At 34.2% G+C, this 72089-nt stretch overlaps 4 protein-coding genes across 6 annotated transcripts in view; 2 read left to right on the top strand and 2 right to left on the bottom strand.

Moving 5' to 3' along the window:
- LOC141723287 (adenylate isopentenyltransferase-like) overlaps positions 1 to 327 on the bottom strand; it is a 1532-nt gene extending 1205 nt beyond the window's left edge. Inside the window, exon 1 of the mRNA XM_074525089.1 lies at positions 1 to 327. This exon is cut by the window's left edge and continues 1205 nt beyond it. The gene's annotated coding sequence lies outside the window, so the exon portion shown is untranslated.
- A 32552-nt stretch (positions 328 to 32879) lies between these two features.
- LOC141723271 (caffeoylshikimate esterase-like) lies at positions 32880 to 36045 on the top strand. Its single transcript, XM_074525085.1, has 8 exons — positions 32880 to 33189; positions 33277 to 33306; positions 33585 to 33714; positions 33851 to 33997; positions 34240 to 34370; positions 35190 to 35327; positions 35467 to 35565; positions 35692 to 36045. The coding sequence occupies exons 1-8, from the start codon at positions 32911 to 32913 to the stop codon at positions 35965 to 35967; spliced, it is 1230 nt and encodes a 409-aa protein (XP_074381186.1). The 5' UTR covers positions 32880 to 32910; the 3' UTR covers positions 35968 to 36045.
- Positions 36046 to 42223: 6178 nt separating this feature from the next.
- Positions 42224 to 45911, top strand: LOC141674075 (uncharacterized). Its single transcript, XM_074480802.1, has 6 exons — positions 42224 to 42418; positions 43090 to 43222; positions 43330 to 43433; positions 43969 to 44140; positions 44247 to 44387; positions 45167 to 45911. Exons 1-6 carry the CDS (start codon positions 42369 to 42371, stop codon positions 45545 to 45547), a joined length of 981 nt encoding a protein of 326 aa, XP_074336903.1. The 5' UTR covers positions 42224 to 42368; the 3' UTR covers positions 45548 to 45911.
- A 10057-nt stretch (positions 45912 to 55968) lies between these two features.
- Positions 55969 to 58272, bottom strand: LOC141723235 (zinc finger protein JAGGED-like). 3 transcript variants are annotated; one of them, XM_074525082.1, is made up of 5 exons: positions 58030 to 58272; positions 57762 to 57820; positions 57358 to 57501; positions 57006 to 57105; positions 55969 to 56801 (listed from the first exon to the last, which is right to left on the bottom strand). In XM_074525082.1, coding segments are annotated over exons 1-5 (801 nt in total). In that variant the 5' UTR covers positions 58032 to 58272; the 3' UTR covers positions 55969 to 56305. The 3 variants fall into 3 exon arrangements, with proteins under 3 accessions (XP_074381183.1, XP_074381185.1, XP_074381184.1); XM_074525084.1 differs by having other exon boundaries at positions 57358 to 57498; positions 58030 to 58270; XM_074525083.1 differs by having other exon boundaries at positions 55969 to 56798; positions 58030 to 58265.
- Positions 58273 to 72089: the final 13817 nt, after the last annotated feature.

Genomic DNA, 72089 nt, shown 5'->3' with positions numbered 1-72089 from the left:
TAGATTGTGTGAGAATGTTTTAGGTAAGTAGTTGAGGTTAACATTAAATCATGAATAAAGTATGTTTAATGATATTAATGTGTGTTTTATGTGGGTTTATATAGAGAGATTTAGGGAGTGAAGGTACGGGGTGTTTGCAGAGGTTGAAAAAAGGGAACAGAGCATGTTCATGCTTGTACTGTAAGTGGAGGCTGTGTGGCATTTTTAATGGCTTCATTTGGATTTGCATGAGGAGTGAATGATACGGAATTACGTATGTTGCGACTTGTGCGCGCGCATACACGTGCACTTATGCATTTTGTATTTTAAGAAGCGGAAGAATTAAAATCGGAGAAACAGTTGAGATTAAAAAATACAATTTTTAAGTATTATATTTTTATTTTTAATATATAATGTTTGATTTTTTGGTTTACATATTTAGGAGGATTGACTATATAGTTAGAATTATTATTTTTTAAATTTTGTTTTATTGAATAAAAATATGAGATCAAAACTTTATTCATAAAAAGATTTTTTTGAAAAAAAATAATTTAACTATATAGCCAAACTTCCTAAAAATATGTGTCAGAAAATCAAATATCATATATTAAAAGACAAAAGGAGTATTAAAATTTAAAGGTCAATAGAAATGGGGGTTTAGGCTAGCCCATCAAACTAGCTATGTCATGTAATCCTATTTAATAGATATCTTATTCGGAAGAGAAAGTCACAAGTTAGAAGTGTCTCCTCCCCTCTAGCAAATGTCAAAAGATAACTACGACCCCCTTGTGAGCAGCAAATATTCTTGTATATATACAACAGTTTCTGTTGCATACTCTTATCTCTAGGAACTCCTATACTACATTCTATAATTTGAGTTATTATTTTTTTAAGGAAATTATTACTTTATTATTCTTTATAATATAATTCAGCCTATAGTTATTTAACATTACACTGAAATATTCTTTAAAATTAATAGTTAAAGAACACATTTATCAAATGCTATATACTGTAAGTTTTTAAATATTAAAGAAGGTGTTAAATCAAAAGCTTGTTAGGCAAAATATTGAATTATATTTTTTCAAATGAATAAGAAAACTTATTGTAAGTGGTGTGAGTTTAAAGATGAGTTTCCAGCTTTTCGTCGTAGAACGGTCAAATCGAGTGGATTGATAAGCTTTTTCTTGAAAATTACAGCAATTTTTAGCATGCCACAGACAAAATGGAAGTTCAAGATGACAGTGACGTTAGGGATATCTATGAGAGTTAAAGTGACAGTAAAAATAAATGTACCAAAAAAATGCACGCTCCAAAGAAGTGAAATTAAATCGAATGCAGCACAGTATATATTTGTAACAGGAAACTACAGGACAACTGTAAAATATTGCATGACATAACTTAAGAAACACTGTAGTTAAGAAAAAAATACTTAAGAAATATTATAAAATAAATATAGATGGTCATTTACACTGTGCTCCATGGTTTGAAAATGGAGAGAATAGAAGAGAAAATATAATTTTTAAATTTTCTTTTCTGGGGGTGCTTCGAATTTTTTGGTAAGAGAAAGAGAAATGATCAGCATAAAAATTTTCTATAATTTTTCTTTAAAAAATTCTTCACAAAATTGGGAAGATTTAGAAAAATACTCTCACATTATCTTTTTTTTTACCAAAACTCGCGAGCACACACTGATTAATTTTCTTCTACTATTTCCCTTCTGTTCTCCTCCCATTCCTTTTTTTCTCTTCTCTCCTAAACAATCTCTGGAGCACAGTATTAGTGCATGTCCGGGAAGCTAGTCTTTGAGCTTAAATGGGCTTTTATATTGGTTCAAAGTGTATAAATAAGTTGTTTAAAAGGGAATACTAAGAGCTTTAAAAATTTGTTGAATTTATAAGAGTTTTTACTCCAGTGGTACTAGCTATAATGGTTAGCTATATTTAACAAAATTATTTATTATTATTTTTACATATATATATATTTATTATTATTTTTACATATACATATATATATATGGAAATTTTATATGTTAAAATAAATTTAGTATATATTTAGTTAAATACAAGTGAAAATATAAATAATATATTCAATGAAAATATATTAAATTTCTAATAGCATTTTAATATATATTACAATTGAAATATAATAACATATTTAAATATAACCAAACATAATTGATAAACATTACTTATATATCTATTATAAAATATATAAGTATATTATACAAATATGCAATGTATATTAAAATAAATATATTAAAGTTCAAAATATTAAATATAAAATAAAATTTTTAATATATATATATATTAAGTGTAATAAAAATATATGTATATATTAATATATAGAGTATGTTGTTTAAATAAGGCTGATGAGGATATTTTAGCTAATGGATACAGTATCAATAGATATAGAAGACGTGATAGTGGATATGTAAAATTATTGCTAACATGTTTAAGAGTTGGAGGGGTATATTTTTTACCTAATACCTATATATCATCCTACCAAATAGACTTTTTACGTAAAATGTGACCATAGTTGGAGATGCTCTAACTACTTTGTTGAAAAATATAAAATCATGTTCTAATATTATTCTGCCAACTTAAAATGTTAGAACTAGAATCTCGGATTTGAGTACTCCCTCTTTCGGAAGGGAGTATTAAAAAATATAAAATTATGTAGGACCTTATTTTATCAGCTTAAGATTTTTATGTAACTGATTACTTAGCATAGTTAAAAATAATATCGACAATATTAATATAGGATATTAAATATGGGTCAGTCCGAATAGTGTTTTACAATTCGCTAGGCGTGTCAGGGCGGTGAGGGTACCTCCGAGAGATTAATCTACAAGTTGGAGATTAATCAGACAGATTAATCGGAATATTAATCGCAAGAATATAAATATTTTTTTTTAATTTTTATAATTATATAATGATTAATATATCAAATTTTTGTTTGACAAAAGAAATTAGAATGATATTAAATAATATCTTCACATTTGACATTTGTAATTTACTAATTATTTAATTTACAATATTAACTATATTTTAATTCACATTTCTTAACTAGTTACAATATGTCTTTTATATTTTAAGTGAGAAAATAAATATATTAGAATACTTGTTACTTTTTACCAATACTTTATATTAGAAATTGACATGATATTGTGTGAAATTATGAAATTAATAAATTAAAATCATAAAAACTTAAAAAAATATATTTTTTAATTATTTTCCGCCTAGATCGTCTAGGACCGATTTTTGACCGCCTTGCCCATTTAATTCCGAGTTTGACCCAATTTTTAAAAACAACTCTTAAATCAGGGCTTAAATAGGAGTCGGGGCATTTTACTTAGGGGCCTAAACCGATTTTAGAAGCCAGGGCACACTGATGTCATATTATAGCATGAAAAATTTCTCAAAAAGCTATAAAAATGATTTTTAACATGAACGCACAGCATATTTTGATGTACTAACATAATTTTGTCCTGACCATCTCCGCTAAAATAAACCATCCAGCATAAAATTTCCTGCTCTCTTTTCCCATGATAACATATAGTAGTATATTTTGGACCAATATTCAGTTAATTAACTGTAGAATGCAAGTGGATTGGGTTTTCGGGTGCATCGACCATCTACAGCCCATTTTCACTTGGTTTTTCACTTGTACTGACGAAAGCGTTGAATTTTCTTAAATAACCTCACAAAACATGCTGCTCAAGTGTTCATCAGTGATTACATACTATGCTTCTATTTCAATATTACATATTCAGACCAGTGACCAACGTAAAAAGACTTATGTAGCATCTCATTGTTAGTTAATGTTCACACACTTACATTTTTTGTTTATTCAGGTCCTTATGACCTTATCTAAAGATACTATACGTCCTATTAAGAGAAAACAATAGTTCATTATCATTTATTCTAGGGAAAAAATTATAGATTCTTGTCTGAGCAGGAACCATCATTGATTTTAAGTATTTTCCGTAATTATGTGCTACAAATTTCACTAGTTCTTGTATTGTTTTGCTACTACCTAGCTACAGCTCTACAACTGTGCCCTCAATTGAAAGCACATATTTTATCTTTAAGCTGAATAGACATTTTGCACTAATTTTTCCTCTGAATATTAATAATTTCTTCTTAAGGACATCTTTTACAAGTATTTTCAATGGGAACTTGAAGACAAATTTAGTTGGGCATCTTTGTAGGCCTTTTTAAGTGTTAACTAGGTAGCTTTTTGCTTGTAATCTTTGTAGGTATATCTTCTGCATTATCATTGATGATGGAAGCTGATAAACTTGAATTTTTATTTTAACAGGAAAGCATATCGGTTTGGTTTTTTAACGATCAATCATGTGAGACTTGTGGATGTAAAGCTGAGTCGCCCGTGGATATACATGTTCAGCTAGCCGTGCTGATAATATTGGCAAAAAGTGATAGGTAAAGATGAAGCCCATCAAATCAATCTGTCTTTTTAAGTGGACGGGAGCCTGATTCTTAACAGCATTATGACAATGAATCTTAAAGCAAGCATAGAAGTTGGACTGTAATTCGAGTCAGGCGGCTCGCAAGGTAGGGTAGAGGTTTAGGCTCGATCAGTTAAACGAGCCGGCTCGGGACTCGACTCGATTAATTTCGGCTCGAAACTCGGCTCGATCAGCCTGAATTACAGCCCTACATACAAGCATTTTACCTCAGAGGGGCGTGAGAAGGATGAGATGTGTTGAGGAACTCTAAAATTTTAAAATACTAGGGAAAAACCTAGATGAGATCTTACACTTTTTAACAAGATGTATGTGAACCTTTTACAACCCAGAATTAAAAGGATCAGGTATTCTAAGATAAACTAGTCTGCAGATATCTTGCACAAAATTCTTACCAATCTGCGCGTCTTTCCAATTGCTCCATTTGTACTCAAATTGATCATAAATATACCAATGGATCCTTTAACTAACTATATTAGTATAGTTCTCTTTATTAATATAAAGAATACTTGTCTCAGACTGCTCAGCTGGAGTGAGCTTCTTCTACAAAGATCTTTTAGTTGGAAGAGTTGACAGCGTCTCCAGTACAGCACTGCTGATTTATCCCCCAAGTTACATTAACTAGCACCATCCTCCACCTTGTGCATGCTCTGCTCATATCATTCTGCCTCTGTAAATATATTTGATCAATTTACGCAACACTGTATTCTGATTATTTGTTGTCATAATAGTCATTGTACCTGTTTAGACAAAAGCTGGTTAATATCATTACTGGTTTTAGCTCAGCTGGTAAATTGTCAATATAATCATCTGTGCAGCACCACGTTTCAAAAAATGCGGTAACTTAACATTATTTGAATTATTCAATGTGCCAGAACTGAAGGAATTCCCAAAAGGAACCAACAAAATAACATTTTTCTGCTAATTGTCTTGATGTCGCGAAAAGTACTCAACATTACCCCAACACCGATTCCACTATTTTGCACCGATGAGTCAAAGATTATTGAATCACCCCCTCAAGTAATTGCACTTACCAAGGAAACAGTAGGCTACAGTGAAGACCTTATGCGCTTATAGAACTTGAAAAGGCCAATCGTTATATTTCTGTATTAGGAGTAATATGAATACCTTGACTCTAAGCTCTGGACTGTATATTGCATTTAAATTCATAGTAGAAGATTACAAGATGATCATATAGATAAACAAGAAACTATGCATGCACCACTAACATCATTTATAAAGCAGTGTTTTAAGCAGTTTCAAGTTTCTGACAGTGTTAATGTTCCTGTTTTAGAATTAGTCTCCTCGCTAGTAGTTGTCTTTTAGAACAAACAAGAAGACGATCTGTATTGTTTCTCAGAGCTTAGTGTACATTTGTCTTTGGATTCCTCTAATCGTAGGAGAAACCAACCACTTGTCAATCAACTTATCGAGCTACATCCTGGCAAAAATATGCACTTGGTATCCGTTAAGGAAAATTTCTGACCTGGAACAAATACATATAAATAAAAGCATGACATAGTTTGCTGGTCTTTCTGGTTAAATTTCAGTTAATTGCATAGAAGCCAACTCAGCCAGTTTTACGTTTCTTTGAACTCATAAAATTTTCCACTCTCTATATGATATCTGCTTGAGGTTGTATCTTCAAAAGAAAACTATAGCCTACTCTAAAAGATCAGGGTGGCCATAAGATCGATTATACAACCACATTACCAAAATGCAACCACACAGTACTTTAAGATAGAGTATTTGTTGATCATCACATGGTAATAATTAAGCGAGAACAAGCATTTTCCAACATCAAACTTGTGGTCTAGGAAAGTGATTTCATCCGGTCTTACTCCAACATTCTACATTGCACCAACTAATCTCAGGGTATCAGGCCATAACTGTGGGCCACTAAGCCAGGAATTCGTGAACTTTTTTTTTATCAAGTCCTGATATATCCGAGGATCCAACCCAAGACCTGGTGGCGTTGAACAACCCGTGAGATCTTATGAACTACTGATAGATAGCTTTATCAGCCCATATTTATATCTTATAATTTGTTTACATTTTTCTTTCTGAATTTCAATTCAATTGTTTACATTTCAAATTTTTTCAAAAATAATAAAGTTTTTATAATTTTTAAAATAACTGCATTCACTACTTATCTACATTATATCCACTTTATACCTATAATATTAATCAACATCACTACTTTATTCACCTTTTTAGAGAATATTATATTAGAGGCTTTTTTTTATAAATATATAAGATGTGATTGAATATTTCAATTTTTTGGAAATACTTTTTGAAATCCTGAATAAGTAGTATCAAATTTTATTAGAGTTATTTAAGATCAAAATTATATACCGTCTATTTTTATTTTCAAGAACCGGTTGAATTTGATTCGGGTTTGGAGTTTAGACCAAACAATGAAACAAACCAAAACTCGATTTAAATTCCCGAAATCCGATTTAAATTGCATGAGCCCGTAGGATTTATTAAATTCTACAATTATCTTATTCTTGTCAATTATCAATTATTAATTTTTATTATAACTAAGCATTATACAAAACTAATTTAAATTTCGTGTAATACACGGACTTTCTTTAATATTATTTATTTATTTTTAATTTAATTTAAATTGAAAATATTAAACAATTAATTTGAATTGATAGTGTATTCTAGTGGAAATAGTAATTTGTTATAATAATTTTATGACTATTATTTTATTTTATTAAATAGATATATCCATATTATTTTTGGAAAAAAGTGGGGCATGTTAGAAAAATAAGCTTTAAAAAGTAATGTGTTTTAGCTTTAACAAAATTGTAACTTTATAGTTATTAATAGTTTTAATATTACTATTCTATATTATCAAATAAACTTGCAGGTCATATTTGAAGTAGTTATTTTAGTTGCGAGAAATGGAAAATGTAACGTGTTCTAGTTCGATTTTTTCAAATTCTTTTCCTATTAATTCTATTATTAAAACACTAATATTTAGAGGAGTTGTTTTAGTAATGAGAAATATGAAAGCTAGCCTTTCTTATTTAAAAATGATTTTGATTGTTTTTCTATTATAATTTTATTATTAAGACTTTTAATTAATGTAAGGGGAATTCGGTAAAATTAGCCCATACCAAAAAATAGGTATTGACGAGCAAACTTTTAATATTTTATCTATTATAATATAGCGTGTTACAATATAATATAGATGTATACCTATTAATCTAAACATATAAAAATAAAATTTGAGTAAGGCTTGTTAAAAAGTATAAGATCTTGTTCGGGACTTCCTCTACAACCTTAATATTTTAGAGCGACTGGTTCTTAACATTGTATCAGAGCTCGATTTAGGGAGAGTTTCGGTTTCGAATCCTCTCACCCCCATTTATTTAATTTAAGTATTTTTATTGGTATGAGTATTGGAATTGATTGTATTTTTTGTTGTCAATCGTAGTGAAACGTATCGTACGATTAAGGGGGAATGTTAAAGAATATAAGATCTTGTTCGGGCCTTCCTCTACAACCTTAATATTTTAAAGCGACTGGTTTCTTAACAAGGCTAATCCGGTAAATTGAGCGTGTACCAAAAACAGGTAATGACGACAAAAATTTTAATATTTCGGTTATTATAATATATATAATAGAATAATAATAGTATAGCTAGATATCATAAAAAATACCATTAAATCGAAATTCATTTTCTATTCTCAAATTTTAAGAATAATTATTATTTTAATTTTACTCAAATATCTTTAGTAAGACCATTCGAAATAGTTGGATTGGTTCAAAAATTTGATGCGGCTATAGAGCAGTGCTGATAACAGCAAGTCCGTATGAATTATGATGTTTTGACTAGGAGAGGACAACGGTAAGGGGATGGAAATGGTCAGATTCGTATTGTGTATTGTTAAATTCAAATTCAAATTCAAATATTTTTGAGTTATTTAAATTCAAGTTCGTCGAATTTCGAATTTGATCGGATGTTTTTCGGGTATCTAAGATTACAAATAATATAATCAAATTTAATATTATTTATACATGCAAACATCATTAATTACATTTAAATATTAGCTAAATTTAAAATAAATAAATTAATAAGTAGTCAAACACATTAAAAGACATAATATTTAGTATTCCTATCCCACGTAATTTTTTGTTGTAAATATATGAAAAGTACATATTATATAATAAAATTTGAAATTAAACTAAAGAGTTATAATTCATTAAATAAGTGTGACAATCTTGACATTAATCTACTACTACTCGAATAATACAAGAAAAATATGTAAAATACTTGTTTAGATCTAAAATACAGCATATAATATACTATATATTTGTCAGATTATAATCGGGTTTCGGGTTTAGATTAGGTTTCGGATTTCGGATCAGGTATTGGTTCGATGTTGTTGAAATCCAAATCGAAATTCAAAATTTCGGATTTGGTATAACCAAAATTTCAGGTTTCGAATCGAATATCATCAGATTGGATTAATTTGCCATCCTAGAGGTATGTGTTAACAAAGGAACTTGGTTAACAAAGATTTCAGGTTCGCGACCGGAATCAAGATCTGCAGCGGTGGTCCTTCGTCGTGAAAGTCTTCGGAGTGTGGTGATTCTGATGAATAGGGGGCTGAGATCACAAGGGTGTTTGGTGGTGCCATATAGAGCTTTCACTTCTCATCTCTTACAATGTGCCTACGTACCTCCTTTTATAGAGGATCAAGCCCTACGTAGTTCTTGGAGAATAAGAAACCTAGATGGACTTGGCTTCTCATTCCGTGGCCTAATAGGAGTTGTCGAGCCAATTTCCTATTATAACTCGAATATTGATTTACTTTAGGAGCGCCCGGCGGTGTGACCCAATCACAAAGGCTCAAGGCTCTATTACGACTTCGGAAATTCGCAGATAAGAAAACTCCTCGGGCGGTGGATATCACATCCACTATGCTATTTTTGTCGATTGTAACTGCATGCATAAACATAACTTACCGCAAATGCTCAAGTGAATCCTTGCCCCACGATGAGGATAACCTACCAAACTACAGAACAAGTGATCTCCAACGTATAAGTGAAAAGTGCAAGGTAAACCCAAAGTCTCTTGACGAGGACAACCCGGCGAATATAGAGACAAGGCTCCCAAAGCACACACTAAGTATTTGGAGCCCGGGTTGTGACCTTGTGTCCTTGTTTGGGCGTGCATTAGCTCCTTCATAAATATATTTTAATTTTTTTGGTATTGTGGTGCGTCTTAACCACTTTTCTTTTATAAACTAGACGACGACTCGCCTACTCCCTTCCATTTGTTTGTGGAATTCAACCGTAAGTTAGGGCTTTTCACTACCACGCTTCGATCACCATCTTCTTTGTCATCTTCATTGCTTCATCTTCATCACAACTTGTCTATTTAACTTGGATGTTTGTACGTCTCTCTAACTTGTCTTTCATTTGGCGTCGTATCAATATTTCTTTCTTTGTCTGACATTATTTCCTTTGTTCTTAAGACTCTGATTACAGAAGATAATATTAGAATGATTGAAATTCTCTACCCGATGTGGGTTTGAAGTGTAAAAGAGGAATTTTCGTTAAGAAAATGAATGATGCAGATTTCGAGAAGGGTTTTCCTTCTTCCTCCGGTATGACCTGGGCACGCCTTAGTTAGTACGCACCCTTAGGGCGCGCCTTGAGAGGTGTAAACGTGAGGAGTAGTCTCCCTTTATTTTTTTGCCCTAACTTATTTTTCAAACCCTTATGTGCTACACTTTGCATATATTTCTTCATACGCACATATATCATTTTCATGTTCACTTTGCTCACTCCTTTACACATATATCTTTACTTCACATATTTCCTTCATATATCATGCCTTACTTGCGTATATCGTGCTGAGCCGTCTTATGGCACCTCAGATTACGAAATATTTCAGGCTTGATTTGGCTTCTAAGAAGGTGGTTCCCAAGATGAACGTTATTCAGCCTTCTTCTCGGTGCAAGGTGCGCCCTAGTCCTCCTCCCATGGAGATTGTTCATGCACTCCCAGTTCCTTTTCCTAAGCGTACGGGAGTTGGTGTAAGAGGTGGTGCTCCTCGAAATGATATTTCTCCTACAGACGATGATATCCCCGTGAGTTATGTTCTTCCCACTAGAGCATGCAATTTTGTACACGACACGAAAACGGAATGAAAATAACGGGTTTGGTTTGACATTTTTGGTACATGAACACGAAAGTACACAAACTCGAAAGTACACAGATGAATTTAGTGTCGGACACGAAACGAAAGTACACGAATAAATAAATATTTAAATAAATATATCAAAATTATATGAATACATATATCTTATAATAATATTTTACATATAATATTTATAGAGCATAAATATAAAATAGATTCAAATTTAAATTTCATAAGACTTGAGCCTTTATGACTTAAGACTCGACTAGTAAAAACTTAATATTTAAATGTATATTTTATTTATCTTTATTTTTATAATTAATTTTAAATTACACGTAACACGACAGGAAACATACACAAAATGAAGATACACGAACACAATACGAAACGAATTCTTAACGGTTCGGGTTTGGGTTAGGCATTCATGACACAAAACACGAAAGTACACGACATGAAAGTACACGAAACGAACGAATTGTCAGCTCTACTTTCAACTTTGTCTTCTCCCTACACGGACTATCTTTTGTCCACCCCCCCCCCCGAAAGTAGGGATGCGCTTTCTAGGCCCTCCGTCTTTATGAAGGTGTGCATTTCAGGCCTTTTATGTCTTGTGCTGCTTTCCATATATTTTACTACATTGTGACTATTGCTATTAATTCTATTCGAGGTGCGGGCCTCTGTAAAATCCCTGCAATTTGTACAAACTTGTTTACTTATCGCACTTTGCATTTAAACTCCATATTTTGTATCATGTCGCATGTTGTCACTTTACTTTTGCCTTAGAATATTTTCATCTTGCAAAAACAACCAAAGAACTTGTAACTAAAATGAAATAACTCCAAAAATTCTTCTCTTGGGGGGAAGCCCACTTCGGGCGCGCCCTGAAAAGTATACGGCTCCTCCAGAATGTCTTGCTCCTCCTTACAAGCCTGGAAGTTATTCTTGATAATCTTGAAATCCGAAATTAAAACGAGAAGATGAGTGAACTCATAGATCAAGCAACTTGAATTTAAAAACTACAATATTGGAGGAGGTGATGGAGCTTCCTCGTAAGCTTTGTGTCTTCTTGTTTACTTGAACGATGTTCTTATTCTTTGCGTGCTCGGAAATTGTCTTCGACTTTAATGCGACTTTTCATTTGCACTTTACGTCTTGAAATAAACATAACGACGAGAATTGATCTTCGTGTCTTGAAATAAAAAACTTCAAAATTTCATCAATAATGTGCAACAAACTTTAGCTTAATTGCTTAATGTGCTCTAACGTATGTACTACCCCCTAGGTTAGGAGAAATTTTATTGCTACTAGTCTACCATTCAGGCTAAGTCCTACTTGAATCAACTATAATATACGTAAGCGAGTAAGGGGGCGCAACCGCGCCTTTCATGAGGACTTTTATTTCTCATTTATAGCTTCAATATTGTGTAAATCAAACGGTATGCACAACCTGAGATCGATATTTTCTTCCATCTCTTCACCTTCATGCTCTTGCGTTGATTCCTCGTCTTCATTTGACGATACTTCCATTGTTTCGCGTTAATTCTTCGTCTTTTTTGACAAAATTTTCATCATTTTGTGTTGATTCCTCATCTTTTTTTACAATACTTCTATTGTGTTAGGTCACACTTTCACTGTAGAGGGGGTGAATACAGTGTTTATTACAATCAAATCAAACTTCAAGAACTTATGTAACAGAAAACAAACTTTATTTAAACAATAAACTCTGTTACAATCTGGAACTGTTATCTCTCAGTGATGAACAAAATATCACGAGAGCTTCTAGAGTTATAATAAATAATATTCTCGATAATGATAACACCTCTAGTGTAAACTCTATTTCTGTGTTTATATACTACACAGTTACAAGATATTCGCTAATTGATATGGAATATAATTCTGCTTCCTAAAATATATCAATCAGATATCTTCTATTCCAAGTATTCCATTCTTCACGGAATTCCTTCTTCATGCATATCTCTTCTTATGTTTATCTTGATCTTCTTAACTTTAATCAGCTACTGTCCTTATCTGATCGTCCTTCAGCACTTAAGTTCTGATATCTATCTCCTGATAACATAAGTACTGATATCCCTTAAGTTCTGACTTCCAGTACCTTAAGTTCTGACTTCCAGTATAAGTACTGATCAGTTAAGTACTGATTTGTTCTGTTCAAATAAGATCTGAAATCTAAACATAAAACATATTAGCCATGACATTATCAAATATATCTAACAATCTCCCCCAACTTGTAAATTAACAAAATATACAAGTTTAACAGATATTTGATGATGTCAAAAACATTAAGTACAAATGCATGAGAAATAGACAAGATAACTACAACTTACAGTCCTTAAAGTTTTTACCAATTCAACTTCTGATAACAACTTCAACCTGTATAAATATCAGAATTTAAGCAGTTGTAGATCTTCGACTTGGCTTCATCATTTTCCGATCTCTCTGATGTCAGAAGTTGTTCTGAGATAATTCTTCAACAAACATTTCTCAGCATATCTGAGTTCATCAATCATTCTCCGTTTGACATCTTTAAGCTCTGCAGTATCTTCACCAGTTTGAAATATTGCAGCTCTGAGATCATTAATCTTTGCTTTTCTCAACTCCCGATCTAGTCTTATGACATAAGCTTTGTTAGACTCTAGATTGAATTCAAGCCCCTTAATACCAAGATATGTTCTGATCTGTGCAGTATTAAGCTTCATATCAACAATATCACCATTGTGATTTCTGTACTTTGGAACATATCTGCTGTCAGACTTAACAGAATAAAGTCTTTTCTGTCTCTGAATCTGTTCCTTTAAGTAGTTTGCAGCAGTCTCTGTTATTCTGTCATCCACTTGAAGTAAGAATAATACATGCTCCAATTCTTCAAAATACTTCAATGGAATGGCATTTTGTCTTATATGATAAACCCTACCATCTGTCATGAAATACAACATGATGTATTCTTTCAAGTAGGTATGGTAAACCATCTGTACAGATTCTAGTTGATTCAATCTCTCAGGAGTTGCTCCAATACCTGGTTCACTCAAGGAAGTTGGATCATCAGTAGTGTTGTGTACTCTTCTTTCATCAGCACTTCCCAATCCAGTTTTATCTCTAGCTTCCTTTCCAGTAACTACTCTTGCTTCAAAACCACTTAAAGTAGTCTTCAAAGATTGAGTCTGTTTTGCTTTAGTGAATCCTGGTAGGAGTGTTTTAGATTTATCTTCTGATATCAAGTTAACTTGAGCACTGTCAGAGGTTACTTGCTTCTTCTGAATATCAGAACTTACAATTTCTTGACTCTGAACAACTTGAGCCATGTCAGAGGTTGTTTTAAGAATTTTTCTTGAAGTCAGAGCAAGATTATGTTTTCCATCAGTAATTTCTTCTTCCTCAGGAGATACATAAGGCTTGATAGGTTCACCAACCTTTTCTTTACCCTTGGATCTTGGATCTATCTGTGGTTGTGATCTAGCCAAAGTTTCTTCAGTATGTATCCTCTCTTTGATCACAATGCCTTTAGGTTTTGGAAGTAACTTTTTACCAGAAGCTTCAGATTTAGATGTGACTTTCTCTGATTTAAGTCTGGCTTCTTCTTCCTTTAAACTTTCCAAGTCCATCCCTGGATTTTCTTGAAGAAATAACTGTCTTGACATTTCCTCATCAAGATCTAGAAGTTCATCAGAACTTATCCTTTTACCAGCAGCAGAACTTATTCTTTTCCCAGTATCAGAACTTGTTCTGTGACTAGCTTGTCTTGATGTAAATCTTCTACCTTGACTATGACCACTACCCATTCCAGAGTTTCCTTGGTCATCTTTTCCATCATCCTGTCCTTGCAGTGACTTGTTGATTTTGCATTTGGACTTAATTACCTTCTCCCCCTTTTTGGCATCAGCAGGTAATAAAAGAGAGATAAGTAGTTCCACTGAGGTCTAGATTTCAGTAAGTTGCGATTGCTGAGAAGCTTGATTTGTCAGAATTTGATCAATCTGAGCTTGTTGCTTCTCTTGAGTTTTCTCAATATAAGCAACCCTGTCAATGGTAGGTTGGAAGAACTTTTTCTTATCAAGTTTCCAAACTTGTTCCTGTTTAATAAAGTTCTCCTGAATCTTGTGTAGCTCTGCATGAGTGTTGGAATGAAGACCTTGTAGATGTTTAGTACTCAATGCAGTGACTCTAAGCTGGGTTTTAAAATCATCAGAATTTAACATTTCATCAGCTTTAGTCAAGTGCTCAGCAAGATGTAAAGCATTTGGAACACATGAAACTGAGTTCCATTCCTTAGTCCACTCCTGTCCTGCAGGAGTTTCACTCCAAGGTACTGGTGCATCCCTGATAACAAACTCCTTTAGCAGTTCAGACTTAGGAAGAGTCAGTGGAGGAGTATGTCCTGAAGGACCTGCTGCATCAGCATCTACAGTTGTAGCAGCTTCACCAGTATCTCCAACATTTGCAGCATCAGAACTTAAAGAATCAGTATCTTCTGATAAGACAACTGTATGAGTAGCAATGGAGGCTTCAACATCCTCTAATTGCTGATCTGATACTAAGTTCTGATCAACAGCCATATCCTGATGCTCACCTAAAATCTGATCATCATCTTGATGCAGAGAAGGTGTTAGTGATAACTCAGGAGTTTGAACAGCATCAGTAACAGGTGTTGTGGAAGGATTATTTGCTGTTGGAGCTTCTAAGAAAAGTATTTCAGGCACAACCAAGTTCTGAATATCAATTTCAGCACTTGTGCCTGGATCAACAAGAGATAAAGAAGGTAAATTAGCCTTGTCAGATACAGGTTCCTGAAATGGAGTTGATGGAGAAGAAGTGACTGGAGCAAATTCCTTGTCTTGTGAGATCAGAGATTCCTGATCCCCTTCCTTAGCTGCTTCCTCCTCATCATCTGAAACTGGCCTCTGTGCCCTCTGTTTCTTGTACTTCCTTGTTGATTTGGATTCCTTGGGAGTTGCAGGAACAGTCATACGTCTAAGCCTCTTGAGAAGCCTAGAACCCCCAATTGCAGAATCCTTCTGAGAAGTTTGAGGAACAGTCTTTGTTCTCTTTGGCTTAGAGGATGTAGGCTTCACAGTAGGTGCTGTAGAAGAAGGTTGAGCAGTCTGTGAAGTGGAGAGATATGATTTGAGATAAGTTCTGAGGGTAGGTTGAGTAGAATGAGAGGCAGGGACTGAGGTTGATGGATTTTGGTTATGGTGAGTTGGTTGAACATTTGAGTAAACAGATTTATAAGTAGCTGGATCAGCATTTACCAGAATCTGTTTCACAGACTGAGGAATCTGTAATTGTCTCACCATTGATTTCTTTGTGTCAGCATTTATCAGGTCGTTAAAGTACCTTTTTGCAACCTTAAAAGGTGGGGTTTGAGTGCTGACTAACTGGGGTTCAGCAGTACAATACGTATAAATAAGTTGACAGAATCCGATGTGCTGACTCAGAATTGGGATAGCATCATAATTAGAACATTTGTTCCCAAAAGCCTTGGTGATGCAATCGAAGAAGAAACTCCATTCTCTTCTGATATGAGCCCGTTTCAACTGTCCAAGTTTCGTCAGACTCTGTTCATATCCCAAATCAGTCATTAACCCCCGAAGTTCTGATTCCTCTGGTATAGAGAAGGTACAATCTTCTGGAAGATGTAATTCTCTTCGTACTGTACCAGGAGTGACTACATAGGAAGAATCACCCACTTGGAAGATAATACTGGGAGTTCCTCGTTTACCACCATCATCAAAAATTCCAGTCCTCCAGAACCGCAGAACTTGTTGACTTGAAAATAATTCAGGCTGAGTTAAGGCGTACCCAACCTCACTATGTGCAAGAAGATCTTGCACAAAATGCAATTCAGATGGAGCGTCAGCATGATCAAGAATTGCAGCATAGTTGTTTGGAACAAACTTTGCTCCATCAATGATTAAATCCTTTGGTGCCATGTAAAAAATATTGAAATTCAAGTATGCCTGTTAGGTGTTTGAGATAATATCTGTATGAAAACAACGGAAATAGTAAAGTGAAGGAGAGTAAAAGTAAGAAGAGAGATAGAAGATGAAGAAATTAAAAAGATTAAAGAAATCTTCTCTCTGCTGTACTTATACAAAAGAAATATTACCGTTGGACACCTGTCAGACATGCAGTAATAACGGATAGTTACTGGGCTCGAGAAAACAGTAATCAATACTTACCCATTTGCCGAGTTTCAAGGAAAAACTGTTCCATTTATCAATGGAAACAATTCAAATTTTAACCCGTTATCACTGATTGGTTATTTTGCACTGCAACATTAATATTCTGAAAATGAATCATGTTAAAAATGACCGAGATAATTTCGATGAATAAGTGCTGACAAAGAATCAGAACTTAAATCAGAACTTAAGACAAAATTTAAATGGTCATCAGAATATCAAGCAGGATTTATCAACACAAGATAAAATAACTCAGAGACAAAATCTTGAAGTAAAAACAGTTTTCATTAATATATCAAGTCAATACATAAATGAAATAGAAATTACATCAATACAAGATTTTCCCTAAGCTTCTAATCCTAACGTCAACAGCTTTAGTCCTAGCTAAGAAGCCTGACAAAGCTGAGGATGAAGAAGAACAGGAAGAAGACGAGATTAAGTCATCTTCCTCTTCCTATCTTCGACAAACAAGATGGCGAGTCGTATGATTCGCTCTTGCTGACGGATAGCTTCCCGCCGTTCCGCCTTCAATCGATCAAGATGAAGCTGGTAGTCCATCTCGAAGAACAGAAGTTGGTTCAGCACCGCCTGTGGGACAGAGCCCCATATCTCTTCAGGAATGGCAGTTACATGCCACTCCTGCTGCCAGTCGGCGCAGCTTAGCTCCATATGAAAATTTTGGTAATTCAAAAACATGTTGTATCGAACCATGATGGTTTTGAAAAAGAATATGAAGTTAAGATTGTTGAGAAAAATTGATGAAAGGGCTAAAGTGAAGTGGCTGATGATATAGGCAAGAGAATGCCAGGAGACGCGAAGATATTGAATGCAGACAGGTAGAATTAAATCTACCTCGTCTCCCTAGACTTTGAAAAAGAATAACAGTCATTGGAAAAGGAATGTGCACATGGAACAAGAGTGAACTGTTCAAGGACGAGTGCCATTATGTTTTAACCATAGACTATTAATCTTCCACTTCAACATTTCGAAATTAATCTGAGACTGTTACCAAATTTTACTCACAGATAAGTTAAGTAAAGGGTTAGACTGAAAAATCAGAACTTAGACCTATACCAGAACTTAACAGTCATCAGAACATAATGTCTTAACTCGAACAAGGAATATCTATCTTAGTAAATACTCATACAAGTTCTTAGTTATGAACGTCAGAAATTAATCATCAGAACATGTAACTAGAACTTGTCCTCAGAATTTGTGCAGAAGTGACACAATGACTGTTTATCTAAAATAACATAGACCACCACAGAAATTTCATCATTCATATGGAGTGATGTGTGTGTGCATTAAGCTAAATAACAGACAAAGAGTAAAGTCTGATCTACTTCAGTACATCTTAGAAATAAGTCATAATTAAAATTTTGCTAAAGATCTGTCATTATCCTGAAACCTACTGATAAATGAGTTCATGCATGAGTTCACCTCTACTGTTTTTGTGCTAATTTTATGCATCTTTTAAAATTCTATTTTACAGAGGCTTCTCAGTGTAAGTGAGTCACGACTGTTTATTAGAATTTATGCTATTATCAGAGTATTTCTCCAGTAATCATAGAGTGTGAAAAGTCACCAAGAAAATATTTTGCTTTTCTAATGCATATTTACTTAATACCAGCAATGCACTTGGGTCGTCCCTTTCACATTTTTACTCTAGATCTCAAAGGAGTACCTGATATTATTCTTTGATTATTGTTCTTCTTCTTTTGATAAGTGAGGTTTATCAGCACTTAGTACATTCAGCAGTTTTACTAGAATCAGAACTTAAACAGATGAGTAGCATTATTCTAATTTGTGACTTAGTAATAAGATATACAAAGTAAACTTAACTAAGCTCAGTTATCAGAATTTGCTTGTGTCATAAGATTTCCACAGAAATAACTACTTCTTTCATGGGATCATTTGTTTATTGAAGACTAGTAGGTCAGTATCTAGCACAGTTATCCTCATAGGATAGAAGAGTTACTGAAACAGACATATCACTTATCAGAGTTTAGACACATATATCAGACAACAGTCAGTACTTGAAGACATTTATCAATTAATGCACAGAATATACAAAGAGATTAATTCTGTAAATACTGATCATAAAGTCTGATAACATAGAACAAGTTTAAGCAGATTTAGAGAAAGAACCTGAAATCATTCCAAGTTCATTTACCAATTTTGAAAAGGTAGCTTCACACAGTGGTTTTGTGAAGATATATGCTACTTGTTGATCTGTGGGAACAAAATGCAATTCCACTGTACCTTCATCCACATGTTCCCTGATTGAATGGTACCTGATGCTGATGTGCTTTGTCATAGAGTGTTGAACTGGATTACCTGTCATAGCAATAGCACTTTGATTATCACAGTAAATAGGGATTTTGAAATATGTTAACCCATAATCCAGTAACTGATTTTTCATCCAGAGAATCTGTGCACAGCAGCTTCCTGCAGCAATATACTCTGCTTCTGCAGTTGATGTGGAAATTGACTTTTGTTTCTTGCTATACCAAGAAACCAATCTGCCTCCAAGAAATTGGCAGCTTCCACTTGTGCTTTTCCTGTCAATTTTGCAACCTGCAAAATCTGCATCTGAGTAACCTATTAATTTAAAATCTGATTCTCTAGGATACCATAATCCTAGATCAGCTGTTCCTTTAAGATACTTAAAGATTCTTTTTACAGCTGTTAAGTGAGGTTCTCTTGGATCTGCTTGAAATCTTGCACAAAGACAGGTAGCAAACATGATATCTGGTCTACTAGCAGTTAGATAGAGAAGTGAGCCAATCATACCTCTGTAATCAGTAATATCTACTGAATTACCAGTATCCTTATCCAGTTTTGTTGCAGTGGCCATGGGAGTGGATGCACTTGAACAGTCTTGCATTCCAAATTTTTTCAGCAAGTTTCTGGTGTACTTAGATTGACAAATAAAAGTTCCTTCTTCACTCTGCTTGACTTGAAGGCCCAGAAAATAACTAAGTTCTCCCATCATACTCATCTGATATCTTGACTGCATTAGATTGGCAAACTTTTTGCAAAGTTTGTCATTTGGAGACCCAAAAATGATATCATCAACATAAATCTGGATCAAAAGTAAGTCATTGCCATGGTTGAGATAGAACAATGTTTTGTCAATAGTTCCTCTGTTGAATCCACTTTCCAGAAGAAACTGAGCTAAAGTCTCATACCATGCTCTAGGAGCTTGCTTAAGTCCATAAAGTGCTTTATCAAGCCTGTAGACATAATCTGGATGTTTGGAATCTACAAAGCCTGGAGGTTGTTCAACATATACTTCCTCTTCCAATTCTCCATTGAGAAAAGCACTTTTCACATCCATTTGAAAGACAGTAAACTTTTTGTGAGCAGCATAAGCCATGAATATCCTTATGGCTTCTAACCTAGCAACTGGAGCAAATGTTTCATCATAGTCAATTCTCTCCTGTTGAGAATATCCTTTTGCAACCAGCCTTGCCTTGTTCCTTACAATTATGCCATCACTGTCAGTTTTGTTTCTGAATACCCACTTTGTACCAACAACCGATCTATTCTTGGGTCTTGGCACTAAGGTCCAGACTTTGTTTCTTTCAAATTCATTCAACTCTTCCTGCATTGCTTGCACCCAATCAGCATCTTGAAGAGCTTCTTCCACTTTCTTTGGCTCAGACTGAGAGAGAAAAGAATTGTAAAGACATTCATTTGAAGTACCTGTTCTAGTTCTGACACCTGCCTCAGGATTTCCAATTATTAAATCAGGTGTATGTGATTTTGTCCACTTCCTTGCAGATGGAAGATTTTCTCTAGAACTGGATGCTCCCCCATAATTCATGCTGTCTTCGATTTCATTTTCTGATGCTCCCCCTGAAACTATGCTCTCTGAGTTGGATCCTTCAGTATTTAGATTTTCAGCACTGTCAGTACTTGGCTTATCAGAACTTGATGAATCAGAATTTGACGAGCCAGATGTATGTTCTGATGCTTCTTGAGATGTGATAAAATCTTGAGTATGCTCCCCCTGCAATGGTGCATCTTCCTTTGACGTAGTCACCACAGTTTCAATAACATCAGAGTTTAATCCATCAGAATTTACAGTATCAGGACTTAGACTGTCAGGACTTGAGGTATCAGAATATGAATCTTCATTTTCAAATCTCAGCTTATTATGATCAATGCAATCTTCAAGTCCAGTGATCTTCTTGTCATCAAAAGAGACATTGATAGATTCCATGACCACTTTTGTTCTCAAATTATAGACTCTGAAGGCTTTTGTAGAAAGTGGATATCCTACAAAGATTCCCTCATCAGCTTTTAGATCAAACTTGGATAGCTGTTCAGGATGAGTCTTGAGAACAAAACACTTACATCCAAATACATGAAAGTATTTGAGATTTGGCTTCTTGTTCTTCACCATCTCATATGGTGTTTTTTCATGCTTGTTAATGAGTGTTGCATTTTGAGTAAAACAAGCAGTCTGCACAGCTTCAGCCCAGAAATAGGTTGGAAGCTTTGCTTCTTCAAGCATTGTTCGTGCAGCTTCAATTAGAGTTCTATTCTTCCTTTCAACAACTCCATTTTGCTGTGGAGTTCCAGGAGCAGAAAATTCCTGCTTTATTCCATGATTTTTGCAGAACTCTTCCATTATCAAATTCTTGAATTCAGTGCCATTATCACTCCTCAAAATTTTCACAGAATCTTTGATCAATTTATCCAGATGTTTGACATGATCAATCAGGATAGATGCAGTTTCACTTTTTGTGTGCAAGAAATACACCCATGTGTATCTGGTGAACTCATCTACTATGACCAACACATATTTCTTCTTTGCAATAGACATGACATTCACTGGACCAAATAGATCAACATGAAGTAGATAGTAAGGCTCAAGAATTGATGATTCAGTCTTGCTCTTGAACGAAGATTTTCTTTGTTTAGCCTTCTGACATGAGTCACAAAGACCATCAGGAACAAACACTGATTTTGGCAGTCCTCTCACAAGATCTTTCTTGATCAGTTCATTTATCTTGTTGAAGTTTAAATGAGAGAGTTTCTTGTGCCAATTCCAGCTTTCTTCAGTTGAGGCTCTACTCACTAAACAGATTGCAGAACCATCAGAACTTGTTGAAAGCTTAGCTTCATAAATGTTACCACGCCTGAATCCCTTCAGAACAATTTTTCCTTTAGATTTACTAACTATTTCACAATGTTCTGCAAAGAAATCAACATGATAACCTCTGTCACAGATTTGACTTATACTCAGTAAGTTGTGTTTAAGTCCTGAGACCAGAGCTACATCTTTAATAATGACATTCCCAAGATTGATATTGCCATATCCCAAGGTTTTTCCAATGTTGCCATCTCCATAAGAAACACTTGGGCCAGCTTTCTCCACAAAGTCTGATAGCAGGGCCTTATTTCCAGTCATATGTCCTGAACATCCACTGTCCAGAACTAGAATATTTTTCCTGTTGCCCTGCAATCAAAAAGACCACTAATTATTAGTTTTAAGGACCCAGACTTGCTTGGATCCTTTGGCCTTTTTAGGTTTGTTAACATTTGCAGCAGATTTAACATCAGATTTTATGTTAACAGTTTTTTTATCAGACCTTATACTAGAAGGAACAACAGAAACTTTCTTTAAAGAAGGTTTTATTTGATAATAATCATAGTACAAACTATGATATTCCTTACAAGTATAAATGGAATGCCATAAACTACCACAATGAAAACAAGGATTTTGTGGTTTGTATCTAACAGACTGACTCTTAACTCCTGACTTTGTAGATAAGGAGTTAATATTCTTATTCTTCCTGCAAAAAGAAGCCAGATGGTTAGAACTTCCACAGTTATGACATGCTTTCCTAGGAGCATCAGGAACAGATTTATAGTTATTGCTTTTATTCACACCTTCCTTTCCATTCCTGTTTTTCCTAGGTGATTTTACCTTGTTTGCATCCTTAACATCTTTCAGCTTATGCTTAAGCTGCTTCTTCGTCATTAAGCCTATGTTAACTTCAGCTGTCTTTTCCTGTTTTAGTTTGTCAGAAGCTAATTCCTTTTTAACTTCTGATTTCTCATTTTCGGATTTTTCAGTTACAAACTTAACAGGTTTTAACTTCGGCTTTTGCTTATCAACAGGCTTAATTTCTACAGTTCCTTTTTCATTTTCTCCATAGCCTAAACCCTCTTTCCAGTTTCCACTGCTTAGCAAATTTTGAGTTGTTTTGCCAGAGTTAGTCCAAGTTCTGATAATCTCTCTCTCCTTTTCTAACTCAGTTTTTAGAGATTCATTCATTTTTAGCACTTCATCCCTAATATAAAAAGCATTATCTCTATCCTGCTGAGTTTGATGAAACATGACTAACTCTTTTTCTAAGAAATCATTTCTTTTCTTAAAAGCAAGATTTTCAGAAGTTAATCTTTCACATGTTAAAGTTTGATCTCTATAACTAACAAACATGGTTTTAAGATATCTTCTCAACTCATCAATATCATCAGTATGAAAAGCATAAGTAGTCTGAGGTACCTTTGTTTCAGCAGCTTCAGAACTGCTCTCAGAACTTGATTTATCAGCATTTGCCATCAATGCATAGTTCTCCTCACTTTCAGAGTCTGAGGTGTCTGTCCAGCTTTTCTGCTTTGTGACAAGAGCTTTGCCTTTGTCATTCTTGGTCTTCTTGCAATCAGGAGATATGTGGCCTTTCTCACCACAATTATAACATTTAACATTAGCGTAATCTCCTCTGTCAGACTTTCCTCCTTTTCCTTCAGATCTTCTGAAATTCTTCTTATCAGAACTTATGCCTTTCCTGGAAAACATCTTTCCCTTCCTGAACTTCCTGTATGCAATCTTTGTGATTCCTTTCACCATAAGAGCACACAGCTTCATCATCTCCTCATCAGCATCAGTTTCAGGCAAGCTTTCAGAATCTGAGTCATCATCACTCTCAGAACTTGATGACTCAGTATCAGATTTTATGATAAGAGCTTTACCCTTATCTTTCTTTGAGGAAGGTGGTTTGGGGGATTCCTCTTCAACCTTGAGAGCAACTGTCCTTGACTTTCCTCCTTTTCTCTTGCTTCTTTGTTCCATCTCAAGTTCATGGGTCTTGAGCATTCCATAGATTTCATCAAGAGTTGTTTCATCAAGATTGTAGTTGTCTCTTATTGTTGTTGCCTTCAAATCCCAACATTCAGGAAGAGCTAACAGGAATTTGAGGTTTGTATCTTCAAGATCATACTCCTTATTTACTAATGACAAGTCATTCAAGAGTTTGACAAATCTATCATATACATCAGTCAATGACTCATTAGTCCTAGAGTCAAAGTGTTCATACTCTTGAGTGAGTATTGTCTTCCTGTTCTTCTTAACTGTTTCAGTTCCTTGACACCTTGTCTCCAGTGCATCCCATATCTCCTTAGCAGTCTTGCAGTTGATTACCCTGTTTGACATTACATTATCAATGGCACTATGCAATAAGTGACGTACCTTGGCATCCTTAGCAATAGATGCTATATCTTCAGCAGTGTAATCAGTCTTTTCCTTTGGTACGGTCATTGCTGCTTCACCTGCAACTACAACAGCGAGCTTGGTAGGTTTGTGAGGCCCTTCCCTGATTCTATCAAGGTATTCTGGATCTGTTGCTTCCAGAAACATGGTCATCCTTACCTTCCATATGGGATATTCAGATGGTCTCAATATGGGAACTCTGATAGTCTCATATCGACTCTGAGTTGATATCTTTGATGATTCCTCAGTTTTGGTAGGCTTAGTTGGAGTTTCTGTGTCAGACATGATTGTGTTTGGATCTTTAGCTGTATGTGTGTTAACAGATAGCTCTGATACCACTTGTTAGGTCACACTTTCACTGTAGAGGGGGTGAATACAGTGTTTATTACAATCAAATCAAACTTCAAGAACTTATGTAACAGAAAACAAACTTTATTTAAACAATAAACTCTGTTACAATCTGGAACTGTTATCTCTCAGTGATGAACAAAATATCACGAGAGCTTCTAGAGTTATAATAAATAATATTCTCGATAATGATAACACCTCTAGTGTAAACTCTATTTCTGTGTTTATATACTACACAGTTACAAGATATTCGCTAATTGATATGGAATATAATTCTGCTTCCTAAAATATATCAATCAGATATCTTCTATTCCAAGTATTCCATTCTTCACGGAATTCCTTCTTCATGCATATCTCTTCTTATGTTTATCTTGATCTTCTTAACTTTAATCAGCTACTGTCCTTATCTGATCGTCCTTCAGCACTTAAGTTCTGATATCTATCTCCTGATAACATAAGTACTGATATCCCTTAAGTTCTGACTTCCAGTACCTTAAGTTCTGACTTCCAGTATAAGTACTGATCAGTTAAGTACTGATTTGTTCTGTTCAAATAAGATCTGAAATCTAAACATAAAACATATTAGCCATGACATTATCAAATATATCTAACATATTGCATTACGTTGATTCCTCATTTTTTTATACGGAAGTTTCATTTGGTGAGGTCATCTTCTAGCTTTAAAAACGTCTAACTATGAGGTTCAACCGCAAAGGCCCAAGGTTCATCCTTAATAGCAGGACTTCACGGATTATGCATCCTTTAAATAAAAATAATATTTCTCTACTAGCTGTTTCCTTTGATTACGAATGCATGTATAGCCACGGTTCACCTCAAGTATCAGATGTATCCTTAGTTTGTGAGTGCATGGTGTAGAATTACTCCAAAGTTTTTCAAAATTAGGCATACTTCTGGAATTAATGTTGGAGAGATATTCATCTATTAAAGGAGCGTCATACCTTGGCCAGGGCGTTTACCGTTGGAAAGAGCTTCCTCTATTAGAGGAGCGTCATACCTCGACAAGGGAGTTTACCATTGAAGAGAGTTTCCTCTATTAGAGGAGCGTCATACCTCGACAAGGGTAGTCATCCTTCAAAATGTTTGTCCAAGCGATTCTTCAAATAATAAATCCTTCTTATTTCTTCCGGAACTTCAAACAGTTGAATTGAATTTTTCGCTGAAAACGCGCTCGTGCCTTTAATAGATAGGAGCGTCTGATTGTCTTTGTAATCCTAGATATGATTCTCCACATGCGAAAGTTTAAGTAAAATAGAACCTTAAATGTTACCTGGAGGACACATCCTAGATGTACGGACATATTCCATCAACGAACTTTCTTGAAAATTATTGGAAGTGATCTGAGCCTCGGATATCCTTTTCAAGGCAGTTTTCGGGGATTTCCTTCATGTAGAATCTCCTTTACGATCTTCTTCCTGCATAAGTCCGGAATTAAATAACGAAATGTACGAAAAAACTAGTTGAGCGTTACCTTGAGGGATCGTATTGAAGATGATGACTAGCTCCCGGTAATAATGCCTTTTTTCTTGAAGCATTCTCCTCCTGATCATCCTCTGATTTACTCCTACTTAAGTCTTCTAAACTTGATAGAATTCTCAAATCTTCTAACCCAAATAGAATTCTTCAATCTCTTGTATTGCCCAATAAATCGGAATTTTCATGCAAATTAGTTACTTCATAGTTGCGACCAAAATCTTCAGATTTTGTTCGAACCCCTTGGACGGAAATCGGCATATGTGATCTTCGTTGTTGTCATGGTAGTGGCCGCGTTCGCGTACCTTCAGATCTTGTCGTAAAGTTTCTTCATCATGGAAAGACATCTATATCTCATGAAGTTGTTGATGATAAGTACTGGTTATTCTCGGCTAATAAGCGGAGTCTTGTGTTCTTGGTAACGTCCATCTTCATGCTCCTTGTAGTGTCCATCTCCGAGTTCCTTGCAGCGTCCATCTTCATGTTTCTTGAAGCGTCTATTTTCATGTTTCTTGAACCGTCTATCTTCATATCTTTTGAAGCATCCATCTTCAATAGCCTTCTTTCTTTGAAAATCACGAGAATCGCGGCCTTCGTTGTCACCAGATTCATGACAACCTTTGCGCCCTTTTACATCAGAGTTGTAGTTGTTGTCGTGCGAGTTTCCATCATTGTTGGATATCTATTCCTCCTAAGATTAGATTTGATTCTAGCCCCTCCTTCTAGCGCAAATTTGTTAATGGAGGAATTTGGTTAACAAAGATTTGAGGTCCGCGGTCGGAATCAAAATCTGCAGCGGTGGTCTTTCGCCGTGAAAGTTGTCGGAGGGTGGTGATTTTGATGAATCATGGGCTGTGTAACAACCCACACTTTCGGACTATTAATTCTAAATCAAAACTAATATAAAATACAATTATTAATCCAAAATCTATTACAAAGGGTGACTATTACAAAACACAGCTAAAAGAGGAAGTCCAAAAGTCAATCAACTCCAATTCTAAGTCCTCGAAACTCCAATGCTATCCAACTCAAATCTTAGACAAAAGCTGAAATTATAAGTAATGAACTAAACAACCTAGCAAGAAACCAATCGATCCAACTAGTTGGCCAAGTAACATGTCCACGTATAACAAAATACGACATTCTATACGATATACGAAACACACACTTTAAATACATATTATTATTATTATTCTTATTCGATACACACAATACACATAACACATAAACAACAATAATTCAAAATCCATAATTCATGTCACGACCACTACAACCCCGTGATAACGGTCCTAAATTTTCAGAAAACAGTCATTACAATCCGGTGACCACGGTCCTCAAATCTTATTCGATATTTTCACAAATCCTGACATAAATCAAAGATCCAAAATTATTGTCTAGACATCACAGAGATACAACAATACGTATACTATAACACATAATAGTTTCAAATATATCATCACTTAGCCCATATTTTGATAAGCAAATATATACACAGAACACACAATTTTGAAAACACTAGTAAGATCGATCGAAAACTTACCTTGAATTCTGACCAGATATGAATTTAGCCTTTATGACTCTCTAAATGATGTTTTCTTGGAAAACACAAACACGAAAGTTGTAGAGAACGAAAAGACCTCTTCGAAAAGTCCAGAACTAATTAATTCTGACTTACGATGAATTTTCTAAGATTTTACAAGACTGCTGATTTTTATGCCTGAAAGCCCTACGAATTTTAATACAAAAAAATGAGGAATATGAATATGATGTATTTATAACGATACAAAACCCTATATCTTAACCTATAAGTTATCTATATTCAAGTCCAATCCAAATTATAGGCCCATTATTCTAATTCAATTTTAAATCCTAATCTTTATCTAATTTTAATACTTATTATTATTATTATTAATCTAATTCTAAAAATTACGGGATATTACACACTATCTCCTTAAAAAAAATTGGTCCCCAAATTCACAACAATCCTATACGTCCACGCTCGGTAATCTCCTATAGGTCAAACTTAACAATGATCCACAAGATCGATACCTAGGGAATGTACTAGTCCAATACCTAATACACTCCGGAGGACAGCCTGCTACTAAAACAAAATACAATTTACTAATTCACGATTCTATTACAAAGGGTGCCTATTACAAAAGCGCAGCTAAAAGCGGATGTCCAAAAGTCAATATACTCCAATTCTAAGTCCTCGGAACTCCAATGTTATCCAACTCGAACCTTAGACGAAACCTGAAATTGTAAGTAATGATCTAAATAGCCCAACAAGAAACCAATCGATCCAACTAGGCGTCCAAATAACATATCCACGTATAACAAAATACGACATTCTATACGATATACGAAACACACACTTTCGATACATATTCTTATTCTTATTCTTATTCGATACACACAATACACATAACACATAAATAACAATAACTCGAAATCCATAATTCATATCACGACCACTACAACCCGGTGATAACGGTCCTAAATTTTCAGAAAACGGTCATTACAATCTGGTGACCACGGTCCTAAAATCTTATTCGATATTTTCACAAACCATGACATATATCAAAGATCCAAAATTACTGTCTAGACATCACAGAGATACAACAATACATATACTATAACACATAATAGTTTCAAATATATCATCACTTAGCCCATATTTTGATAATCAAATATATACATATAACACACTATTTTGAAAACACTAGCAAGATCGATCAAAAACTTACCTTAAATTCTGACCAGATCTGAATTTAGCCTTTATGACCCTCTAAACAATGTTTTCTTGGAAAACACGAAACACGAAAGTTGTAGAGAACGAAAAGAGCCACTCATTTCCTTACTTCTTCGGTGGATCCCCTCTCCGAAAAGTTCAGAACCAATGAATTCTCACTTACGATAAATTTTCTACGAATTTTACAAGACTTCTGATTTTTGTGCCTGAAAGCGCTACGAATTTTAATACAAAAAAAAATGAGGAATACGAATATGGTGTATTTATAACGATACAAAACCATATATCTTAACCTAATAGTTATCTATATTCAAGTCCAATCCAAATTATAGGCCCATTATTCTAATTCAATTTTAAATCCCAATCTTTATCTAATTTTAATACTTTTTATTATTATTCTATTATTATTCTAATTCAAAAAATTACGGGATATTACAGGCTGATATCGCAAGGGTGTTTGGTGGTGGCGTATAGAGCTCTCGCTTCTCATCCCTTATAATGTGCCTACGTACCTCCTTTTATAAAGGATCAAGCCTTACATAGTTCTTGGTGAACAATAAACCTAGATGGACTTGGCTTTTCATATCGTGGCCCAATAGGAATTGTCGAACCAATTTCATATTATAACTCGAAGATTGATATACTTTGAGAGTGCCCAGTAATGCGGCCTAGTCACAAAGTTCCAAGGCTCGGTTACGACTTCAGAACTTTATGGATTAGGAAACTTCTCGGCCGATGGATATCCCATCTGTTACCGCTATTTTCGCCGATCGTAACCGCATGTATAGCCGTGAGTTACCGCAAATGCTCAAGCGCATCCTTACCCCCGATGAGGATAACCCGCCACATTAAAGGACAATTGATCCCAAACATATAAGTGCAAAGTTCGAGATAAACCTAAAGACTTCCGATAAGGACAACCCGACGAATATAAAGACAAAGCTCCAAAGCACACACTAAGTGTTTACGATCGTTCCCCTACGAGGATAACCCGCAAGACTACAAAACGACGCCTTCAATATGTTTTCCGGGTTGTTGGGCTCACGGAGGCCTTGTTCCCTATTTCGGGCGCGCCCTAAGAGGGTTTGGTACCCTCTGGAGGCCCTTTTCATGCTTCGGGCGCGCCCTACGCATGATTGGGCTCCCCTGGGGGTTCCTCCTCCTTACTTGTATATTTTTCATGTTTTATTCACTTCCTAATTTAGTTGTGCGAGCAACCTCCATACTAGTTTACTAGAGTTATTCATTTCACATTGTGGAGCGTCCACCCCGTGCGGCAATATAGCATAGGACGCGCCCGAAGTGGGACTTTCCCTAAAGGGTCCGAGGACATTTCTCGAAGTCCGAATCATTCCTTTCTTCTTGACAACTTTATTCTTTCTCCCTTAACTTCAAAACACCTTTTGTACACTCCTTTACCAATACTTGTTCTTCGTCGCCGTCTTCTACTATAACGGTCGTCGTGGTATCCTTGTCGTGGCGATTGTCATAACATTCTCGTCGTATCGGTCGTCACACGCTTCCTTCATTTTGATTGTTACAATGTTCTAGTGTTATGACCTTCGTAATCCTTCATATGGAACTTCACTAATAATCGTTGTAACTCCTCGTTGATAGTCATTGCAAACGAATCCCATTTAGAGCTAGCTCTGTATCGTTGATCCGGCGCTCGTCCTTCTTCTTCCTTGACGGTGATTCGATCCATTTTTTCGAAGATCCGATAAAACATCCATGACAATTTTAGGGCATAACAGTATGCATTAGCCGCCAGGCCAGATTGTTTTAGCAAATTTGCAAAAATAAATGTAACAAAAAATCGAGATGATCATTCGTAGAAACGGGGAAATACTAACAAACCTGCAACTATGAAAGTTGATCTACAATATAAAATCTGGTCAATGGAGTTGATGGAGAAAACGAGGAAGACTTGGACGGTTAAACGACATGAGTGCGAAAAGAAATATAAAAGTTGGTAATAATAGAAAAAGCACATATATGTCACTAATTGAAGAAAATGAGAAAGGCAAGTTTCTTATTTGCATCTCCAGAATTCTTCATCACCGGCCACATTTTATTTAGTTAAAGATTAATACTCAAAACTTAAGGAATTTAGAACCACAACTGCAATAAAAATATATAAAAAAATCATAAAATTAAGTAGTGAAATCAAAAAATTAAGTATTGTATGATGTGGTGTTGAATTTGTTCATGTAAATTTTTTGTGAACAAATAATCTATTTTTCAATTTCTATTGTGTCTAAATAAATATGATAATGGACACATTTATTAATTTAAAAATTATTTAATTGCTTTAATTATTGATCCGGCATTTTTTTATTAAAATTATTTCACGATCGCATGACCTGTTTTCCGACTTCCATGGTAGTAGCATAAGAGTGCTAGCTTTATACCCCGCTGCATGCCCGGCATGCTTTATTTATATTTTTATATTATTTATAAATTACTTATATTATAAACTATTTTTTATTATTTAAATTGTTATATTAGTTGTATATGAAAATTAATTTATTTTTAGTTTTAAAATTTTTGAATATTATATTTCGTAAAATGTTTCACTCCAATTTTATTACATCAAATCACGTTCACGATTTTTTGCAAAAAAAATATAGAATTTAACAATATTTTTAATTCTATTTAATGTTATTTATAATTTATAATTACTAACAATAATTTTCAAATGACAGATGTGCCCACAGACCAATTAAGGGAGGTGTATTGAATTAGGATTTTAATATATTATATATAATCCATGGATTTAAATGGATATATCTGATTTTGATTTTACGCGAATTCTAGATCAAATGTACTAAAATTGATAAAGAATCTTTAGGATTAAAATACAATCATTCAAAATATCATGAATTATGGTGTGATTTCAAAAACCATAAAATACATCGAACAATCCCACAAAATCCATCATTTTATGAAGTACAAAAAAATCCGTTAGCATGTGAATACCATCATATTTTAATTGATTTTAAATAATCCCAGTTGAATAACATCATATTTTTAAGAATAATTTAAAATCATGATTAAATATATCTTTTAAAATCTCACTTGAATACACCTAGATTTCATCTAAAATCTCAATTCAATACACATCCTAAATAATTTTAAAATCAGTAAACTTAGAGTATCTCTGATAGTCCAAGTCAAACCCCTTACCTAAAAAATTCATGTGGCATACTATATTTATAATTACAGAGATTATCTAAAATTAGCATGCCCTGCAATGATGCAAAATCATTGGTTAAAATTTTAGATAACCTAATTACGTTGACCATGTTTTTTGAACTTTGAAAACATAGTGATATGTCAAATCATTTGATTATCAGAATTAAATAAAATATTTTATTTATAACAAACAAAAATATTAATTACATACTATTTTTAAAATATAATCAATTATTATAGCCTACTCAGCTAAAGTAAATTTTTTATGGATTCAATAAAATTTTAGATAATTAATATTTTATCTATTTAGTCAACCATTATATGTAACAACCTTTAGAGATGTTTTTAGCAATGTATTCATAAAATTGCTTAATTTCTTGAATATACAATATTAGCCATCCGGACCACGAGGCACCTCAAGAGTATCTTTTTTATCCTTAATTTTTATTGTCAACTTTCTATATATTTTGTTTATTATCCCGTAATAAAGGTATCCGGCAAAATAAAGTAAAACAATATACGATTCTGATTGAAAGTATCTTTATAAAAATTACAATTTTCCTTATCAAGTGTAGTCGTAGATTGTTACATATTGAGAAATGAGAAATGAGAAGTTCAACAGATAAAAGTAGTGTATACACATGCGTCACTGGTTTGCTGTTTGCATTGGCTTGCCCGTACAAATAAAGTCAATAGCATCTTGTCGGTGAATGATCCTATATAAACACATATTCATACATTTATAAATTTATAAGGGGTAGTTTCTTGAACTGGTGACTGGCCAGCAAAGAAATGGCCCTGAACAAATGTTTGACCGCACCATTTCGACCATCAGATTTTTTTTCTACTGCAGCTATTGGTATGAGATCATTAGTGAAAATTAAACCAACCATTTTGAGGCCAAGGGTGGCGGTGGCTATGGCTATGGCTATGAAAGAACCGGTGATTGATGGCCTAACGGATGAAATGAACGAAATAGCCATACGAAATTTGGACTTTGCACCTTCTCGTAGACTGGTTCGTTCTGTTTTTGTGGAGGTTCAGCAGCAGCTTGATCATTGCTTGTTTAAGGTCTCTGCACTTGTCTCTTGTATTTTATTTGATTTTATGCTTCTTTGTTATACTCAACTGATTTTATTTGTTCTGAATTGTGGTTAGATGGCTCCTCCTGGCATCAGAACTGAGGAGGTTAGTATTTTCGTTTTTTAATTTTAATGAAGTTGTAACATAGACTAGAACACACACTCTAATTGTTTATCCATGCATGTCAATGAGTTTAATTATAACATAACTAGTTCAATTTTAAATGAGGTTACAAATGGTGTATTTTAAAAGAATGTTTGAGGGATTTTTTATTATCTGTTAAAAGGATGGATATTTGTAGTCCTGCCAATGTGTAATTTGTATTCATATTTAAACTGTTTGTTTAGATAAGTTAATAAGGTTGAGTTAATTTATTTTTGCAGTGGTATGAAATAAATATAAAGGATCAAGAAATATTCTGTAAAAGTTGGTTGCCAGAGCCTGATGTTCAGCTTAAGGGAGCTTTGTGTTTCTGTCATGGCTATGGTGATACATGCACTTTTTTCTTTGAAGGTTTGTGACATCCTGTTTCTCAGTGTTGATTTCGTTACTCTATTAATGCTTATTTGGCTTTCAGAATTCAGTCGATACTCTGATATAATACCAGATGGAGGAGTAATTTATGTTATCAAACATTTGTATGTTCCAGGTATTGCCAAGCAAATTGCATCAAGTGGATATGCTGTTTATGCTATAGACCATCCTGGTTTCGGGCTCTCAGAAGGACTACATGGTTATGTTTCCAGTTTTGATGATATAGTCGACAATGTCATTGAACAATTTGCAATCATTAAAGGTGTAGATTGTAAAGTAGCTTGATTACGTATTGCTTTACATTAATCATTGATATAAACCATGCTATATGATAAGGCAATAAGGCACTTGTCTTAATTGGCTTAACAGCCATTGCCTCTGTGCATAATCGACAATCAATCATTCCAGAAGTGCATTTGCAAAGGGACCATATATACATCAATGCACATTTTTTCAACGAGTTCTCAATAGTACATCTAACAGGGGCTTGTTTATATACTGCAGGAAGGCCTGAAATACGGGAGCTGCCGCACTTTTTATTGGGTCAGTCCATGGGTGGAGCAGTTGCCATCAAGGCTCTACTGAAGGAACCTGAAAAATGGGATGGACTAGTCCTTGTAGCTCCAATGTGTAAGGTAGCTTCTTCCTCTTAAAGTCTTGCTGAAGTAAGGTTCAGAGCGCCTAACTGCTCTTCTAGGAATCCAACACTATATCATATTAAAGGATGAATGTCTTTATAAACTTTTTTGAGCTTTAAACTGAGATAGCTTTAAACTATTAATGCATCACAAAATTGAGAAAAGCACTTCACTTTTGTCTGCAGGGTTCTGATTGATGAGTAGAACTAAGTAGAACATTCACTTATTATTTGGAACTTCGAAGTAATTGGTGCTTAGGAATGATTGTCATTGTAATAACTTGGTCTTGACTTGCTTTGGCTCAATCATCTTTAGACTGCCGGCCATTTTTTTTCGCTTCTAAATTTGTACCATGTTTGTACACAATATTGGCCATATCTATCAAAGACGCGTGAAAACTTCTTTTTAGCAGATTAATTTCCTGGAGATTTAGAATAATATTTTTGAAATTTGAGTATTTGACCATGAAGGACCTATCTCCTAATGGTCCTTGCAGCTTCAAGTTTAAACCACTTTTCTATACTTCTGATCATGCCAATTATATCCACTTGGGTGTATAAGACAATGAAATTAGACATTATGTCTAGTATCTGATCCTGTTCTTCTGACTTTCAGACTGTGTTAGAATGTCGACATCTTTATTATTTTTTATATCAGCTACCAAATCAGCGTAATGCTCTAGTCACATTATATTTAGTAGACAGCTTCCACCACATTAACTATAATCATTGTTCAGATTTACAAAATGTAATGCTTATTACAGGACTACATAGACTGTAGTATATCGTTCTTTGCTGACTTTATGTTATTGACAAGATCGCAGAGGAAGTAATGCCTCCAGCACCTATTGCCAATGCCTTGATTATGTTGGCAAAAGTTCTTCCAAGAGCTAAGCTTGTACCGCAGCAAGACTTAGCTGAGCTGGCATTCAGAGACTTAAATAAAAGGAAACTGGTATTGTCATAGCGACTAGATTTTTCATATTCTGAGTATAATTCTTACTAACTGTGATTGTATGGAGATAATTATCTTACTTGAATAGTTAATATGATTAGATCTCTTGTACTCAGATGTCTACATGATTCATTTTCAGGCATCATATAACGTGATCTGTTACAATGACCAAACAAGATTGAGGACTGCTGTAGAATTGCTGAACGCTACAAAAGATATCGAATCACAACTCCATAAGGTCAGTTAAAAACAATTTGAAAATTTCCCTGCTATCCTACAACGCAAGAGTGCACAGAAGAGACTTTCTGTATAAAAACATATGCGATATTCATGTTAGAAGTTAACCAACTTAGAGTTATTACAGATTAATTTACCATTGCTAATTCTTCATGGAGCTGCTGATAAGATTACAGACCCAAAGATAAGTGAGTTTCTTTATGAAAGGGCATCCAGTGAAGATAAAACCTTAAAGCTTTATGAAGATGGATATCATTGCATTCTGGAAGGAGAACCGGATGAAAGAATTTTCACAGTAATTCAAGACATCGTCACTTGGCTTGATTCTCGATGTTCTGTCCACCAAGAGTTTCACTCAACACTGCCAAGTGCTCAGTATTCTAGTTTGACAACTTTTGCTTAGTTTATATGATATTATAGTAAATATCTTAATTAACGTAGAAAGGTCGTGCTTGGTGAGATTGTCAAGTGTTTATGTACTTGTTATCGCATAGATCACCAGCCTGCTCACACGGGTGCTTGGATCAACATTTCTTATTCTGATAGTTTTATCAACACAACAAGCAAAATGAAAGATACGAGTTAGAGAATTGTAGAGGCAAACTTCATTCATAAAATGCTCAAAAAGTAGATCTAGAAAAGCTGCTCAATACAGCACCTGCACGCTCCTGGGAAAAGTCTAAGGTACCCTCCTAATTATTAGGAACATAAATAGTGTCCAGTGGTGAATTATATAAAAGACAATTACTAAATAAAGACCAGTTGGCTAGCTCCATTACTCCCCCTCAAGTTGGGAGGGGAGCTCTGCGACAGCTCCGAGCTTGTTCAATAGGTAATAGTGCTGCTTGGAGGAGAGAGTTTTAGTGAGAATGTCTGCCAGTTGAACATGTGATGGAACTTTCTTTGTCTGAATAGAACCTTCTGTTATTTTGTCTCGAATGAAATATAGGTCCACCTCAACATGCTTTGTGCGTTCATGAATGACGAGATTTGCAGCTATAGCAAGCGCTGCTTGGTTGTCACAGTGAAGAGTTGTTGGAGGTAAATTATGCAAGCCCATGTCTTTTAGCAAAGCAGATAACCAGGTTACTTCGCATGTGGCAAGGGCCATAGAGCGGTATTCAGCTTCAGCACTTGAACGGGCAACCACTGGTTGTTTTTTGGTTTTCCAGGATATAGGAGATTGAGCCCAGTAAGACACAGAAACCAGTAGTCGGACGTCTGGTCATGGGACAAGTGGCTCAATCACTGTCACTGTAAGCCTTTAACTCAACAGCTGTGGATGAAGCAAGTAAAACACCTTGTCCTGGATTTGCTTTTATATATCTCACTAGTTTTGTAGCTGCATCCATGTTGTCAGTAGTAGGATTTTGCATGAATTGTGTCAAGACATGCACAGAGAAAGCAATATCAGGACGCGTAATTGTAAGATATATTAATTTGCCTAGAAGCCTCTGGTATGGGTGTGGATCCCTCAACAATTTACCACTGTCAGCTTTGAGTCGAAGGTGAATGTCCATAGGAATTTTCTGAGGTGTAGCATCTGTAAGGCTAAACTCAGCAATCAAGTCAACAACATATTTTTTCTAGGAAACAAAAAATCCTGCAGCAGATCTGGTGATTTCCAGGCCCAAAAAATAGTTGACATCACCTAGCTCTTTCATCTTGAATGTGGTGGACAACATGAATTTCAAGTGATCAATTTTTGTCATGTCATTGCCTGCCAAAAGCAGATCATCTACATAGATGAGGACAAGAGTGATAGAAGAAGCATCAGTAAGCGTGAATAAGTTGTAGTCTGAGAGGGATTGAACAAACCCCAGATTTTTTAGTGTTGCAGAGAGTTTGCTGAACCAGTTTCGAGGTGCCTTTCAAAAACCATACAGTGATTTTTTAAGTTTACACACCATGGTAGGTTTTGAACTCGAAAACTCCCCCTAATTAAGAGTGACTCGACAGCCATAATGAGTATACCCCTGAGGCATTTTCATATACACAGTTTCATATAAGTCTCCGTGCAGAAATGCGTTTGTAACGTCCATCTGCTGCACATGGCAATTTTGTAGGGCTGCCACTGCAAGCAAGGCCCTCACTGTTGTCATCTTGGCAACAGGGGCAAAGGTGTGTTCATAATCCACACCATAGATTTGTTTACAACCCAAGATAACTAACCGTGATTTAAATCTCTCAACAGAGCCATTTGAACTGAATTTAGTTTTATACAACCATTTGCAGCCTATGGCTTTTTTATCAGGGGGTAAGGAGGTTATTTCCCATGTGTCATTGGCCTCCAGTGCATCCAATTCAACATTCATGGCCTGAACCCAATTTATGTCTCGAACTGCTTGTTTGAAGCTGATGGGGTCTGATTTATTGGTTAAAGATGTCAGAAAACAATCAAACATTGGTGTGACAGTTTGAGATGGTATAGCAAGGTTGGCAGATGATTTTGAAAAAGGTTTAGTGACATAAGATTCCATCCAAGAAGGGGGTTTAGATATTCTTGAAGTCCGTCTTGAAGGTGTGATATTGATGTCATTTGAAGCATCAGAGGTAGGTATATCAGATGCTGGAGAGATGGGTTCAGATTGAGACAAATCACTTTGAGTATCAAGAGTATGAGTTTGAACAGGTTGATTGTCTTCAGACTGACTGATGTGAAACGTATCATCATCATAGCAAGGTTGAGGTTGTGTAGTGGGCATAACAGTGGGTAGGGAAACATGTATGGTTTTGATGTGGAGGAATTTAAAGGAAAGACTAGCTCATTAAAGGTTACGTCTCGAGATACAAAAGGTGACATAGTTCTGAGATCAAGCAAACGAAACCCCTTTTGAGTGGGGGAGTATCCTATAAAAACACAAGGCACCCCTCTGGGAGCTAACTTATCAGACGTGTGATCAGGATTAGAAGAGAAGGCCAAGCACCCAAAGGACTTAAACTGACTGTAATCAACAGGTATATTATAAAACAGTTCATAAGGGCATTTATTATCAAGTACAGAAGAGGATAACCTGTTGATGATAAAGACAGCAGTGAGAACAGAATCACCCCAGAAAGAAACAACTAGTCCCGATTGGAACATGAGAGCTCGAGCTACTTCAAGCACCTGCCTGTGCTTCCTTTCGACTCTCGAGTTTTGCTGAGGTCTGTAGACACAGGATGTCTGGTGCACCATGCCTTGAGAATGAAAGAACTCCTTACATGCTCATTGGCAAACTCAAGAGCATTGTCGGATCTCACTACAACAATAGAGGCATTGAACTGTCTTTGAACGAAGTTGCAAAATGATTTCAACGACTGCAAATACTCTGATTTGTATTGCAGTAGATAGATCCATGTCATCCTGGAGAAGTCATCCATAATTGTGAGAAAGTATCTGAATTTCTGTCTTGTAGGCACTTTATAAGGGCCCCAGATATCAGTGTGAATCAGCTCAAATGTCTTAGATGCACGTGATTCACTCAGTTGATACGGTAATTTTGTAAACTTGGCCATCGGACACGTTAGACAGACTGTATTAGAAGCATGAGCACAGTGTTTGACACAGTCAATGAACTTTAACTTTGAGACAGGTGCATGTCCCAAGCGATTGTGCCACATAGTGTACTGATCAGACAAAGATGGATTGGTGACATTCAAGCACTGCAAGCCAAGAGATGAAGACATACCAGCATTTGACAAGTGATACAATCCATTATCAACATTGCCTTTTGCTCTTATTGTGTGTGTCTTAGTATCAATAATTGTGCAAAATGTAGGACTGAAGACAGCATAACAATCATTATCCTTAGACAATTTGTGAATAGAAAGTAAGTTATGAGTGAAGAAAGGCACATACAATACATTCAACGGATTCAAGCCATTTTTCAGTTGCAGATCACCAGTATGTGTAACAGCAGCTTTAGAACCAGTTGGCAAGTTTATAGTCAAGTTAGGTGCTGCAGCTTTAACATTCACAAGGACACTCATATTCGAGGTCATGTGGTTGGTAGCGCCTGTGTCTACTATCCAATCATCACAAGGAGTATGCTCAGCCTGCACATTGTCATAAATGATCATGCCAGAGAATGGTGAGTCCAAAATATCATCTGCAAATTCATGGCTCCCTGATCGAGAATTTGTTGGAATGAGTTGCAGCAATTGTTGAAGTTGCTGTGGAGAGAAAACAACAGGTTGTCCAGAAGTAGCAGCATCAACAGCAACATTAGCTGCTAAAGGACCTCTTGAAGCTTGCCTGAGGTTGTGCCATTTTCCAGTAGGAGAAATTCCTCTGTAATTAAAATTCACTGATCCTCTTGGTGGTTTGTACTTATAGTGCCATTTGGGATATTCAATAATGTTCCAACATTTTTCATTTGTATGACCTTTGCCACCACAAGCTCCACAAGTGATAGATTTATCAGTATGTAAAGCAGTTTTTGTAAACATAGCAGAAATTTCATTTTCAAAGTTATACGAGGTTTGAAGAATCTCCTTTTGAGACTCCTCCTGCTGAATAGCAGAGCAAGCAATTTCAACACTTGGAAGGGGAATTAACATAAGTAACTAACTATGTTGTGGTGAGTATTTGTCATCAAGACCATTAAGAAATTGAAATAATTTAGCTTCTTCTTTCTGAGCATGAATAGCTCTCAACAAATCAGTCACATCATCAACAACAGTTTTAACTGATGGCAACAAATTCATGGAATCTAACTCCTCCCATATACTACTAATGTAAAATAGTCAACGACAGTGCCACCGTTTTGCTTAAGGCCAAACAACTCTTTACTGAGTTTGTATTTACGAGACCCGTTAGTAAGCTGAAAACGTTTCTCTAACTGTTTCCATACCTGAGATGCAGACGTAATAAACAAGACAGATTTCATAATAGAATCAGAGACATTATTATGAATCCAAGAAATTACCATACTATTGCAAGTTTCCCACTGCAGTGCCTCAACATCATCAGATGCATTTTTTACCTCAGACCCATCTACGAAGCCAAGCTTTCATTTTGACGATAACTGAATCTCCATGGATCTTTTCCACGAGCGATAATCACCAGCTCCTTCAAGTTTTGTAACATTAATGGAAAGAGGGTTATCAGATGGGTGTAAAAACAGTGGATTCTGCATATCAGAGAAAGAAAATTTACTTCCAGAAGTCATGATTAGAGTATGAAGACGAGCACTGCTCACTCTTTAATCACAACACTTTGAATTAGATGGGAGCTTCAGATCTGAGCATACTACCACAACGATATGAACAAAGAAGTTGACTAGCACTCTATTAATTCACTCAAAATTTCATTTGCTGCTCTGATATCATGATAGTTTTATCAACACAACAAGCAAAATGAAAGATACGAGTTAGAGAATTGTAGAGGCAAACTTCATTCATAAAATGCTCAAAAAGTAGATCTAGAAAAGCTGCTCAATACAGCACCTGCACACCCACATATATGCCAAAAGAATGACACATGGTAGTAACAGAAAGATGCTCCTGGGAAAAGTCTAAGGTACCCTCCTAATTATTACAAACAGAAATAGTGACCCTAATTGAAGGGGCTTTTATCATAATACTAATTCAAGACTTCAGAGAGTTCTGCCAAGTGTATTACTTTTTCTCTAGTGACTTGCAACTTTCTGGACGCACTCACAGTCATGGATCGTGGAGCTTACTTTTACTGAAAGTAACGGGCAACTTGTTACTTAAATTTACAGGCTACCATACAAAATTGGACAAACACAACCAACTTACCTCTCTCCAGGATGAAAGCTTGGATTTTTTTTTGCTAACTTTAAAACTTGGAATTCTTAATAAAGTAATCTTTTAAAAATTTGTGCAATTTATTTATTACTATATAATTGTAATATTTTTTTTCTAGGAAAGAAAACATGATTTCAAACCAGCTGATCTATAGAGATTATTACATCTTAACATGTACTATGCAACTATATATTGAAAATTTAGGAAGGGCCGGGCCGCTGATCCCGCCAACAAAACGTTGATGCGGTGATTGAACTCTTATCGGAAAGTTAAAAGTTCGACTCTTGTGTAAATAATTAACAAAATACTCTCTCCGTCCCAATCATTTGTTTACATTTGGATTGGGCACGGATGTTAAGAAAAATAATAAAGTATCGATGGAAAATTAAAAAAGTGAGTAAAGTGGTGGGACCAATTATAATTTTATATATAAAGTGGGTATAGTGGAGGTAAGCAGTGGAAGAGTTTACTTTTATATTATAAAAATTTTAATAGTTTTGGAAAATTTTGAAATGTAAAGAATTGAAAGGACATCCAACAAGAAAAATAAATGGTTAGAACAGAGGGAGTAACATTAACACAGCTCCAATTTGAACTATTACCTTGAAGAGTTCCCAAATTTAGTAATTTCTGTCTCATTTGTTTGACTTTAAAATACTAAAAAATCCTCTGAAAAATTAAGAAGCTCTTACACAAAAATCTAATTATCTTTTCAAACATTCTCCGAACAACATTTTTTAACTTTAAGGCTCAACACAAAAATGGGCAACGGCCCTTTGATCAACTGATGGGCTTTCTTACTTCTAGCCCATTATTTTAAAATGGGTCACATAATTCATGGGCCGGGTCATAGTTTCGCTCTACTGTTCCACTATAAATTATTAATTCAATTTTTAATTAACCGGAGAAATCTCTGTTAACTTTTGCTGATCCTTGATCCAAATTATTGCTTTCAATCACCTTACAAGAACCATCGATATAACTTTTCACAAATATAAATTGATTATATATTGTTATTAATTGTGTGTATATCACAATTGATCCAAGACCATGTCACTGTTAAATCAACTCTTCAGCAGAGGTCTTCTTGGCCCAAAATGGTTAGTTTGATTTTTTTTTCATATTTTTATATTATTTTGTTATAAAGTTTGAATCTTTTTTAGTTTTTGCATACTTGGTCATTTAATTTTAGCTTGGTTGACTTAATTCACTTGAATTGCTTTAGATATACTGATTTTTTTTGTTGATCAAGACTGTTTGTGATCTGGGTTTAGCTCAAGATTTCACCTTTTAGCTTAGTTTGTATAGATATGGATATATTGTTAGTGGGTTTTAGTCTTTTTGAGGTTTTGATGAGTTGGGTGTGTGTTATATGCCTGTTTTTACTAACTAATGTTGGTTTATGTGATTTTGGAATTCTTAAATAGTAGTGTGAATGTGATGTTGTCTTCAAGAGAATGTGTGTGTGTGTGTGTGTGCTGTGTGTGTAATTAGACGGGTATTGTGGAGAACTGGATAACGTGACTCTTGTTTTGTTAAAATGGTTACGCGACCGAAGAACAAAATGTATGTGTTTTCAGGATATTATGATAAATATTTATAACTCCGGGAAGAATTTTGGTTAGAAATTTTATAAAACGCAACATAGATTATGCTGTGTAACGTTTTGGTTTTCCAAGAACCTCAATAGGCTGTTTCGGTTCTTATAACCAAACCTATATATTTCCTTACTTATATTGTTTATGATTTTGTGAGTTTGGTTGTTTTGTAGCAAAACTTGCCTTACTCTAGCAATCTCACGCATGAAACTACTGCAAAATAAAAGGGATGTTCAGCTTAAACTTATGCGCAAGGAGATTGCCCAATTTCTACAAGCTGGACAAGAAGCCATTGCTCGAATACGGGTACCTAATTTATTTTTTGTGTCTTGATGGTTGGTTAGTTCGTTGGGTCTGCTAGAGTGATGTTGTTTTAAAGAATTATTTAGTGTATGTTATGTTCTTATTGTTAGGTGGAACATGTTATACGAGAGCAAAATATATGGGCGGCATATGAGATTTTGGAGATGTTCTGTGAATTTATTCTTGCACGTGTTCCTATTCTCGAAAGCCAAAGGTACACAAGAAAGTTTGTTATCTACGTAACTCTTTTAGATTTTGGTAGAGCTAACAACATAGTAGAAGATTTTCTCCTAAACTGTTATTGTTTTTCGTGCATTGCATGTCATCCTTTAGGTAGAGATGTTATGGTAGAGCTAACAAGATAGTAGAAGGTTTTCTCTTAAACTGCTATTGTTTTTCCGTACATGTCATCCTTTCTGTAGAGATATCACTTCATTAAAAAAAATTAGTCAAGTTCTGTGGCTATAATGTATGAACTGACATAAGCATTTTCTTTTTTTATTATAGCTCATCATGTCTCGCATTTGTTTTTGTTCTGTAGGTTAGGTATAATTGTTTATATGCAGCAACGTTACAATCAAATATTTATATCATGCTGTATGACTGTGCAACTGAGATTACACAAAACTGCATTTTCTGTCGTTTTTTAAGCACTTGGGTGTATAAAGTCGCTAATAAAAGATAGAACCCATAGCAGAATCTCTATCCTAATTGACTTATGTATATCTAATAATTCATTTTGCTAACAGAGAGTGTCCTTCGGAGTTACGGGAAGCTGTTGCAAGCGTAATATTTGCAGCTCCCAGATGTGCAGATATACCAGATTTGCTGCAGGTCAGGAATCTCTTTGCTGCAAAATATGGAAAGGAATTCATAGCCGCTGCATCTGAGCTTAGGCCTGATACTAGTGTCAACCGTACAGTTAACTTTCTCTCCTTCTCCTCTTACATTACAGTAAGATGTGCATATACTAGTGATCGTGTCAAATTTATCTACTGATTGAATATTTTTGGATTTTCTGTTTTAGATCATTGAGAAGCTTTCAGTAAGTACTCCTTCAGGTGTATCAAGACTTAAGGTATTGAGGGATATCGCCAAAGAATACAATGTTGAATGGGATTCTTCCAAAACTGAAGCAGAATTCAGGAAACAGCCAGAGGATCTTCTGGTATGTGTTTTGTTGTCTATTGCACACTTTTTTAAGTGGTTACTCGACTTATGCTTAGTTTAGTTTATTGAAAGGGTGAACATGTTGTGGGGGCTTATGTCAAGATTAATTTCTCGTAGTAAACTAAACAGGGAAATATATTTTTTAGGTCATCGTTACCATTTTGATAAGTAATTGTACACAAGGTTGGTATTTGATGAGGCCTTTGGGCTATGTTACATGGACTTCTTTACCTCCAGTAGTTGTGTCAGAGTCAGACACCCAAATATGTGTATGGATAACGACACTTCATTTCAGGCCAAAAACATGCACATCCACAAAAAATAATGCAGAGCCTGACACTTGAACACCTATGCATTTTCAACAATCCAGTGAGCAGTTCAAGTAACATATCCTGTGGGTGTACAACAATCAGTATTGTAGTAAAGTTAAACTATTATGTGACTTATATGGGTTAGAGAAATGGCAATGGTTTTGAATTATAGGTAAATGACCAGGAAGTCATACTTGTGGCCAAGTTTCATATCTAACATAAACATTCAAATTATGCAATTACTGAATTTTTTGTGGAAGGGTTCTGTATCTTTGTGCTGTGTAAGTAAACATAAACTGTATAATTTATTTTCACTTCAACATTGATAATTTGTACTGTTTAATACTTAGGCTACTTGTAGTAACATTCTAATTGGGCATGAACTACTCTATTCTCAATATTAGACTAATTTCAACAGACTTTGTTGTATTTCTTTCCTACCATTAATAATGTTTTTCTTCTGTAGAATGGACCAAAGCCAATAGCTATCAGGAATTTAGCTTCTCGGGATCAATCTAAACCTGATACTCATGAATCTCCTCCTAATTTATTGTACACTTCCATGTCCACAAATAATAAACATGAAAACTCAGATTCTGTACCTTTTAAAACTTCCGGATCTCCTAAAACTTCTCGCCACACATCTGTTGGTCAAAGTGGAGCTCAACCAACAGTCAGGAACCAGAACATAGGACAAGCAACTGCACTCAAGGAGGAAAGAGGATTCCAGTCGTCAGATGTCTTACAGAGAGCTCGAGAAGCTATTGCAGTTGCAGAGCGTGCATCAGCTTCCGCACGTGCTGCTGCCGAGTTGGTTAATGTTAACTTCAACGTAGGGAAACCATAAGGATGTGGAGCTAATCACGCCCTTATATGTTCCTTTGTACCAAAGCTCGGTTCTCCCATAGTAAAGAATGTACATACTCCTCTCCCATGACTATTAAAGTTAAGTTTTATTGCTTTTATTCATTGCACGTCTTTCTTCTTTGGCATAGTTGGATGTTGGAGAATCCATTTACCCCTGTAAGGACCCTTTTTACTGTTTCACGAGGAACTGTTTGTCATTTACCTGAATATTAATGTATAGTTTACGGTACCTTTTACTTCTTGAGACAGCATCACACATCTCTGAGTGATTAATCTGTAAATTTTCATCCAGTTGAAAAGAAAAAAGTGCTTTAGTTTCAGTTTATGAATTTGACTTGATTGAACTGAATACTTGTTAAGATATTGTTTTGTAATTTCTTTTATTTTTCTTGGTGGCACTTTTCCACCAGATGTTTATGCTTGGGTAGTTACTAATTGCCTATAAATGATCGAACTTGATTGGAAATAAGATGTATTTTAACAATTGTTATGGGTGAATACTATAGTAAATTAGTAATGAATTTCTGGTGCTGTTAATGCATTCAAACTAACAATCTGGATCACAGTGCCTGGGATGAATGTGCATTCATATATCTTGCCTTGTCCTTCACAATTTTAAAAGTTAAAGATTGGACTCTGCATTCCCTCTCAAATATCGTTCCTTTTTTTTATTAATTATTCTAAGGCTCTAGCTTAATAATGGATTCACAATGTAACTTTAATTCAAGTATGTTTCTTTGGGGGTGGTGTGTACACATATACAGTGCATTCGTTACATAAAGTGAACATGCAAAAACAAAATGAGTTCGTCATTGAAGTGGGATTTCAGCTTTGCAAAAAGATTATTCAAGAAAAGGCTGATGTATGGAAGTCAAGGAACTACCAGACAACATATACTGCCAAGTAAAAACTAATTATATGATGTACTTGAAAATATCAAATGGTTCAAAGTGCATTCTTGTAGTGAAATATTGGGATCAAATAATCTTCTTTTTAGTCTTTGGAAGACCGTAGTTCCTCTATTGACGTACTAAATTAGATGATCGCGGGCAACCGGTTGTTAGCACCATATCGTATCACACAAATTTTGCAAAAACAAAATGACTTCTTTTTAGACAAAAATGTTTTTTTTCCTTGTATTCACTTCACATATACACTGTGTAAAATACACACTGTGTATACGTGCTCCTTTCCTAAAGAAATACAGCGTGTGATAGCCTCATAGGAAATACAAATGACAGTCTCGTAAATATTTTATTTATCTTTAGGCGCTACTCCTAGTTGTACTTAAATATAATTTTACAACTTGGTTTTTGATATATTGATCTCTGCTAATCACAGTAACAGTTACCCTCTTGGACTCGTGCAGACTACTACATGCTTTGATAGTTTGTAGTATGTATTTTTCTGTTGGTTGTAGGTCTTGATGATCTTCCCAGTAGATCAGACCCTGACCAGCCCTTGAAATGAAACACTGTATGTAACTGAAGAGTACTAGTTTGATCCACTTTAATTTAATGCTTTCCAGTGTAAAAACACTGTTGTTCTTGGAATTTAAGTTATTATAATTCTTTTTAGTCCTCAGAACTCCCCTGAGCCCCCCCTCCTCTCCTTTTCTGATTCAACAGTTTCAAACTGTGAAAAATAGTGGAGTGCCGTATCTAATATTTATTCAACTGTGCTGCCACGCATGCTTCTGTGTGTGTCTTTTTGTGTTTGACAGGTTTCTCAACTAGCTAAACTTAGACTACATTGGATTGATCAATTAATGGGATGATGAACACACAAATTATACAATTACAATTTGCATTGCACCAGTCATTTTATAACTTTGTTTACAACCGTGAAGTGTTTTTTTTTTCACTTTAAATTTCACGCTGATAAGTTCGTACCAAGTGAACAAGATTTTCATTAAGAAGATTTTTTGGGTGTAGATTTTAGCAAAGAGACCTTATTCGACTAGTTCATTCATTTAAGCTCTTTTGGTTTATTGCCACAGACTCTTTTTGTTTTGATGCCGTCATCTGAATTTGTAAAAGAAAACATCAAATCCATCAGAAAACCCTGTCTTAATTGTGAGAGAACAACAGTTAAACAAAGGTGTGAAGAACTAGAATAGACTTTGAGAGCATCTGAGCATGCATGTAACAAATGTTAGCTACTGCCTACTTAGCTATACATTATCACGCAGCTCTAGAAAGTCAATAATATACTCACTTTTTCAGCATCCCCTAGCTGTTACTATAATAATTTATATAAAAATGCAAAGAAGCTAGTCGAATTGTAAGAAAAATAGCAGGCTTTAAACATTTCTATAAATCATAAAAACAGCATTTGACTAAACGAATAAGTAGGGCTGATTCTCTATATCTACACAACTATACAATTTAGCCGTCTACTTCCACAGCTTTTAAAAGTTAATAGTATTGCACGCTTATTAATTTTTTATCTCACTTGACACAGGATCTTTCTTTTACTAATACTACATACTAGTATATGTTACACTGCTCCACTAATATGCAGTGCTGTTGCAGAACAAATATTGAGGGGATATTATTTCATATCTTTCCCTGAGGAAAGATCTTTGTCAACCCTGCTGTTTCTCTCGGGATCAGGCCCGAGGAAAGCTATATAGTTAGAGAGAGACAACAGTTAGTGCTTCTTTGGTTCTCTTCTAGTGAAATAGTAAAACTAGTTCAGTCTTATCAAACTAGACGCCCCCTTTCCCGTTGCTTGGAATATTTTAGTATTTGGGTTAATTTATGATTAATTTTTCACTAAATTCTGCCCCAATTGACAATTAGGTCAACATACATGTTATGTGTTACTGTCTTGATTATAGAAATCAGGGGTTTTTTCAAAATCTATCGATAAAGCGCTTAAAAATTGATCAAATAATATTTGACTGATTTTCTATAAATTATGTAATTTTTTAAAAATTATCAAATAAATTATAAATCAGTAACTTAACCGAATAATTCAGATTTTTGAAATATATAAGATGGTCAAATTATGTTATGTTATTCTACTCCTTCCTACTTCCCCAACATTTATGGTGTATTTATCCCGAAATTTGTTTGAGGTGCTAGGAAAAAATTGCAATGAATTTATTTATCTGATCAATTCTATTTGTACAAAGTAGGGGTGTACAGCGAACCACTCAACCGCATCCAACCGTTCAATCGCTCTCAACCGAACCGCATTTTATGGATAATCACGAAACGCGGATTGGTTGTGCATTTAAATTTTAAAAACCGAAACGCGGATTGGTTGTGCATTTAAATTTTAAAAACCGCTCATTCGCGGTTTGGATGCAGTTTTAAATTCTTGAAAATCGTAAAATCCCAACCGCAACCGCAAATCGCAACATATATTTATAATAAAATATATTTTAAAAAATGTAGTTAATATCATATAAATTAATAAATATACATATTTATTAACTAATCTTAGGTTAATGTTAAGAATTCGTTCATAAAATTCACAATCATTATAAGATATATAACCAAACAAATGGAAAATGTAATCAACATGTAATTTTTTTATCCTTTTTTTTTGTTCTCGCCTCCATATTTTTGTATGTTTTTAATATCCTTGCGCAACACGGATCATTAGTTTGTATTTTATTTTTGAATTTAAATTTATCACGTAACTTAAACTTGAATTTATTAATAGTCCGAATTTTATTTTTTTGCAAATTATTAATTATTTTAAAATAAGTGGTTGAACTACAAATCGATCCGAAATAACCGCAAATTCGCAACCGCAATTAACGCGATTAACCGCAAACGCATTTACGGTTGCGGATGACAATTTTTTAAAGTCGTTCTTCGCGGTTTAGTTCGATTTTTTATCCCAAAATTGATCTGATCCAAACTACGTACACCCCTAGTAAATGCATTTTGAGGTGTTTAAAATTAAATACTCGTGAGTTTGATCTAGGGCTAAAATGAACGATGCTATTTTAATATAAAATTAAGAGCATATGCACCGGTCTTTGTTTTAGGTTAATTCAGCAGGTGTATTGATGGACAAAATAAAAAATGATATGTAACAGTAGTTTTTCCCAGTCATCAATTTTTAAACCTCCTTTCATTCATTAACAAGAATATTAATAATCAACGAAGCTCTCCACGGCCGGCGAGTGACAGGGCCCATCTCTTTTCAATTTTCTCACTGTACAAACAAGACAATTACTAGTCTATTACCACATTCGTCCCTCTCATTTTTTTACAGTTTTTTTCACATGCTCGACATGCATTTTAACACAATTATAAAATATATTTCTGTAATTTATTTTTAAATTTTTTTTTATATAAAAGTTTAAATATTATAATTTTATTTAGAAGAAAAAAAAATTTAAAAAAAGTATGCAACTATATTTAATAAGAATATTAACGTGTCTGCCGAGTCTCCCGTCCCAATGTAAAGAATTGAGGGGGACGGAGGGAGTACATACTTATCATCTGCAAGATAAAATTAGTAACAGCATCATATTTACTACAGTAATAAATATTTATTCTTCTGTGTCTGTTTAAGTATTATATATTTAAAATATTCAAACAAAAAATATTTTGTAGAGGCGAATTCATAAGGATTATACACCATAAACTAGCATTCTTATTGTATTATAATTAATCTATATTACTAAAGCTAGCATCCGAAGTATATAATATTTAATATATATTATAAAGTATAAATAAATAATATTACGTAATTATATATGTCATGAATAATAACCAATGAATTGATTTAGTTTCATGGGCGTATAAAAATTATGAAAAAAGTTGAATTAATATAAATAGTAATCAACTTTATTGATTCAATTAATGAATAGATGAATTGATACGTAAGGGTGCATATGCTTCAAGGAGAGGTTTGCAACCCAACAATAACCCCTTCAAAATTCAATAACTAGCCTCATGACTCATTTAAAATGAACAACTCTTATTTAACAAATCATTTACAACTCTCATGTCTTTGTCCCGTGAATCATCTTTAATTTCTTGCAGACGCTTCGTTTTTCTGAATTAAAATTCAGCGCAATAGCAAAACATATCCCTGTAAATTGAACACATTCCAGTTCTAATTAGTTGCATAACATGGTACTAATATATTAATTCATGGATCAGATGTGTGTGAAACTAGCTCAACTATCCTCGGTCCTGCCAACTGGACGGTAATGGTAATTCTATTGACGAAATTGGTATATCTGCAAGACTGCAACTTAAAATTATTTCAACTTCAATATACAAAGTTCGTAAAACAATTACTCCAGATGAAAAATAACTCTTACAAATCCATGATGAGGGTCAGGGATGAATAGCCGAATAGGACAGTTGGTGGAGACTCACATAATAGTGAAATATGAATGATAAACCTGGGAAGTTTTCTGTTGTCTGTATGTATATAGCTAGTATACATAGGCTTCTAGTACAGCTTAACCTACGGTACCTGTTAGGGCTATGTAGGGTTAGGGTTATGTTTAGCTTCATTTTTCTCTCTCCTTGAGACTTTGTCTGTTCATTTAGTAGTAGTATATCTGATTCTTGCTACAATTCAGCTAAAGAAACAGATCATAAAGCACTTCTTCCGCTTTTCGAGCTGTAATTTCAATTTTCATTGCTCGAATTTGCACATTTATATAGCCGTGTTGTCACAGCTCACAACTCCTAATTAAACCAGCTTAATTGGTCTGATGTTGCTTTCCGAGGTGCAAGTGAACTGAAAAAAAACAGTTTCTTTCAACTAAAAAAAAATCTTTATTATTACTTCTTCAATTTGTTCAAAATAATCTATTTTCCTCTAACTTGTCATCTTGGGTTCGACTGTCTTACCAGTCATGTTGGGATCATTATTCCGGAAACATCGATTCTTTCGAAGATTTTCATAAATTCACGGACATCATATGCTCTCATGCCCTACTGTCCGAGTGAGACTAGTGATTACGTTTATGATTTTTTGAGATAATTGAATTATGAATAGAGCTGGAGCGTTAAAAAAATACAATATCAAAAGTAAATTGAGTTAGAAGCATGTTGTGTACTTATAGTTTCAATTTAGTGCATTTTGTGTATCTCAAATTTAATATCTAGTAAATTGCAGGCTGAAATTACTAAAAGTTAGCAAAATGCATATTTCCTTAACTAAGTTAATACGGTCAATTTGAGTGAGGATACCAAAAAACCCCAACTATAATCAGCACAATTGCTCGAACTAGAGTCTAAGGACGGGATCGAGCTATCACATCTTTTGAATAAAATCCATTTGGAAAAGGAAATCCAATTAGAGATAAGATGCCCATGAGCATCATGACATAGGTAAGGGGTCTGTTGAATTTCAAGTAGTGTGTTTCATCAATAGGATACGGAGACTTACTTCACATTTGATCTCTGTGAAGAACTGAGCAGAAAAATCGAAACTAAACCGAAACCGGTAAAAACTGATTAAAATTGAATCGATTAAAACCGAAATGAATTATAACCGAGAAACCGAAAAACTGAACCATTACTAAAAGTCCGGTTTCGATTTTGGAGTTAAACCGAACCGAAAAAACCGAAACCTAACCAATTATTATAATATATTAATAAATAAAAATATATATTACATTATAAACATGTATCTACATATATATCATAGGAACATAAAAAATTTTAATGTAAGTATTCAAAACTTTGGGCCAACAGCCACCGGAGGTTAAGTAGATGGGAGCCTAGAGGCATTAGTAGTGCAATTTGATTCATTAGGCATTTCCTTATGAAAATTTAATATGCTTTGGTAACGTCGCCAACTTCTGTATTGTTTTTTTGTAATTTATTTGTTGGGTCAGGGGCTAGATTAATGTCATGGCATTGTGCTCATATCTTAGTTTTTTAAATCTCAGCGAATTTGGTTTAGAACTTTTCTTTATTAAAGTTGTAATTATATTTTTTTGCCGGTTTTAAAACCGAAACGAAATATTATAACCGAACCAAAATTTTTAAAACCGAAATCGGTAATGCGGTTGCGGTTGCGATTTTTAAAACCGAAAATCTTCGGTTTCAGTTCCAATTTATCCAAAAACCGAACCGAACCGAACCATTCTCTCCCCTAGTTCCTTCCTCGTATGACGTACCACAATTTAGACAAAAAACAGTATTTATTATATTTATTAAAGACTACAAGAAATAGCTAATTAACTATTACATACACAATTACTATATATTACTCCCTATGTCACAACAATTTCTTTACACTTTCCTTATTAGGATGTCTCATCCAATTCTTTACATTTCAAAACTTACCAAAAATAGTAAATGGGTCCCACCATTTTCCCACTTTTTTTTCCTTTTCACACTACTTTTACTCCACTATCTCCTTTTTATACATTAAAAATGAATGGGTCCCACTACTTCACTCACTTTTCTATCTCTTTTCACTACTTTATACATATTTCTTAACCTCCGTGCCCAAACCAAATATAAACAAATAGTCGGGACGGAGGGAGTAATATACATTAATTAATATCCAAATGCATCCCATTACAGTTATTTCAAGATCCAATGTTTTATATTTAAAGAGCGTTTTCATTAAACCAAATCAAACCAAACATACACAGTATATTTGCTTTCACAAGATCTAGGTATGGAAAGATATACGCAGACTTCTAAGAATGAAAAAGTTATTTTACGAAAGATCCCGGCTTCTGTGTATGTGCACAACATACAAAAAGTGTAAAATTTTTAACTAAAAAAATAAAGTTTTTATAACATAATTAAACAAAAATTAGATCGATACATAAGCATATGGCATTATTCACATAGAACTTATCTAATTCCAAAAATATTTAACATTTCTCAAATACGTGGACATAACTATCATGGGGAATAAGATAAGTGCTTTGAAAATTGAGAAATGAACTTGAACATCTACTAAAATGATATTTTTTTTCAAAATGACTTCAATAAACATTAAACAAATCAACGTATCTCCGAAAATGACAAAAACCGCCGAAGGATAATAAACGAAGAACTCCAAGCACTTCAACACGTATTCTACAAGTTTTCATAAATGAAAATAAAGAAAACATTTTTTATAATCATTTCCCTAAAGTTGGTATGTTTATAAAAATTTAATGATATGTCAGCAAATGATGATTTAATCGTCAGAAAATAAATGGTAGCCATCGTGAAAAAAACCAAAGAATTTGGTATTATAGAATGAATATATGAGTATAATTCAAATTTTGGCATTTTCATTAGATTATGTTGGGCTTCATTTGATATTTTTAATTATTAAAATTTTTATTATTTTGAAAAAGTTCAGAAATGTAAAAGAATATCGCAAAGGTAGAAATATTTGATATTTTTAATTTTTAATTCCATAATTATTTTGAAAAGTTTAGAAATGTAAAAATATCCGGAGGGTTGAAAATATTGAGAAATTGGAAAGCAAAGAGGGAGTATTATATAAATATTTTCCTAATATTAGTGTATTAACTAAAAGTAGCTTGATTACCTAAAATATTACGAAATGGAATGGAAAGAAGAAGTATTAATATATATATATATATATATATATAACTGAAGTCTATAAAATAATTTTACTTAAATTGGGTGTCGAATAACATTGAATATTATATTTCGTGTGAATAAGAAATAAATAATTTTATATTTGTAGTCGAATATTTATCTATACTATTATATAAAAACCAAAATGTTAAAAGTTTTGGGTCATTTTATTAAAAATATTATTATTATACAATGTTAAATTTTAATATATTGTTATATCCTTATATATAATAAGCAATAAGTATAAGAAGGATCTTTCAAGTTTTTGATAGTCATGATCCGACAAAAGTAATAATTAAGGACCGTTATAATTTAAAACAAATAAATTATAGCCGTTAGGCGTAAAATAAAGGAATATTTTCTAGACAACGATAATATTCTAAATTGAATAGAATATTTTACATTTTTAATAATTTAGACTAAAAAAGGTTTGCTTCCTAAATTAAATTATGACAAATTTTTAAACTGTCACTGATTTAAACATAATTTTTTGAGTTTCGCGTGAGCTGTTAAATTATCAAAATTTATAAAACTCAAAATAGAGTTGAAATAAAATCAAACAAAATTCGATAATTCTTTCATTTAGTTGAACTTTATTTTGTTTCCTTTATTTAACGATTTCAAATTAATAAATATTTTTACAAAAAAATAGAAAAAATCATTCTTAATAAAAAATAAATGAATTTGTCAAAAAAATAACAAATAAATGAATAAATTCCATATCTTAAAAATTCCAATTTGATTTAGATTAAGAGAATCATATGTTCTCTTAAGAAAATCTGGTTCTAATCTTATATTGACAATATTTATTATATTATATAATATGTTTTACTTAAGTATCAAATTATAAATATTTTTAACAAATTAACTTTACTTGTAATCATGGTCAGTATATTCGGTTTGTAGTTCATACTACTTACTAGTCGGTGGATAGCGCCGTACTACAAGCAATTAAAAAAAAATACCAGTTTAACCATTTTGAAGTTAATGGTGTTAACTTAAAACTAACAGAAGTATGCATCTTGCTAAATTTCTCCGACTAATTCCTCATGCAAATTGCTAGATAATCAAATTACAGGTATACAGATTGCACAAAAATGAAATTTTAGGTATTACTCAAAGTAGATTATTACAGTATAATTTAACACATTAATAAATTGTAATTTGCCAACCGGAAATACTGCATCAACTAGCTAGGTCAGGAGCCAGACATAATTTTACAGTAAAATCTTGCACTAACCCATTACCTGCTACTTCTGTCAAGTATGTACTATTTTTAGTAATTTTACTAAAATGTTATTCGGGGTCCATAATAAGTGGTCCAAATGTAAGGACATATCACTGGTACACGTGTCCCTAACATTAATATACATAAATAAATAAGGATTAATTATTAACTAATTAATTTTATAGAATACAAACTAAAATAAATATATTAAATAGAGCAATGTCACTGGTTCCGAAATAAATCCCAAAATTATTCTCTAATTACACCTGACATGTTTTAATTTGGGGTATCATATTAATGTAAGTGAGGTTCAATTTGTTTATAAGACAATGATAAATAAGTAGTTAACACACATTTGAGAATGGTTTAGTTAATGAATATGGGATCTCTGACATTTCTAAAACCGATACGAACGGAGTTAAATTTTTACTTCAAAAGAACAACACCTGTTTCTTTGGTTCGTATCTGTATACAGTTGAAATCTTGAAATTATGTGTTTGTCCAAACCTGGATGCATGATTAATCTGGTTTGCATTTCACATTTAGTTTAGTTTGATAACAGTGTACACATACAAACATGCATGTAGAAGTTCAAAAAATTGATACTCCACTAGTCATGTAGCTATCTTGCAATAAAAAGAGACAACGGAAATTGCATGATGAGATCAGGTCATAAACCCTAGGGTGTGGTGCATTAATTCTATAGCATGAATTAAAGCCAAACCCTGGTGGTGGCAGATGAGTGTGAGTTAGTGTATAAACACAAAAAGCTGTCACCAAAAACCAAAATCTATGTAGAAAAAACCAAACTATCTTCACTCATTTCTTGCATTGCCTTGACCCCACTTTTGTACGTTATGATTCCAAGAAATCTAGTAGCTTGATTGTCATGCCCATATCAAACTCAGAAAATATTCTTAATATATTTAGAACAACACTTGATGATGCTACATAATATCAATTAGAATCCATCTTGATACTGATTGATCATGGACGAATTTGGATAGCTTCTACCTTCCCCTTCCACCTCATTACTATTATTGTTACTACTATTAAATTTATTATTGTTTTGGAGTAATGACATCTCACCACCACCGCCACCACAGCCTCCTTGCTTAAATCCATGTCCCCCTACCGGAGCACCGATGCACGTGTAATTGTTTTCTGGCGAAACTATGGGTGCAGTAGTGTAGCTTGGTAATTGGCTTGTTGCGTGCACCGCATGGCCTACGAAGTAGTCGTTGATTGGTGGACTGATATTGTAATGTGGTGGAGGGTAGGGAACAAGGCGTGGCGGGGAAGGGTACATATATGATTGAGGCGGTGGAGGTGGTGGTGGTATGTTGCCTGATGACGAAGACCCACAATAGTATCTTGAAGCCGGATAGCCTGCAGTTCGATATGGATCGCTTGTCTGATGATGATACCCTCCATGCGAGATTGGTAGTTGTCCACTGCTAACAATTCATCAAATTAAAAAAAGAAACTAACTGATATTACACATGTGAACTAGTTCAAAAACTACATATTTCGAATGATTCCTATCAAGTACAAACTTAATTTGAACAGAACTAATTAATTTATCTACTTGTTTAATTAGTATATTAACAAAATGACAACACAAATAAGCATGAAAAAAGAGAGATTTTGAACAAATATACCCTAGTACGAGATGAGGATGAGGAGGAGGTGTGGGTGGCATTAGGTTATCATTACTAAACACCAGCTGACGAGCCCTGTTGAGTGTTTCTGTCTCTCTTTCTGCACTCCATAAAAACAAATTAACATGCCCTCTTAGATACTACTACAATTTCAAGAAAAAGAAAACAAAGATTTGACATGACAATATAACCTAATCCTACCATATATAAAGCAACCTAGCTAGCATATAATTTACGGCCATTAACGAGAACTAGCTATATTTATTAGCTAGGCTAGGCCAGGCTAGATAGCTAGAGTTATAAGGTATTGTCAACTTATATTGAAAAGAAGCTAAAGATATGGCTATCTTGCCTTGTCGGTGGCGGTTCATGTGTCCCCCGAGAGCTTGAGATTTGCCGAACCTGAGGGAGCAAAATCTACACTCGTATATCTTCCCACTTTCATCTTTTCCACAGCCATTTTTCTTCTTTCTATACCCTCCTGCTACCGCCCCTGCTACACAACACACAAAATTATAAACTTAACAACATTTTTAAAGAGCTGGTAACTTAACGGAAAATGTTAGTTATCCCGAATAAAACTCGATTTACTACTTATTAGGGTTTTGCAATTGAGGTAGAAAATAACTTGTACTTTAACATCTTTAAACATTTCTTGACAGAAATCGAAACAAACATATACATATATATAATATTATAAGAATATATTTAAGAACAGTCTTGCACAAAGAGATAAAGAGGTGTTGTTTTAATTACCAGATGAGTCCTCCCCGGGGAGGTTGTTTAGGTCTAATGGGTTGCCTTCTTCTGGTCTCCTGAAAATTAACACATCCAAACAAAAACAAAAAGAGGAGAATTAATATTTAGAAGTGTGAGACAAACATATAGAAAAAGGAAAACATAAAAAGAAGAAAAAAAATTAGGATAGATTTGAAATTAGAAGAAGAGTTAGAGGAAGAAGAATATATAAGAGGGAGAAACAGAGGCAGGTAAAGTGAAAGTTTATCTGTGGGGTGAGACCTACATAGTACACAGAGAGTGAGAGCAAAAAATGAAAAGATAGGGAGGGGTTGGAATGGAAAAGAACAATTGTTTGAGATGGGGAGGATATATAAGTAAATCTGGGGAGATTATGAGACTTCAGTTTGAGAGATGAAGTAGTTGAGTGAAGGTGAAGAAAGGAGGTGTTTCAAAGTTCTTTATCAGTCCTGACACCTCCTCTTGAGACATCTCTCTCAATATCCCCTAAATACTCTCCTTTGTAATCAATTTCAAACATTTTTTCAGAGTGTGTGTGAATGACAATGAGATAGACATTTAAATGTGGTCTAGTGTCTTCTTAATTTGCTCTACTTTTCTTCTATTATATATTGGATAAAGTTTAAAAGATGAAGCATTAATTATCATTAGAAATTGGAGAAATATATTGATTACATAAAAGTTGAGTGTTAATTGTTTGATATATATAAGATCAAATACTTTTGTTTATTCATAACGAGGATTACATTTTTCATATGAATAATAAACGTAGAAAAAATCTAATTTATTATAATGATCCAGTAAAAAACGTAGAAACACCTGAAATTTGTAATTAATAATATAAATGCTCGCAAGGACGTTTAATCTTTTCTACCATAAGTCCAAAATTTAATGTTAGCAACCTCAAAAATAAAGAATTAAACTTTTTTGTTGCAGGTAAAACGGTAAACGTGGAAAGATATTTTGATGCAGGAGTAGCGGAGGTTTTTGTTGCTATTGAAATTGTTAAATTTGCGCATAAGTTATGGTATGAAAATGTTATCTTTGAAGGTGATTCCATTCGAGTAATTAGGAAGATAAATAATGTTATGAAAGATCTTTCTGATGTTAATAATCTTATAAAACAGGTCAAAGATCTGAAAAAGAATATGACTTAAGCCGAATTTATTTTTCTCCGAAAACAAAGAAATGAGGTGGCCACATATCAGAGAGAAATGCTAATCCGGCAAATGATAAGCATGCTATGGTAAACCGTATTTAGTTAAATATGATACCTTTTTTATCTGTTAGTGGAAATATTTATGACTGCAGAGTGGCATATTCGAATTTATAAACGTGCTATGAACTGGCCAGTATCACTGTATATCTATGCCAACATCTGCCCAGATATCAACAAAATTCAAGCACTTCTTCTCTTTCTTTACAATGTATAATGTGTACAATACAAGTATTTTTTATTTGTTTTATGGTGTTTTTTATGTAATTTTTACAAATTCATCCATATACACACTTACACTCTTCTGCTGGACCTTAGCTACTTGCCAGTTAATAGAAAAGGAGAATCAGTACTGAGGTAAAATGACATGGATCAAATCAAGTTGATACCAAAAAATTTGAATCAAAGCCATCTCGATCATAAACTTTTTTTTCCTTCATTGACGAGAATGAAAATGAAATTTAAAATATATTTGTATGCATATTTAAAATTTCATTTTCTCACATCATGCATTAACCGGATTAGAATTTTATAATGCAATTCTATTACAAATTTTAAATTACATAGGCGTTTAATTTAGCACTTGTATAGCGATTTTGATGGCTATTTAAGTCAACTATATGCAAGTTAATTACACCTGTATAGCGCTTTTTTAGGCGCTCTTTGAGTACCTTACTTGGATAAGGTTTTCACAAGTGCGTGAGTATGTGCGTAAGCTAAAATGAATAATTTTCATTGCAAAATGACCATACATATGTAGCACGTATAAACAAACAATTTCCAATTTCTGGAAGATAATATTTGTCAAGAAGGTAATCAGACAAATCGTAGCCTCATGACCCTAGATTGCATACTACATATTTACATACACCTGTAACATGTTGTCACAGACTCACAGTAGCCATTATGATTATCGGGTACATATGTGTGTGGCAACACACATAACCACAAATACATATATGAGATGAAATTATAAGTAGGGTATGAAAGAAATTATGATACACAGGAAGCCTAGGCTAGAGCTCTAAGCCCTCCCCTTGCATGGTATACAATTATAGTATCCCGAGCTCAATTTCCATGTCTCCATGAAGTGTTGCTGTCACTATGTCTGGTTCTACTACTGCTTTTGTCAATCCAGCTTTTCTTCATTTATTAAGTCTGAATTATCTTTTTTATTTTCGTATTAGTTTGTTTTGCTAACCATGTGTCCGGGAATATTGATCTTGGAAGGGTTAGCACAGGATTACACCACCATATTAGTTTATCAGTTAGTTAATTAGCTGGTATTTTTTATGAGGTATTGATAAAGTTATTACCTATCCTTGAATTGATAGTGACTATTGTGTGTGATCATTAGGTATTCAGGGAATCAAAACAGTCAAATTAACATGTTGCGCTTGTCAACAAAAATTTACATGTCACGCTCAATATACCAGCTAGTCTTACTCGAGCTTTATCACATCCTCTCTGGATGGGATCCTCTTGGTCAATCCCATGTTAGGAGAATTTATGATTATGCCTCCTGAGCCAGAGCATGTCGATTAAATGCGGTTTACCTTGGTTCACGTGATTTGTAGGCTATTACGTGAGCCCGTAGGTTTTACCCAGTGCGCACCCGAATGGTAGCGGCTGCGGGTTATCTATGATAAAAAAAAAGATTGAGGGATCAAGTTGTCACCTAATACAGAGTCTTTGATTGTTTGAAGAGAGTAGTCTCTAAATTTTCAATATCTTGATCTCACACTACAGATACAACTAAACCTTGATAAATGAATATAAATGATCTTTAGGATCGAAATTTTGTTATTCATTTACCTTAATTGGATTAAAAACCTTTGTATTTACTGTTAGATTTATTAATCTCAAACTATGTTTTATTTATTTTATTTTAGTTTTACCAGGATCTAGATGCACATATGTAGTATTCCCTTTTTCCCAAAATGATGTTCTTGTTTTGACTTTTTTACTGTTCATGATAAGTAATTGACTCCTAATTTATGTCTAATCTATAACATCAAACATAATCATAGTCATGAGGACCAACTTGTCTCGGGGATTAGATCCTGTAGCTCTGATACCAACTTGGGACGCCCTCAATCTCGATAGGGACTATCGAGATTAACTAATAATTAAATAAGCATAAACGATTAACTACTAACAGGATCAAACAGGATAAAGTATGAGACAAGATTACATCTATCAATCAGAAAATATAACTTACAACACCAAAATAATAAATAAACATAATCGATTCCGGCTTGGAACCGACAGATAACCCATTGTATCTTTACAATTTTCCTTCTAAGCGCTTGCTCACTCAGAAATAACACTACCTGCTCTGGCAACCGGAAGCCCTCAACACGATAGGGACCATCAGGTACGCTCTTATGAGAAGTGCGCCTAAGCCTGACCATCTTCTTGCTTAACTGCCATGGTTAGATTAATACAAAACATATGAGTATAAAACTCAGCAAGTAACTATATAGCAGTTCTACAATATAAAATCCACAATATACTTAACCAATCTCAGGGCATTCTACTTTATTTGCTCTAGGTGGCAGATTTCCATCTTTTTGGCTAAGTAAGGGTTATGAAGGAAAAATGTGAGGCATTCAAGGAACAAGGCTCAAAGCAGGGTGAAAATCGACATTCATCACAAATCATTAAATGATCAGAACAGATCTTTTCAGAAAAAGGAAAGCAACGACAGTTCACTATATGGAATCAATTATATGATCAACAGATTCAAAATCAGAGTTCTCGAGTTTTAAGCTTCACATTATCACAATCAACTCTTTTCTCAACAATATAAACCATTTTTCATTTTCAAGAATCAACTATTGGGCGGCAAGTTTCAGTTCCATTTTAAGTAATCAATATAGAACCTTTGATTGGATCACTTTATCTTTCATTTCATTATAATACGGGTGATTAGCCCGTACCGACCTCCATCCGGTCTTTAAGGTACCAATCGGCATAATTTCAGCCTTAAGTTGGACAAGCCCCTCTAGCCTCTTACCATGACTGGACTAGTCCCGCTAGCCTCTTACGTCCCAATCCAATCCATCAGGAATTCGTTTAGAAAACCTTGAGTTGGAAAAAGTAGGTTTTCTAAATTCATTTTATCATTACCAAAAATATGAAATCATTCAGACTCTTTCGAGTCGAAACTCATTCTTAAGTCAAATTTCAAGAAAACAAAGTGAAGGGAGCGATTCAATGACAAGCAAGGAACAACTCTAAGAATTCTGAATCAAGGATAACAAGGTACTTAAATCGGAAGGATCAATAATTGTTTCATGGAATAATAGGAAATATGGTGATCAAGAAATAAGGTATCATTACAAGGGGTTCGTAAGGGTAATTATAGGGTTTATAACAGTTCATGGCTTAACAAGTAACTTGAACAGAAAAGACAGGTTACCAAAAGGGTCGAACCAGTAAGCTTATCAATAACAATTTTGCAAGATCAAAGACAGGGTATCTCAAGTCATTAACAGGGGATCATTAATTAAACAGTTCCATACTCTACATGGTATGAACAATAACCTTTATATAACCATTTTCACAAGTAATGAGAGTTACTTGCCTGAATTCGCTTTCCTGAAGGTTGAACTACTGCCACCTAGTATGCCCTTTCCTTTCCTAGCCTGAATGCCCTCACGCTCCGAATCTACAATAAAAACCAAAATCTTAATCAGTTCTCAACTCTAGTTCCCGGAACGATCAATCAATACGATAGCTCGATTATACTTTTGACTCAATATACGAGTATAGCTTATACACATAAGCACATAGCACATCACACATCATATACTTTATTCTTAACCTTTACACTTTTATATATATTCGACAATCGACTTAAATCATACTGGTATAGCTCTTACGAGTACATGATTTATTCACAGCTAAATCTTTTGCGACCATAACTGTCATTCAGAGTTCTTTGATAATAAACCACTTTCTTTCCTTTTCTTTAATTCGAACCACAACAACCACAAATAAGTCACCTATCTCCTAGAATTTCACATGCAATTACTTAGAAAGGTATTGGAACAAAATCATTCACTTTTCTACTTATATGCCATTCGGCCATACACATAAAACACAACCACGTATACTCAAATTCAATCTCATATAATCAAACACAATAAACTTCTTTGATATGCGTATTACAAGGGTCTTTTACGCAATTACGCTTCATTCTTTTAGTCCAGAAATTGAATCATATTCATTTTAAGAATCAAAATTCAACATCCTCTTTAATTATCAAGTTCGAACATAAGAATAATCCAATCAAAGTCATGCAACCAAGTTCTTATTAATAACTAAGATAATTAGCAGATAAACTCACAAAAATCAACTTAATTCTTTTTTTAAGCATAAGACCCATTCGGGTTTTTCAAGAAATCACACATGCAAGTATCAATTTTGACTTGCAAAGTTTTATATCACATTTTCAACTTGTTTTAAACCTTAACTTAGTCATTCAACTCAATTTCATCACAATTTTCGAATCACAAAACAAAACATCACCTAGTAACTCAAGCTTTAATCAAATTATCCAATCAACATTCATGCATTCACTTAATCATCAAGTAAATCTCTTCTAAACCCATTTTCCATTCGGCTTAAATCATGATTCACAACTTCAAGGACCAAACAATGACATGCATTACTAGTTCTTCCTTTAAACTAACATGCAATCACATTTTTTACTAATTAGACTTAGTTTACACTAAGATTAAGCCACCAAATCTAATTCCCCTTTTTATTAGTACAATGCCGAACCAAAACCCCACATGCAACCTTCAAATTCGATTTTCTAAGCATCAAATCACTTGCATACATCCAATTTTTTTTAAAGCAATCAAAGCAATCCATTTATCAATCATATACTTAAATTTCAAAGGAAGTACCAAAACCCTTTTTTTTCGAATTTCAAACAAACCAAGCATGCAACACCAAAAATCAAGTTTTGTGAAATTGGAGTTCAGTTTTTAACATCACAACTCACCACCGGTTCACCGGAGTTCATCACCGGTGGCGGTGGTTTCTCGATGGTGCCCCATTTCGGGGTTTCCAACCATGAAACCTCCAATTACTTCTAAAAATTATGACAACAAGCACATACAAGACATGATCACCACAAATTCACATCATCTTGTTTTTATAAAATAACAACTCGGCATAGCCGAACCTACACACACGAACACAACCGCATGCAAGTATCAAACTATACATGCAAGTGGATCAAAGCTCACATATGGAACAAAAATGAAATTCTATGGAAGAATCCCTAAAAATCAAGTGAAGAAGAGAGATATATACCGAGAGGAAAAGAGAGAGAGAAGAGAGAGCTTCGAGAGTGAGAGAGAGAGAGAGATGAGAGAAAAAGAAATGACGGCCCGACGCTCAGCGTTTCGATTACGCTTCATATTATCGACCAACACGTCACTAGGACGCAATACTTTACTTAAACATTTTATTTTACACAATCATACATATTTCACATTTTAAATACCTTAAAACCCCTATTAGGACGGGTCCCGTTCTACCTGACGGCCCGACAACACAGCTTATCTCCTAAGCTGACTCTTTAAATTGGAACGCTTTTACTTACGCTCCCAGATTCTAATATATAGTAAAGACATTTAATCAACACTTAATCAAATAATTATAATCACATCACATAAAGCATACTTTATTGACTTAATTACGTCGCAAAATTCTCAGTCGTCACAATTTCTAACCCCAGAATCTAATCTAAGCAAATAGATGGGGATACTTTTCTTGCATTTCACTCTCTAATTCCCAAGTTGATTCTTCAACTAGTGGATTTCTCCACAATACTCTAACTAGAGGTACAACTTTATTTCTAAGTGTCCTCTCCTTTCGGTCCAAAATTCGAACTGGTTGTTCCACATAAGACAAATCTGGTTGGATTTCCACTGGTTCCAATTCAATCACATGGCTCGCATCAGCATTATACTTCTTCAGAAGAGATACATGAAATACATTGTGCAGATGTTGCATTTGCGGAGGTAGCGCCAATTCATATGCCACCTTCCCAACTCGTCGCAGTACTTCAAATGGTCCAATATACCTAGGACTCAACTTTTCTTTCTTTCCGAATCGGGTTAAACCCTTCTAAGGAGATATCTTTAATAAGACTTTGTCTCCAGATTCGAATTGCACATCTTTTCGTTCTTGATTTGCGTACTTTGCTTGTCGATCTTGAGCTGCAATTAATCTCTTTCGAATCATTTCTACCTTTTCCTTCCACTACACCATATCTGGCCTCTAGCAACACCACAAAAAAAGTGTAAAAATGGCCAAAAAGTGTTACCTAAAACAAAAAATTAGGCTATGGTTACATTTTTTGAAAATTTGGTGGTGTTGGATTTGCTCGTGCTACAATAGGGGTCTATGGTAACACTTTTAGAACCTTTTGTAACATAGCTAAAAGTGTAACTATAGACCCCCTATGGTTACAATATCAGTATCTATGGTAACACCAAACATGTGTAACCATAGCTCTATTGCAACACCCCTAAACTTTTAGTAACACCAAAAAATATGTTATAATAAACTCTTTTGCAACATCATTTTTTTTATTGTAACACAATAATGTAAAACAACTACATTCTTTTGGTTACATATTTATAGCTTATTGTAATACTTTTTTTATAAACATTTTTGTGTTTACTGTAACACTCTTGTATTTATTGTAATACTTCTTATTTTGACCAACATAAAAATATCTATTGTTGACACTTTGCAACATTAAAATCTGAAATACATATTTAACTTAAGAACTGTTAGTCACAGTTCAAATTTAACAAATACAAATTTCCAACTCAATCAAAATAAACAAAGTTCTAAATTAATTCAAAAGTCAAAACACTTTCATCACGGTTCTCAATAAACCCATGCTATTCTTTTTATCTTTGGTTTTTCGTTTAGTTCTAAAAAAGTCATTTAATCTTCAGAATATTGGTAGGTTCTCATTTGAATGCAGGTTTTTCTTGAGAAGTAGACTTTAAAGGATGTACTCCTATTTGCAACTTCCACCAGGAAGCCTTAAGAGTATAAAATTAAGGAAAAGAGGACAAACTTCTAACCTGCCTTATGGTGTTAGAAAACTTGGTCAATCGAGATACATAAGTGGTAGATTACTCTCTAAAGATGACTTTAAATGCTTGAACAGAACCGGTCTTAGACTTCTGAAAATCACGACCTTTCTTTGAACCCTTTCTTCAACCTGCAAAAATAGTAATTCCATTACCTTTTGTGGGAAAGCAGAAGTATGGATAAGTATAGTCTTGTATCCCAAAATTTTTTTTTAAGCCGAGTGCAATGTATTGCATGCTTAAAGATTTTTAACCAAGAAAATATAAATTGATCAACCTGAAAAAGATTTTGATCTAAATTTAAGCAAAATTACAATCATCGGGATAACCATAATAAACTAAATCAATCACAAAAATCTAAAATTTCTTTAACCAAGTTACCACCCTACCTCCTGGCATAAACTTTGGCAATGATTCGAGACTGCATTTCAAACTGTGAGTTCTAATCTAACTAAAATACAAGAAAAGAAAAACTAAAATGCTAAGCAATCTGTATATCAGATTGTTGTTGTTGAAAGAGCTACAAATTTAATACACCTACTTTTGATGAACAGCCCCTCACATTAATTAAATGAGTTTTCCAGACAGAAGATTCCAATATACTATCAGAACAGATGTCAACTTCTGCACCTATACAAATTCAGAAAAAAGTGTGATGAGTTAGCTTTGATAATGTATTAGGTAGCTAGTAATTTATGATCTTGATTTTACAGATTATATCACTCTAAAAGAATTACATGCGGAAATTCAGATTATTTTAATAAAATTATATAGTTTACTAGTATAGTAAAGCTAAAAAAGTGGAAAAGTGGAGCAATCTATTAATTACTAATGCAAAAAAAACACACAACAAGCATCTAATAAAAATAGTTTCAATCACCAAGATATGTCTTTCATACATATTTTTTTATTTTAGTCATGTCATAATTTTTTTATATATTTTATTCAATAAATGAATTAAATGTAATATATTCTATTTTTCAAAAACTTTGAATTACAAAATTAAAATATCAAATTTTTTAAGCAGGTATCGGCTTTATACAAGGTAATTAAAATATATTTGATATTACTATTTATCCTTATTCATTACTAAATAGTATATCAATATTATAATTAATACAATCGAATATAGTATAATCGTAAAATTAAAATAACTTATAGAAAGATTATTTTATACCATTATTTTAACGTGATTTTTAATTTTAGTTATTAAGAGAATTTTTTTAATAATCATCAATATTTGACACCTGAAACATCACTGTCATAAGAAGACCACTGTTTGGTTGCCAATGTTGTGGAACAAAATTGGTATTAATACATATCAGACATAAACTATACACTAAACCAACTACTGGAAAACTATACACTAAACCAACTACTCGATATCTATGAGCATACTACGGTGCATACCTTGTTAGTAATATCTGAGCTGTAAGGCAATGTCACAAGGTGACAGTGAGCATGATCTATAATCTGCCTGTACTTGGATTTTTCAATCACATCATCAACATTCCTAGGCTTTTCCTGCTTCCACTCATAAAATCAACTCCATTCTTGGTAATGGAATAAACAGGCATCAATAATGGTACAAAAAGAGAAAATTAAGTAGCTAACCTCTATTTTTAACCTTGAAATTTGTAAGTTTTTAAGCTCTATTTTGCTTCTTATGACAATATTATCTCTCCACAATATTCAATAATAAATTCTCCACAATACTATATAGACTATTTAAATATTAAAGAAGAATGCGTAAAAATTCAACCACCACCTAACAAGATGCAGTATGCAAAATTATAACCGAGATTTGCCTAGTACAACCAAGTTACTATGCTTGTATGGTACACTATATAATTCTCAAAACATATCATTAAACGGGCATATATTTTTATTTTCTTTATAGTTTTGGTCAATATCGGGCTAGCGGCAGTATGTTGTACAATCATGTTGTCAGGTGGAGATCCTAAATAAAATAACAACCATTCAATCCAAGTACTTATAGCACATTTTTAAAAAGTAGAGCAATACAAACATGTAATTATCAATGTCAGCTGAAAGTTCTATCGATAACAAGGCAAGGCAACCATAAACCATCTATTATTTTTATAAAAATTCTATAGTGCAAAACATACAAAAAATGGTAAATAAAATTATCCCACTAAAAATACAATCTTTATGCAATTATAAGCAAATTAATAAAGAACCAACATAAAAGGTAGAAATTTGAAATGAACAAACAACAACTATTTAAATTATCATTTCATCGTATTAAAAAAACAAATTACCGGGATAAAAACGGATGAAGTTGAAGATAAACACCTTGCTTCCCTCTTGCCACCAACAACAACACAATTATAGTTAAAAAAGAAAGATATATATATATATAGAACAATAAGAAAGCCCCTCTAACCCCTAATTACTATAACCCTAATTTACTCCAAGTCCTTGATTACTACAACCCGATTGAACTCAAGCTCTGAAGTATTTTGTTCTAAACCGGATTAATGAGAAGAGAGTGTGTTTGAGAGATGACTGTGTTCCAAGAGGGTTTGTATTGGAGAATGTTTATGTTAGAGTGTTTTGAGATAAATTTTTTACTTTTATTTAGAATTGATTGATGATAAAATAAAGTGAGCGCGTTTACATTTTAGTTGTTTGCGGCCCAAAATTTGGCCCGCCAAGTATCCCGCCTGATTTTTTTAGTTCTATGATAACACATTTTTAATTATAATACTAACACTATATTTTGTGTTACGGTAGTAATATGATCATGTCTACGGTAACACCCTTTGACCTCTGTTGCAACGCCAAAATAAAGTGTTATCTCATATCAAATTTTATTGATTTAAGGCAACATTTTTGCTTGTAACACCAAAAAAAATATTGGTAAAAGCTAAATATGGTGTAGTGTTCGTTTGTTGAACTAGCTCTGGGCCAATTAATTTGCGCTCACCAGCTTCGTCCCAATACGTAGGGGATCTACATTTTCTTCCACACAACGCTTCATAAGGCGGCATGCCAATACTCGCGTGATAACTGTTGTTGTAGGAAAACTCAATTAACGGCAAATGATCGTCCCAATTTCCTTCAAAATCTATTGCGCAGGTTCGCAACATATTTTCAATTGTCTGAATTATCCTTTCACTTTGTCTGTCTTTCTGCGGATGATATGTCGTACTCATTTTCAGCTTAGTTCCCAAATGATCATGAAATTGCCTCCAAAATCTCGAGTTAAACCTTGGATCTCTATCAGACACGATAGATACAGGGACTCCGTGACGCATCACAATCCCATCCAAATATAATTTGACCAACTTTTCCAACAAAAATCTTTCATTTATTGGCAAGAAATGTGCTGACTTCGTCAATCGATCGATTACCACCCAAATTGCATCATGATTAGACTTGGTTTTAGGTAATCCTACCACGAAATCCATCGCTATATGTTCCCATTTCCATTCTGATATATCCAACCGCTTGGCCTCTGATTATCCGCTTTGACTCTTTGGCACGCATAACACTTACTTATCCATTCCGCAATTTCCTTCTTCATGTTTGGCCACCAATAACTCTCTTTTAAATCCTGGTACATTTTCGTACTTCCAGGGTGAATTGAAAATCTCGAGTTATGCGCTTCTTGCAAAATCTCGTGTTTAGTTCCACGACATTAGGTATCCAAATACGTGAGTTAACACGGTATATTCCTTTTCCATCCTTTTGAGCTTTAATTTCTTCTCCTGTCAACTTATCCTTTTTGCGATTCATCACTTGCTCTTGACAGCATCGATTCTTTTCCAAAATTTCGGGTTGAAATGACATCGCATATATAGCTTCACCTCCAAATTCTGGAGTTTGCACTTCTATTTCCATCTTTTCAAAATCCTTGATCAATTCTTCCAATGACGTTAACATATTCAACCTTTCCTTGCGACTTAAAGCGTCTGCTACCACATTTGCCTTTCCGGGATGATAGTTTATCACACAATCATAATCTTTGATCAATTCTAACCACTTTCTTTGTCTCATATTCAATTCCTTTTGAGTGAAGATATACTTTAAACTCTTATGATCTGTATAAATCTCGCATTTTTCCCCTTATAAATAATGCCTCCAAATCTTAAGGGCAAACACAATTGCTGTCAATTCTAAACCATGCGTTGGATACTTTTGCTCGTGTGGCTTGAGTTGCTTTGACGCATAAGCTATTACCTTCTCGTGTTGCATTAACACACATCCAAGTCCTTTATATGAAGTATCACTAAATACCACAAATTCTCCTTTTTCATCTGGTAACACCAATACTGGGGCGGTTACCAACCTCTTCTTTAACTCTTAAAAACTTTCCTCACACTTTTCCGTCCGCACAAACTTCTCGTTCTTTCTTGTCAACTTCGTTAATGGGACAACAATCTTATAGAAATCATGCACAAACCTCCTGTAATATCCGGCTAATCCCAGAAAACTTCTGACTTCTGTAAGAGTCTTGGGTCTTTCCCAATTCATTACAACTTCTATCTTGGCTGGGTCCACTTTGATTCCTTCTTTATTAAGTACATGACCAAGAAATTGCACTTCCTTCAGCCAAAATTCACACTTCGAAAACTTAGCGTACAGCTTCTCTTTTCTCAGAGTTTCCAAGGAAATCCTCAAATGCTCCTTATGATCTTCTTCCGTCTTGGAGTAAATCAGTATGTCGTCAATAAACACAATAACGAACTTATCCAAATATAGCTTGAACACTCTGTTCATAAGATCCATAAATACGGCTGGCGCATTCGTCAAACCAAATGCCATTACCAAAAACTCATTGTGCCCATATCTCGTTCGAAACGCTGCCTTGGGTATATCTTCCGCTTTAATCTTTAATTGATGATACCCATATCTTAAATCAATCTTGGAGAAACACGAAGCTCCTTTTAACTGATCAAACAAGTCATCGATCCGCGGTAGAGGGTACTTATTTTTAATCGTCAATTTATTCAATTCGCGATAATCAATGCACAACCTCATAATTCCATCCTTCTTTACAAACAACACCGGTGCGCCCCACGGGGATACACTCGGCCGAATTACTCCTTTATCCAATAATTCTTGTAACTGAGCAGCCAATTCCTTCATCTCGACTGGCGCCATACGATAGGGAGCTTTCGATACTGGTTCCGTTCCAAGAGCCAAATCAATCGTAAACTCGATCTCTCTATCTGGAGGTAGTCCAGACAATACATCAGGAAACACATCCGAAAAATCTCTTACTATTGGAATATCCTCGATCCTTACGGATTCTTTCTCCACATCCATAACATGATCCAAATAAACTTCGCATCCTTGACGTATTAATCTCCTCGTCTCGATAGCCGTTAGGACTTTCTTCCCTTGCCTCTTTCCTTTGAATATCACTTCCTCACCATCCTTGGTACTTAACTTCACCTTCTTACGTTTACATTCTATTTGCGCCTCATGGTTTGACAACCAATCCATTCCTAGTATAACCTCAAACTCTCCTAACTTAAAGGGAATTAAGTCAGCAGAAAAGTGCCGACCTTCTATATTCACATCACAATCGGGACAAACTTTGCTAACAATAACTTTCTCTTGATTTGCTACCTCTATAACCAAATTAGGTTCCAGAGGGTGCGCAACAAAATTTAACTTATCAAGAATACTTTCAGAGATAAAAGATCTAGTTGCTCCAGAATCCATCAATACTTTTACTTCTACTGAGTTAATAACAAGCATACCTGCTACCACGTCCACATTTTGCACCGCATCTTTCATTGTCATATTAAAGGTTCTAGCTCTGGGTTGAGCTGATGGTGTTGGGAGAGACGGCGGTCCAGCAATCCTAAGAACATTGGCCTTTTGAACAGGCTCATTGCAATTCCTGGCCAGATGGCCCACATTTCCACACTTGAAACAAGCCAAGTCAGGCTTCTTTGCTCCATTTGGACAGTCTAAAGAATAATGCCCCTTCTGGTTGCA

This window comes from Apium graveolens, chromosome 1 (assembly GCF_009905375.1).
Source record: "Apium graveolens cultivar Ventura chromosome 1, ASM990537v1, whole genome shotgun sequence".
In the NCBI taxonomy this organism is placed as follows: domain Eukaryota; kingdom Viridiplantae; phylum Streptophyta; class Magnoliopsida; order Apiales; family Apiaceae; genus Apium; species Apium graveolens.
Note: the sequence above shows the minus strand (reverse complement) of the source record. Positions and strands in the feature narration are given on the sequence as shown.

What these genes read in the sequence shown, in the direction of transcription:
- LOC141723235 (XM_074525082.1), bottom strand. An exon ending in CATGAACCGCCACCGACAAG is followed by an intron (nt 57,106 to 57,357) that starts GCAAGATAGCCA and finishes TATGGAGTGCAG; the next exon opens with AAAGAGAGACAGAAACACTC. An exon ending in CATCCTCATCTCGTACTAGG is followed by an intron (nt 56,802 to 57,005) that starts GTATATTTGTTC and finishes ATGAATTGTTAG; the next exon opens with CAGTGGACAACTACCAATCT.
- LOC141723271 (XM_074525085.1), top strand. Translation starts at nt 32,911, where the DNA reads ATGGCCCTGAACAAATGTTTGACCGCACCATTTCGACCATCAGATTTT. An exon ending in CTGGCATCAGAACTGAGGAG is followed by an intron (nt 33,307 to 33,584) that starts GTTAGTATTTTC and finishes TTATTTTTGCAG; the next exon opens with TGGTATGAAATAAATATAAA. An exon ending in ACTTAAATAAAAGGAAACTG is followed by an intron (nt 35,328 to 35,466) that starts GTATTGTCATAG and finishes ATTCATTTTCAG; the next exon opens with GCATCATATAACGTGATCTG.
- LOC141674075 (XM_074480802.1), top strand. Translation starts at nt 42,369, where the DNA reads ATGTCACTGTTAAATCAACTCTTCAGCAGAGGTCTTCTTGGCCCAAAA. An exon ending in CCTATTCTCGAAAGCCAAAG is followed by an intron (nt 43,434 to 43,968) that starts GTACACAAGAAA and finishes TTTTGCTAACAG; the next exon opens with AGAGTGTCCTTCGGAGTTAC. An exon ending in ATACTAGTGTCAACCGTACA is followed by an intron (nt 44,141 to 44,246) that starts GTTAACTTTCTC and finishes TTTCTGTTTTAG; the next exon opens with ATCATTGAGAAGCTTTCAGT.